The sequence below is a fragment of the Plutella xylostella genome, chromosome 17 (assembly GCF_932276165.1).
Source record: "Plutella xylostella chromosome 17, ilPluXylo3.1, whole genome shotgun sequence".
Classification (NCBI taxonomy): Eukaryota; Metazoa; Arthropoda; class Insecta; order Lepidoptera; family Plutellidae; genus Plutella; species Plutella xylostella.
The window spans coordinates 1,302,765-1,363,671 of NC_063997.1; the positions used below are offsets into that span (position 1 = coordinate 1,302,765).

A 60,907-nucleotide genomic window follows, 5' to 3' on the forward strand; every position below is an offset into this window, starting at 1 on the left:
TTAATAACTCACCTGGATCACTAAAAACAAAGCCTAGCAACCTATAATTTTCATTGTAGATTGTGATTAATGAATCACCACTTAAAGAAATAGTCCTCATCAGATCTTTTCATTTCCTTATACAGTTATTTTATATGATCTTTACTCAAGTAAGTAGGTAAATACATATAATGTACTAAAATACTATAATAGTAATACTATAAAATAAACTAAAACATACAAGTAGTTTAAATTTGATGGTTCATAAAAATAATATGATCGGCTGCTAAAGTTAAGAGGGAACCCCCCTTAAGGGTCGTGGTGACAGTTGTATAGTATTTGAAGAAAGTTCAGTGAGGATGTACGTTTGTTTGTCAGTTGTTTTGTAAGTAATAAATAACACTCATATGCATACTTTGAAAGTGTATAAGATCTGTAGGGTTTGTTAAAATGACTTCTAAAGTTATGAGTTACACGCTTAGTTGCTAGAAGTGAGTTAAAACTAAGGTCGACCACTAAACTTAAAGGTCACTTTTACGAAACACTAAGTGCCAGTTTTTCCATACTCGGTTATCTAACCGACAGGGATTGATTTATATATTAAACGTCATCTCCATATAAAATTCATGACAGATGTGTCAAAAATCAACCACTACCTACTCCCTGGTTATGCTCTAACCGACTATGGAGAAATTGGCACTAAGCATATTTAAATCAAGTTTTAAAAACATTTTGTACTAACTGCCAGATGTTTGACATGCGACTACGTTTAGCGTTTGATGAAATTACTAACTGCCTTGGTTTGACATTATACGGACAGAAAGGTTGAACTAATCTGAAAGTTCCTTCAAGTAACTTGGTAATAGCTCATGGAGCGGTGGTAGCTCAGTCGGGTAAGTGCTCGCTTCTCACGCCAGAGATGCGGGTTCGAATCCCGGCGTTGACATGTACCCATGGGTTCTTTTAACTTAATTACAATGTCGTCAGGAAACTTGCATATCTAAATTTAGAACATCTAGATAATATATGTGAACCCACCAACCCGCAGTGGACCAGTGTGGTGGGGAATGGTCCAAGCTTAGGAAGGCAGTTTAGACCTTGGGGATATGCACAAAGGTTCCACTCGAGAGAGCCAGGTGCAGGTATTTAAACCCCCACAGAGAATAGAATAGAATAGAATTGGTGATAAACTCCAAGAGGTGCCTAAGGAATAGCTGACTTAGCAAAATAACAGTCACAGCCTAGATTAATAATATACGGACGTAATACAATATCGTTAGTCACAGCACGAAAATACTAGTAAAAAAATTCAATATAATACGAGTAAATTCCTATATAGAGTTCAGTGGTGAAACAAGTGTTCGTATTTACATGTATATTGTATACAATACAACCTACAAAAAGTTGACCCTTTCAGTTGGCTTACATATTGAATACCGAATACTGTTTATTTGGAAATGTTCGCACACCGCGCTACACCGACAGAGGGAATATTCGTAAGCTAACTAAATGATTTAATATTGAAGATACGTTAAGTCTAATCCCATTATTCATAAAAAAGTTACTGGACGCTATTTTGTCGCTCTCTGTCAAAGAACAAATTGTTCTCTTTCAGAGAGTGACAGAACAGTTCAAGCGACCAGTAACTTTTTTATGAATAGGAGGGTAAGACTACAAGGGGAACATTTATAACTCTGTTAATGGTAAGTATTTGAATTTATATTTTGAAAAGATAGACAATGGTAAACATTTAGGTAGGTGCTTCAGGTAGATACACTTACGAGCAGTGAAAAGGTTAAATAGCGCATTTTTGGAGTTGCAAAACATACGTCTCAAAAATATTAAACGCATGGTATTGAGTAAAATTTTAGTAAGCCAGCGTTAGTTCTAAGCCGTAGCAAAACTTTGGTAATATTGTGGAAAGTTGGACTACACCTATCGAATGCTTCTTTTTCAGTTTTACTGCTCTCCATTTATATTTTTACTATCTACGTATGATTGCATGAGCAAACTACATCTCAGATATTATATATCATTATGAATTCCGGATACGATTTATAATTAATCTTTAATAAATAATCTTTAATAAAGTATTTTGTTTCATTAAGTTAGTTATGTTTTGGTAGGATATAAGTCACACGTTAATTGGAAGAAACTGCTATTAACATCAAGTGCATTTATGTAGACGTAAATTTATTGTGGAATAAAGAATTTAATAATAATGATACGTGTATTCTTTTATTATACCTATTCACATTGTTTTAGAGTTTTTTTTGTAATTATTGCATTTTTTATTTAACTTCGCACTGTTCGCCGTTCTATACGGCCATGTTTTCATTTTCAATAAATAGGGTTTTTTTAAGTACAGTCACGTCTGCTATATGTATAAATACTTCTACGTTTTAGCCCTTTTTCAAGGAAAGTTATTATTAATAATAATAATAATAAACATTTATTTTCAGACATATAGGTCCATAGCGTATTAGTATAAGTCTGCCAAACTACTTAAACTTAACTAAAAGTTAAAACTAGTTTTAAATGGCTGTATTTTACTGTATTTCAATCTTAATTTTGTGGTTAGACTGTAAGTCTCAATGATACATTAAAAAAGAGTTTTTGTTATTATAAAATTATTGTTATAAATCTGAATTACTCAGCAAGATTCAAGTTTATTTTTGCTCCTCAGCCGACCTCACTCGCAAGCAAATTATCTTTTTGCATTGTGCCGTTTCGACCCTAACTTAAATGAAATATGCTCCTTTCTGTTCCGGATAAAGGTCAGGGTAGATTGTGATTCGACTGTACATTTCAGTGTACAATATGGTAAGTACTTTTATCTATACAATATTATATACCTACATAATTATACACTCAGAGCCAATGAAATAGTTCCACTCACAAAATGCCGACACCAATCGACCCCAATTTTTTCAAACATTTAATTAAAAACCGGCCAAGTGCGAGTCGGGCTCGCGCACAAAGGGTTCCGTAGCAGCAAATATAATTTACAGTTAAATCAACCTATCTCAAAAACTATAAGAGATACTTTGATCAAACCAAAAATCGTTGAAAGAGTTAATTAGCATGCATCACCTCTATTTTTTTAGAATTTTATACCCCGTAGTTATAAAAATAGAGGGGGGGGGACATACTTTTTACGACTTTGAGAGCTGATATCTCAAAAACCGTTCACTTTAAGAAAAATGTTTTTTAGAAAACTTTATATCATTTTAAAAGACCTTTCCATTGATACCCCACACGGGTATGTACATCGAAAAAAAAAATTTCATCCCTCAGTTACATGTATGGGGGGCCCCACCCCCAATTCTTTTTTTTACTATTTAGTGTCATATTTTTGTAGCGGTTCATACAACACATATTCCCATCAAATTTCATCACTGTAGTACTTATAGTTTCCGAGTAAATCGGCTGTGACAGACGGACAGACGGACAGACGGACATGACGAAACTATAAGGGTTCCGTTTTTGCCATTTTGGCTACGGAACCCTAAAAATAATACCGTTTTTTGTTGATAATATTCTGATGCTCTGATAAATGTACTTCAATGTTGCAGAAGGCGTCATTAGGCTAGCATTTTCCGTCTATGAGGAATTTGGTGCTTTTCTCAGTGAACCTTTTCATTGCCCGGGAGTGTAATATATGTAAGAAATAAGTACTTTCACCGTACCTTAATATTCTTTCTGTAGAACACTTTATCATGTCAATATTTTTAACAAACCCTTTAGAAAATTTTATGAAGAACATATCAAAACGAAGCTATATTACAATAATGAATTTAAATGTATTTAGATGTATGTTTCCACAATGTGACAGAAAGTAATATTGGATAAAAGCCCAGAATGTAACCTCGCCTTAATCCTTAAACATATATAGGTATGGGCTTTGGGGAATAATAAAATTAATGATAATGAAACAGCCTTAAGGTCTTCGCACATTATAACAACTCACCGGCGACTCGACTCTATGCTAGACATTGATATTTAAGCCCTGTGTCATATGTTCAAGGATTAATTTCAAAAAATAATTATAAAGTAGTGTACAACGAGTGGCGAGGGGGGCTTGTCGCTCACGTCCGTAGGTACAAACCCTAGTTACCCTACACGTGTCCCCTGGGTGGTGCTAACGAGTGACAACGCCGAATGTCGGGCGGCGGTAAATCGACCCGACCTCCTCTCCTAGCAGAGGCGGCGATCTCCCGCCGTAAAAAAGGAGAATCACCAACACGCCTGCCAAGCGCGGTGATTATGGCAAATAAACCTCCTGATGGAAAAAACAAAGCCCCGGCCCCCAGTCCCCGGCAGCCCCGCTATCCCGGACTCCGGTAGCGGTCACGGTAACGGCGGGGCAGGGGGTGCGAAGAATCTCCGGCAGAGAGTCGGCTACCAGACCCTTGCACCTGGCAACATATAACGCACGGACACTGAGGGAAGACGTGAAGATAGAGGAGCTGGAAGAGGAAATCAGCAAGCTAAAATGGGACATTATAGGGTTATCCGAATTCCGACGAGAGGGAGAGGATACGGAAATTCTCCAGTCCGGAAACTTGCTGTACCACCGGGAGGGCGACCAACTGTCCCAAGGGGGTGTCGGGTTCATCGTCAACAAGTCCCTCGTCAACAACATCGTTGAAATCGGAAGTGTGTCGGCACGGGTTGCGTACCTCATCCTGAGAATATCTAAACGATACTCAATGAAGGTCATACAGGTTTACGCACCCACATCTAAGCACACCGATGATGAGGTCGAACTTGCGTATGAAGACGTATCGTCTGCCCTGCGTAAGCTCACTACTCATTTCACGGTGGTGATGGGAGACTTTAACGCGAAACTCGGAAAACAAGAAGGCGGCGAGACGAAAGTGGGGTCACATGGATTTGGAGTCCGGAACCATCGTGGGCAAATGCTGGCTGACTTCTTGGAGAAGGAGGGCCTCTATATGATGAACTCCTTCTACAAGAAGAAGCCACAAAGGAAGTGGACGTGGATTAGCCCCGATGGGAAGACTAAAAACGAGATCGACTTCATATTGACGGATAAGAAGCACATATTCAATGATGTCTCAGTGATCAGTAGGGTTAAGACCGGCAGCGATCACCGACTCGTAAGAGGCACTTTGAATATAAACTGCAAAATAGAACGCTCCCGTCTAATGAAGTCCACGCTCCGCCCTACTCCTGCTCAAATCCAGGATCCCGAAAGCTTTCAGTCTGAGCTTTGCGACCGCCTGATATGTTTAGAGAATTGCGTTACAGTTGACGATTTAAATAATAGGTTTGTGGAAACTGTCCGAGAGGTAGGATCGAAATATTTTTCGTCCCGAACCAACCGAGGACCTCAAAAACTCTCAGATGGGACTCTGAGTCTCATAAGAGAACGGAGAGAAATGAGGTTGCAGTCTTCAGTTGATATGGTCGAATACAGACGTCTAAACAGACAGATCGCCAAAGCAAGACGTTGCGATATGAGACGCTACAATTGCAAGCGCATTCAAGACGCAATAGAGCAAAACAAGGGCTCCAAAGTCTTTGCTAGAGATCGACCTGTTCGGCAGACTCTGTTGACCCAACTGAAGACCGACACTGGCAACACCGTTTCATCAGTGCCCGAAATTCTGGGAGAAATTGAGAGATTCTACGGACAGTTATACACCACAACACAAAACCCTATTACCAGCGGTGCTCACGACAGCCGAGCGCCACTCACCCGACACTATACCGAAGATATTCCGGACGTCAGTCTAGACGAGATTAGTATAGCTCTCAAACAGCTAAAAAACAACAAAGCTCCGGGAGATGATGGAATAACGACAGAACTTCTGAAAGCCGGCGGTAGACCGATTTTAATAGCACTTCGGAGGCTGTTTAATTCCGTCATACTCGAAGGCACAAGCCCGGAGGCATGGAGCAGAAGTGTAGTGACTTTGTTCTTCAAGAAAGGCAACAAAGCCCTATTGAAGAATTATAGACCCATTGCACTTCTGAGCCATGTGTACAAGCTGTTTTCGAGAGTTATTACGAATCGTCTCGAGCAAAGACTCGACGACTTCCAGCCACCCGAACAAGCCGGGTTCCGAAAAGGCTATAGTACCATAGATCATATACACACGCTTCGGCAGGTTATACAGAAGACCGAGGAGTATAATCTACCTTTATGTCTAGCGTTTGTGGACTATGAGAAAGCCTTTGATTCTATTGAGCTCTGGGCGATGCTTCAATCCCTTCAGCGGTGCCATATAGACTATCGCTATATCGAGGTGTTGAGATGTATGTACAATGCTGCCACAATGTCAGTTCGATTACACGAACATAGCACAAAACCGATCCAGTTGCAAAGGGGCGTGAGACAGGGAGATGTTATTTCTCCGAAACTGTTCACCTGTGCACTGGAAGATGTTTTTAAGCTTGTAGAGTGGAAAAGACTGGGCATTAACGTCAATGGCGAATATATCTCTCATCTACGATTTGCTGATGACATAGTTATTATGGCGGAAACGCTGGATGAGTTAGGCGAAATGCTCACAGACCTCAATGATGCCTCTAAACAAGTTGGGCTGAAAATGAACATGGACAAGACAAAGGTCATGTCGAACGAACATGTTTCATCATCGCCCGTAACTGTAGGAGGTGTCACCATCGAAGTTGTCGATCAGTATCCCTACCTAGGACAAGTGATCCGATTAGGTAAATCCAACTTCGATAAAGAGGTAGCTCGTAGAATCCAACTCGGATGGGCAGCCTTCGGGAAATTACGACACATCTTCACTGAAAACATACCTCAGTGTCTGAAAACAAACGTTTTCAATCAGTGCGTGTTGCCAGTGATGACTTACGGAGCCGAGACGTGGTGCTTCACCAAAGGGCTTATCCACAAGCTCAGAGTTGCTCAACGTGCTATGGAAAGGGCTATGTTAGGCGTGTCCCTGCGAGATAGGATTCGTAATGAAGAAATCCGCAGGAGAACTAAAGTTACCGACATAGCCAAAAGGATTAGCACGCTGAAGTGGCAATGGGCTGGCCACGTAGCCCGCAGAGCCGACGACCGCTGGAGTAGAAAGGTTCTGGAGTGGAGACCCCGTGTCGGCAAACGGCGTGTCGGTCGCCCCCCAACCCGTTGGTCTGATGATCTGCGGAAGGTAGCGGGAAGCCGCTGGATGCAGATGGCGGGTGACCGTTTGGGGTGGCGATCGTTAGGAGAGGCCTATGTCCAACAGTGGACTACAGAAGGCTGAGAGAGAGAGAGAGAGAGAGTACAACGAGTGGCCTACGCATCGTACACTAAATGTCTAGAAAAACTAAAGGAGTGTGAGTAGAGTTGGTGCCTCGTCGGCGTGGAGTTGTTATAATGTGCGAAGACCTTTACTCTCCCATCATTCGTCATGCTGCGGTCAGTCGAAAAGGTTCTATGGCACCTTTGCACGGAAATCACAAATTAACAATCTTGAAAATTAAAAATCTTGGTTTAATGGAAAATGCTATACTAAAATATTTATTTGAAAAATAATCACAAGTCTATTATTTTACGGGTTGGGAAAATCTTTTCATGGTGAATCGCTTTCATTGTCTCTCTCTCTCTCTCTCTCTCTCTCAGCCTTCCGTAGTCCACTGTTGGACATAGGCCTCTCCTAACGATCGCCACCCCAAACGGTCACCCGCCATCTGCATCCAGCGGCTTCCCGCTACCTTCCGCAGATCATCAGACCAACGGGTTGGGGGGCGACCGACACGCCGTTTGCCGACACGGGGTCTCCACTCCAGAACCTTTCTACTCCAGCGGTCGTCGGCTCTGCGGGCTACGTGGCCAGCCCATTGCCACTTCAGCGTGCTAATCCTTTTGGCTATGTCGGTAACTTTAGTTCTCCTGCGGATTTCTTCATTGCGAATCCTATCTCGCAGGGACACGCCTAACATAGCCCTTTCCATAGCACGCTGAGCAACTCTGAGCTTGTGGATAAGCCCTTTGGTGAAGCACCACGTCTCGGCTCCGTAAGTCATCACTGGCAACACGCACTGATTGAAAACTTTTGTTTTCAGACACTGAGGTATGTTTTCAGTGAAGATGTGTCGTAATTTCCCGAACGCTGCCCATCCGAGTTGGATTCTACGAGCTACCTCTTTATCGAAGTTGGATTTACCTAATCGGATCACTTGTCCTAGGTAGGGATACTGATCAACAACTTCGATGGTGACACCTCCTACAGTTACGGGCGATGATGAAACATGTTCGTTCGACATGACCTTTGTCTTGTCCATGTTCATTTTCAGCCCAACTTGTTTAGAGGCATCATTGAGGTCTGTGAGCATTTCGCCTAACTCCTCCAGCGTTTCCGCCATAATAACTATGTCATCAGCAAATCGTAGATGAGAGATATATTCGCCATTGACGTTAATGCCCAGTCTTTTCCACTCTACAAGCTTAAAAACATCTTCCAGTGCACAGGTGAACAGTTTCGGAGAAATAACATCTCCCTGTCTCACGCCCCTTTGCAACTGGATCGGTTTTGTGCTATGTTCGTGTAATCGAACTGACATTGTGGCAGCATTGTACATACATCTCAACACCTCGATATAGCGATAGTCTATATGGCACCGCTGAAGGGATTGAAGCATCGCCCAGAGCTCAATAGAATCAAAGGCTTTCTCATAGTCCACAAACGCTAGACATAAAGGTAGATTATACTCCTCGGTCTTCTGTATAACCTGCCGAAGCGTGTGTATGTGATCTATGGTACTATAGCCTTTTCGGAACCCGGCTTGTTCGGGTGGCTGGAAGTCGTCGAGTCTTTGCTCGAGACGATTCGTAATAACTCTCGAAAACAACTTGTACACATGGCTCAGAAGTGCAATGGGTCTATAATTCTTCAATAGGGCTTTGTTGCCTTTCTTGAAGAACAAAGTCACTACACTTCTGCTCCATGCCTCCGGGCTTGTGCCTTCGAGTATGACGGAATTAAACAGCCTCCGAAGTGCTTTCATTGAATAATATAATAATATAATATAATATTTATACTCGCGAGGAATAAAAAGTTCCAGTAACGATAGCATCAAATTACTACTAAACGGAAAAGGCTAGCTTAATGACGCCGTCTGCAATATCAAACTACAAACAGTGCAGAAAATTACCAACTAATAACGTAAATATTGCGTTCAAATTTGAAATGAAATGTTTTAAAAGGGGATATTAATTGTTGTTGGCATTTTGTAAGTGGAACTATTTAATTGCTCGTGAGTTTATTCGACCTTCATCCTGAATGAAAAAATAATTAGGTGACTTGTATAGACTTTGGGCTTCGAGTGCAAGCGGATTACATTTAAAATTGAGTTATATTTTTAAAAATAGCTTTGTGTTCTCCATCTGGCTTCCCAGAGGGTTTCTATATTTATGGCCTGGCCGGCTGGACGCATAATATTGCAAATAGAAGTAGCATTGACTGTTGCAATGTTACGTATGTTTGCAATAGCAATAGATAATGACTGTTTTTATTGAGCTATGATCTGTATAAGTTCCCTAACTTTAGACAACAGAATGGTGTATTGGTTATAGTGACTCTAATTGCTAAGCCGAAGGTCCAGGGTTCGATCCTCGGCCGGGGCAGATATTTGTTTAAAGACACATATTTGTACTCGATTATTTTTAATATGTGTTTACGGTATTTGTGTAGATATAATCTCAGCTATAAAGAAAATAATATCAGCTGTTATCACATTTCATTTCGCACTAGAAATCATGATGTATTATAGAAAAAGCAAATTGACATCTGTGTCTAGTGCTGATCGAGACAAATCATTTCTTAGAACAAGCAATTCCATTTTGGCGAAACAAACTATTCGGCGAAGATACTAAGAAGTCCATTAACTCGGGGGACCACGTTATTAATCTTGGAAACTCCAGCACAATCAATAAAGGACAATATCGTCGTCAATCGGCAATCTCAGTGATCACAAAGAGTGTCTACAAGGCAATATCTGCTTCTAAACACTCACGTAAGCTGTGCAGCCGACAACCACCTTAAACCTAACGACACAAAACCTAAACTCCTACATCCAACCAGTATCATTATCTGAGCGATCTCAGAAGTGATCGCACCTATCTTTGCTGAGGCTGAAGACCGTAACTCTTGGGGTTAGTGACTAGTTTTCCTTGAACTGAAGGAAGAAATTATTTGTGCGAATCGATAAGTGATACAGAGCTTGTTGGGAAATAAATCGACGGTGGCCGTGCTATCGACTCTTGAGATTATTATTAACTAAGAGTAGACAGTCTGCAGATGTGCACTAACTATTCACAAGCTATGGCGCCAGAATAGTGTCACCAATATCACCCTCAATAGGCCGTAACATATTATTATATGGATATTATAATATGGCGGAATTAGGCGAAAACCAATGATAAATCATTTGCGTAGTCATTCCTAGTGGCCAAAGGTGCTACCCTACCAAGCATTCTTCTGTATTGCATTGAAAGGAAAATCTTTGGTGTTAAAAGTATTTTCCTACTAACAGTAGGAAGAAAGGCGAAATCTTGTGAACATGGATCTTAAGCTTTACAGTAAATGCTTATACCTACTTATCGGGTACAATGTTTTTCGTGTGCAATAAAAATAATATAGCGCGACTACTCCGTCCGGAAAACGAGGACACGTTAACACAAATACGAATATTACTTGAAGCTTAATGACACTTACAACTCATATATAATTTAACAACCTAGTTTTTGGAAAAAAATAAAGAACATAGTAGTAGGTAGCGGCTAGTGAAAACGTTTTCTCGGCAGTGACAAAGTTTTAAAAATGTTCCCCGAGCAAGTTTCGCCAGAGGATTTTTGTTCCCCTCTTTCGTTCGTTGACGGTTGACGGCTCCGTGCGGTGACTAAATTCATTCTGCTGTGCTGAAAGCCTGTCATTACTAACTGCTGAATCCCAAGTGGACCTAAAACTCGTGCAGTTAAGAGCCAGTTTTATACGACAGCCCCAACAAAGGATCCAGGGAAAGTGCCTGGCGCGAACCACTCTGTTTTCACTTATATCTTTTGTTGTTCTGCTCCCGCTAGCGGTAGAAAATTGCTAATTAAGTGGTAGCTTTATTTAGATGTTAACTTTACGACCAACTTTTCTGTGCTATGATTTAATTAAGGAAAACTTCCCTGTAAGAGGTCGAAAATCAAGGTCTGGAATGAGTATCCGCATTGCGTATTTTGAAAGTTGAAATATAACAATACCACATTCTCAATCTACAAATGCTTACTCTTTGACAACAGAAGGCAGTATTGATAAATTGAGCAATCGGTCGTCGGACGAAGACGACTGCAGCGGACATCATCATTTCAGCCAGAGACCGCGACAATGAGCAATTCTGCCTCTGATTCTTAGATTAACAATAAACCAACAAGATGGAGTATCAGTGCAAACGTCTTGAGAAATAACACACCACTTAGAAGTTAGTGGTAGACCACTGAGCTTTTATTTTGAATTGAACCTAATTAGGCTAGAATATTTGTGACTATATTCATTGATACAATGGTTGTCATTAGATTGAACTTGATATGGTTAGACAGTAAACAAAATGTGGGCAGTTTTTGCTTTGTTTTGAATACTCTACAGTCTTTTTTGTTTCTCTGATAACGGGGTCAGCCATTTTCTGTCTTTCTGTTTGTGTTTAGCTCTGTAACTTTTGGATCGGTTTCTGAATAAAAGTATAGTCATAAAGCTATGGTTACATACAGCTAACAAGCACTGTCAATTAAAAAAACATAGCATCTGTTTCAACGTGTTTTTTTTTATGCTAGTTAAATTTGATCGTCATTGTTATTTAAATTAGAGCCTACCTATTATTGGATTACCTGAATACTCGTAAGTACACATAACTGTAATGAGTAGCACCAGTTTCACAAGTAGATTAAGTCAAAAATGCTAAAGAAATTAATATTTGTGTATTTTTTTTATTGCATACATAAAGAGGATGTGAAATACCTACTTACAGCCAGTAAGTTTCATCAAAGCACTTGAACAAAATAAAAAAATAAAAACACGCACTCACGCCTTGTACTAATGTACTCCCTTGCGGGGTAGGCAGAGGTGCATTGCTGCACCCACTTTTCGCCAGAGTGTATGTTAGTCCCAATGTAATAGGGGGCGGCGGGCCTATTGCCATTTTACGAGCACATCCAAGACCCGAGAACAAATATCTGTGTTTAAACAAATATCTGCCCCAGCCGGGAATCGAACCCGGGACCATCGGCTCAGTAGTCAGGGTCACTAACCACTATGCCATTCGGTTGAACAAAATAATGTTGGTAAATGCTGAATTTATTGGCTTTTAAGTGTAATGTATAGCCTGGATCACCTTGTTATAAATTTTAAATAGCCGCCATTTTAGTAGGTAACTTGTTCATGAATATTCAAACAGCACTAACTGATTGCCTACCCTACTATGTATACGCTGTAAATTTTATTATACGTGCTGTTTACTATATTTTAATATAACACTTTATTAATTATACATTAACGGTCTTATTCATAAAAAAACCTTAAAGTACGTTTACTGAGCTCAATAACTACGGAACACTTTAAGCCTATTTGACGTTTCTTAAAAATCTCTATTCATAATCGTTCCGTAAACCTTCAATAACTATAGTGATGCTAATAGATTTCACAGACCAAACATTTTGACATTTACCCTATTAAGTTGCCGGTCTGACGAAACCATAAACAAAAATAGCGAAAACTTTCATTCATTTATCAATCTCTATTATCTATGTTAGCCACGGTGCGGCACTTAAAAAAGTTTACGTTGGCTTAAAGGCGCAGTGGCCAAGCCAAAACCCACAAAAAAAATATTACATTTTTACGTTACCATGGCAACTTATTTTCAGCAAATATTAACTCACAACAAATGTCAAATCGTCAATAAAGCAGAACAGCTGTTGACCGGCCGCCATGTTTTTGTACAATAGGAGGGTTACGGAAGGTGTATAGTAGGGACCAGTCTACTTTAGCATATCAAGGTTTTACGAATCAGTTGGAGAGTTCTTTAGCGCTATTGATCGTTTATGAATAAAGTTTTTTTGACATTTGCTTATAGCAGGCCTATAGGTCTCCCGTAACTTTTTATGAATAAGACCGTAAAGCTTTGCAAACCGATACGTTGACTTTATTTATTATTCTCTAAAGAGGTGGGTTTTTATTTTTAAAAATATACTTATTTGTGTGTAATTTAATGATACTACTACAAAACTTGTTTCTGTCATAATAATACATCTCACTTTTGTCAGAAATAATTTGCAGTTAAAAAGTCAATGTAAGCTATGGCTATATGGGTAATTACAAAAATATAACAACCCGTTAGTGGTTTATAAGTATGTATTCATAATTACATACGTTTATCTTCTTACATAAAATTATATATTATGCATAAAAACTATTGATGTAACTACTTAGTAATCTGTGTTACACGCCTAAAGACATTATTTCACGCCTAAAGATCTTCACCAATGAAGCTTCTATGTCTACAAAGTTCTAAAAATTATAACTCATTTATACAGGGTGTTGCAAAAAGGGTAAACTAAGCTGAAACCAGCATGTGCAGCATGGTATATCTAAGCCCGAAACTGAAATCAGAATTTCAAAATTCGCGAAAAAAAAAACATTTTCCATAGAAACTTTGTTGGTCACGTGACTTTGTTCGTATGGAAAATGTTTTCTTTTTTATCATGCTGCAGATGTAGGTTTCGGCTTAGTAGGTATACCCATTTTGCAACACCCTGTATATATATTAAAAAAAAAACAATAACTCTGCTCAGCAGCCGAAGCAAACACAAATAAAGCCCAACCCCCCCCCTCCCCCGCTCCGGCGCGACGATGCATAAAATTCTTCCGAAGAAAAATTAAACGAACTCCGAGGACGCTCGGACGCGGGCCGACGGGAACACTGCGTGATGGAATTTTCCATTTAAAATTTAATAGACATGTTCCGATTGGGCCCTAGGTTTGAACCCAAGAAAGGAGACCCTCCACATTTATTATAATAATAAGGGAAATTATACCTCCCTAATGTCCTCAACAACATTTCAATTTCAACATCACATTTCTTTTTTGGTATAATTTTACGCATGTTAGAATAAGTATTGTTTGTTAGTTATTTGTTAGCCATTAAATAAATAAAAGTGGAATCAGAGGCGAAAACGAGACCAAGACAACGGCTCGGAATCGTAGCTAGGCTCTAAGTATGTATCCGACAGAAGGATTATGCAAGAACCATTATTAGAAATTACTTTTGAGTTTCGTATCATAAAGGAGGTTCAGTATTTTTGGCGAATGATTTAATGACGAAGAATATTATTATAATCCTAACGGCTTATTCCTACGACGAAACAAAGTGACGTATTTTTGAAAAACCTATGTGGTTTTAGATGCGTAAATTTTTTGCACGTTTAGCCTCCGACGGAAAAAGAGTGTGTATGTATATTATGGCTGTTTTAGCGTAGCTCACAAACGGCTTAACCGATTTTAATTACATTTTTTTAGGTTATAAACCAAATTGTTTTCATACCAGGGTCAAAGCTCACGGGACGTGTGAAGAACCAACGATTCAACTTGCCAGTGGATCCGGGATAACATTTTCTTCAAATAAAACGAAAGCGTAAGTCTTGGTAGATTAACAAAATTCTTCCACGAAGAAGATAGATAAGCAAGGAAAAAACTTCTTAAACTAAGTAAATGAAAGTTAAACTCGAGTTAGTTAGCTGTAGGAACGCACTGCACAGCTTAATACCCTCGCGAGCAATGAAAAAGTTCCACTCATAAAATGCCGACGCTAAATGACCCCAATTTATTAAAAAAATATTTTTTACACAATAATTGCGTTTTAGGTAGGTACCTAATTTGCTATTACATATTTGTTAAACATTGCAGTGTTATGTATATGTCGCAGGCAAATTGTAAGATCTCGCCGTTTACATACGGCGTCGTCAGTTTACAAACGCTCGCTGGTTTGTAATTTGCCGAAAGCATATTGATAACTCGTTCAATCGTTCTATTGGTATTATGTAAACGGCTTATTAATTGGCAATTAAATGTTTTGGTATATTATAAAATGACACGGCAATATACATTTTGCCTTCGGCATATTACAAAACAGCGAGCGTTTGTAAACTGCCGACGCCGTATGTAAACGGCGAGATTTTACAAAATGCCTGCGACATATATGTTACGGAATAAGTGACCTAAAGACATTACAATACCATTTCCACAAAATATTCTGGTGCACTGTTAAATGTACTTCAGTATTGTATATTTTCCGTACAGGATTAATTTCTGCTTTATAAGTAATACATACTAAATACTACATAATACTACATACATGAAAATAATGCTGCGCTAAATTACACCTTCTCTCGTAGAGTGAAACTCAAAATATTCAACACCAACGTGAAATCTGTACTGCTATACGGATGCGAAACCTGGAAGACTACGAAGACCCTAACACAGAAGCTTCAAGTTTTCATCAACCGCTGCCTCCGACAGATCCTGAAGATCTTCTGGCCCAACACTATATCGAATGTAGACCTCTGGAAGAGATGCCACGAAGATCCTGTTGGTTTGCAAATAAAACGGCGCAAATGGAGTTGGATCGGCCATACCCTGCGTAGAGACCAAAATCACATTCCAAGACAGGCTCTTGACTGGAATCCGCAGGGCAAGCGTAAGCGAGGCCGCCCTAAACAAACCTGGCGCCGTTCAATCGATGCGGAGATGCAGGACGCGGAGATGACGTGGTCCGAGGTGAAGCTCGCTGCCGTCGACAGACAGAGATGGAGAACCGTTGTGTCTGCCCTTTGCCCCACGGGGGGGTCATAGGACGCCAAGAAGAAGAAGAAGAAATTACACCTTGTGGCACCTAATGAAGGGTACTTTATGTAAAGTAGTTTATCAAATTTGTGCAAGTTAAAATAAGGACAGAAACCTCCTCATACGCTCTAGCAAAGCTTACTTGCACTGTAAGTACTTATGTTACTTACTAAGCTCTGTTATTCTGTATTTCTCGACATATTTCTCCCGTATTACGGGTGTTGCAAAAAGAGTCTAAGTCGAAACCTACATGTGCAGCCTGCATGATATATCTAAGCCTAAAACTAAAATCAGAATTTCAAAATGCGCGAAAAAAAAAACATTTTCCTATAAAGTCACGTGACCAACTAAGTTTCTATGGAAAATTAAAAGTATTTTTCATGAATTTTGAAATTCTGATTTCAGTTTCGGCCTTAGATATAACATGCTGCACATGCTGGTTTCAGCTTAGTATACCCTTTTTGCAGCACCCTGTATTACTGACTACCGTTATTCTGTATTTCTCGACATTTTTCTCCCGTATACACCGACGATGTAAGCATATCTCTCTCCGCTCGCTTCCTACGAGGCTGGATCCTCATCAAATATTGACAACACTTAATGCCGGCCCGTCCGCCTGCCGGACAAATAAATAATGAAAACACAACCAACACACCTGCCACTTTTACTCATATACATTTTGCGCAGAAAGCCGATTGTAAGCTTAGATTAACAATATACGGACAAGATGGAGCGTCAGTCCAAAACAATCGTCCCGAAAAATAACAGCCCACTTGTACGAGGGTGCGTTTTTAAGTTCGCGGAATGAGAAATTTTCCACCGATGATGAAGTCAAGGAGGCAGTTTCGGCGTATTTCGAAGACACAGATGAAACATTTTTTTTTATAACGGTATAAATAAATTAATAGATAGATCTTAAAAATGTATCCGTAAAAATATATTGAAAAGGAGAAATAATTTGTTTTTTTTTATTTGGACCCTTTACCCCCTATTCCGCGAATATAAAAACGCTCCCTCGTGCCTCTGAGCTTTTATTTTGAACTAGCTGTTCCCGCGCGCTTCGCTTCGCCTTAAAAAGTTTTCCCGTGGGAATTCCGGGATAAAAAGTAGCCTATATTCTTTCCCAGGGTCTAGACCGTATGTATACCAAATTTCATTCAAATCCGTTCAGTAGTTTTGGCGTGAAAGAGTAACAGACAGACAGACAGACAGACAGACACAGTTACTTTCGCATTTATAATATTAGTTAGGATATAGTTAAGATTACTTAGGTTAAAAGATTTGCGAATTTATTCATTGGTACAATGGTTGTCATTAGGTTGAACTTAAAACGGTTTGACAGTACTTTAGCAAAATGCGCACAGTTTTTTTCTTTGTTTTTATATGTGACACACCATCTAGTTCGTGTATTGTAAATCATACATTTTCCGCAGAAAGCCGATTGAGATCACTCTGCCAGGGCATTTTGACACTAATCACAACGCCGTAAGCTCTCCCGAATGACACAAAACATTTGTGCAGTGTCTCAGGGATTTACATGGAAGGTATATACATATATATGTATATAAGTATGTTTATATACATGGAAGAAAGGGATGCAAAATGTTGATTTATGGGTGAAATCGGGGCTCGTCTGTCGATGGAGGGTGCATTACTTCTCATATTTTATGTATGTCGCTAAAAGTATTATCAGCGTTAACGGAAGGTCTCAAAATAAGGATTGAATTTAGTGTGTTTAGGGGGGTGTGTGAAAGGGGCTTTCTCGAGTGATGTAAAAAAACTTGTACATGTAATACGATCAGCGCTTCCTGAAGGGCTAGCACGGGGCGCAAATAAGACATGATAAAAGTTATGAATCGCGCTCGCACTCACATCGCGCAGAAAGAGCGCGATGGAAAATTTGATCACGTATTAAATGCGCCCCGTGCTAGCCCTTCTGAGCAGAACATAAAATAAAGTTGAAGTTGGGCTGATTTGAACGGTTTCACAAAGGAAGCTAGTCTAGAATCTAGATGGGCAGGTTTTATCACAATGTTTTCCTTCAGCGTAAGATTACGTGGTGTACTAAATTGTATTTAAATTCCTTTTTCTAAATAAGTAAGAGCGTACTTAAAATCCTTATTTCTATAGAATTCATTGGTTCATATAATCAATCATAATATAGAAAAAATACCATATCAAAGTCGTCTCTAATCCTTGGTCGTGTCGTGAGTCGTGAGGTCGCGACTGAAGTCACTGGCAGCATGTAAAACTATCATTGTGATGCTTTCACGATGTTGTTCCATATTCAAAATCCTGTTAACTGAAGATACAACACGCTGAAAGAAAAGCAAAGGGTTTATTTTCACTCTTGGTATGACAACGTATAAACGTACTTTGTTTTTTACCCCCCGATGAAAAAGAGGAATGTAATTAAGTTTAACGTGGCCGTACCATGTGGCAGCGTAGCTCCTAAACAGTAGAACTGATTTTAGATATATTTTTAGGGTCGTAGGTAATGTTACCCCGAGTGTTCTTAGCTATGATTCATGAAAATTGTTTCAGCAGATAAAAAAAATCTGCTACTTTTAGTTTTGAATGGCGGGGGTTTTTAAAGTTGGTTAGCTTATATATTATTATTATGTACAAATTTACATAAAACAGATATAAACAGTATGAATTAAGTTTAAGTGAATGTGGTTTGTATGGCCGCGACTAGGCAAACGTAGTGTGGGACGCCCTCCGGCTAGATGGGGTGACGACTTGTGAAAGGTTATGGTAATGATTGGATGCGGAAAGCTAAAAATCGCATCCAGTGGCGTGCTTTTGGAGAGGCCTACGTCCAGCAGTGGACTGCTATAGGCTGATGATGATGATGATGAATTTCAGATTCTACTTCTCCGTTACATTTAAGTTAACAAATTTGAAAAGTACCTATTTATATTTAAATTCGTTAACGTTCCTTCCTCTAAATAGATTTGAGGCAATTTACGGCATTTGATTAAGCACAAATTGTTTTCTGGAGCTTCTATTACATTCCGACTTGAGTTTTGATTTAATTTCGGATTCATTTTCTGTAGTACTTATTTACTTTATATTTTTGATATAAATTATATTTATTCATCCGCGAAAACAAATATTCAAGAGAAATTTTCTTCGATTTAGGTGGAATTTCACCAAACCCTAAACGTATTTAGTCGCCTGACAAACGTCTGTCAGTACAAAATATATTAAAAAGGACCTTGATCATTTTGTATGGCAATTTACCCCGCTTTATTGAAAAGTCGCGAACATAAACCAAAATACTTTTAAATCATAGTGTCACCAACTAGATTTAATATTCTGTAGTTATTTTAATTCAAAACAATGACCTAAATTTTTTACACAAGTACCTATCTACCTAAAAATACAGCTCCAAGCAAAATCCGTCCCAATTCTGAACAGAAATAAAATGCTAAAACGACAATAAAAATAAAAACACGAATTGCGCCGCCGCCGCCCGCCGCTTGAATAATGCAAGCGGCGTGATTGTGCGTGCATTATTCACGCGAATACTCCAACAATCAGAATAGACCTGTGTCCAGGGGGTCACTCTATTGACTCATCATCATCAGCCTATGTCGGCCCACTGCAGGGTATAGGCCTCCTCCATGTTATGCCAAGTCCCACGGTCCTGTGCTACACTCATCCAGTTTGGTCCAGTCACTCTCCTAATGTCATCGGACCAACGGGTCTACCGACTGATCGCCGTCCCTTCCCTTGGCCACCACTCCGACACTGCCTTGGTCCATCTGTCGTCTTCCCGCCTATTTGACTAAAATCTAAGTTTCGGAGCGATGCCGTGCGAGCCACGACTCTCTCTCTTTGCATCTCTTGCATTGCGTAACGGCTGTTCGTTTTTCTTCAGTTTCCAGGTTCCAAGGGCTCACTCTCTAAATCAAAGAACGAACGAATAAGAATTATCACGCAATCGGCAAGCTTAGTACAACGAGATAGATTTGTGGTTAGCGCTGGAGTCTTGTTTATCAGCTTCGGAGCGCAGCGCGAACCACGGCTCTAGCTCGTTGTTCGTTCATCGATTTAGAGAGTAACCCCCCTCACGGGTTCAGAACTGGATTATTTTTATATAGGTACCTACGAAGGTACATTCTTTCCAAGTTCAAACGCGAGACGATGATTGCGTGAAAATAGAATCGGCGATTCTAATTTTGCAACTGGTGTCCGGAATAAAAGCTTTTAACGAAAAAGTTCCACCTTTCCATTTTAGTGGCAACTGGCAACCTAGGCTTGGAAAATATTAATATTTCTCTTAGTTATAATAATAAATAAGTCCCTCACATTTAAGTAAGTAGGTATGTAGTTTCGCAAAATGAAACGTGTACTTTACTTGACTTTGCAAAATATACATTTGAACAAAAATAACAGAAAAGCCCCGCATTGCTAGAATATACATGGGTGCATGATATTGTAGGGTTCCCTAGAACATACGGGAAGCCTTTAAAATACCAACAGAGTGGAATTCCATCAGTGATTGCTACGTGGAACCACGCGACTCACATTCCAATGACTACGTTCCCTTTATTGTAAAACAACTTTAATAATCGCCTATTAAATAGCAGTTACATGACCGGAAAATATTTCCTTTTATGTACCTACGTTCATTTTTTTACTGTAACATTTTGAGTCAAAGAAACCTGACTCCATGAAATGTAGTCCACACATAACATGCACAATAAAATTTAATGATCCAACTCTCTGAATGAATAAAAGGCTGGCTAAACGGATTAAACCGTAAGTAAACCAGAAGCAGCCAAATAATTAGGTATTTAATAAAATAAAACCCAATATTGTCATGAAAAAAAAACTGTTTCAAAAGTGGCGGTGAGGTGCTCACTACGGAACCCAAAGCCAGAGAACCACGGATTCTTTTAATACATTTCCTTACAGCACCATAAATCGCGGCATTTCGCTGAAATTTACCGCCGCTCAGTTCCACGACTGAAAGGAAAGAAAGCGGAGCGCGCGAGGGGTTAAAAATATTTAATACCAGTACTTAGTAACCCAGCAAATTGTGCCTACCGCCACTGCTTGTTTCAAATGAGTATTTTACCGCTAAGCACCGTCTCGTACCTTAATAGTGGTAATTAGCCTACGGCTCGTTTTGTATTGACACATTGTTTTCAAATATACTCACGAGTAATGACAAAGTTCCAGTGTATTAAGGGTCGGCAATAGGGAATCGAGGGTTGGCATTGTCATAGAATTATGTAGTAAATGATGCTCTACAGCCTTGAAAAAAATCACACAGGTAGCCGAAGAGTCTAGCTAGGCGCTGAATCATTCTAATTTAAGTAAATGCTTATGGACAACTGTAAATTAATTTCAGAATATGAGGAAAAACCAGTAAATCACACTCCCGTATTGTAACAACTGTGTCGTAATTATCAAGAATTTTCATATGATTCTTATCAAATTATAAAGATAAATGCTTGGACTAGGCGCTAAATACCTTGTTTTTAAATAAACACACATCTATTTTGTGTAAATTAATCCCAAACTTGAGCAATTTTTTTCCCTCAAATCTTCATACAAATATCTATGGCGGCTTTCTGTGTTATAAAATCATAAACACAAGCGACGTTTGACTCAGTCGGCCGCTGGCCTCCAAAGAAGGGTCACGTCGGTTTAGGCAGCACTGACAGCTCGCGATCTTTTCGTGTACAGATACAAAATCACTGCACATTGGTTGTCATTGCACTTTTTCAACTTTTATGACACCAACATAATTTGATTTGAAATTGAGGAAGCATAATTCTTACACTATATTCAATACATTAAATTAAATTAGATAGTGGGCAATGTTCTCGCGTGACATTACAGTCTCGTAAAGGTCTGATGAGGAGCAGGAATATAGCGAATGGTTCTAAGTGATGACAATACGTAGGAACATTAGGTTAGGATTCAAAAACACAGTCTCATGGTGCTCATGGATCTGATGAGGGCAGTAACAAAGGTGGTGACTGAATTTTATTTCAAAGATTTTAATAGCTAAAAGCATCGAGTTTGGGCTATTAAGTATGTTTTTCAGAGAGACAGAAAGATATTTTAGGTTTCCTCTGGATTAGTTGGGGTTTACTGGGTTTACTAAATTCATTCGTAACGTAAAATTGACAATGACGGAATTTCTTCTATAGACAGTAGTTACTAAAAAAACCAACGATAGTGGTGACTTCGGTTCGCTTCTGTTATTGCTTAAAAATAAAAAAAAACAAGAAAATATTCAAAGTTTTCATCCTCGCTTTTCACGCACACAAATCACAAACTCATGCCTTGTTCTAGGAGCAGGGTCTACCCTAGTGCATTTCCATGACCACTTTTCACTTGTGTCCCACCGGTTTCGGTGCTCAGCGGAATAGCACCATTAACCATTATTATTCTGAGATATCATCACTTCTTATTCTGAGTTATGGGTATGGCGTGTTTTTATGTCCCAGCCATCTATTGAAATCATTTTTTAATTAGGATTTTTCTATGGTGTGGTCCCCAAATTTAAGGGTAAAAGCTAAATAATTATATTTTAACCTTTTTTTATACATATTATTATTTAGTCATCCCCTTTCGGCTAAGTATACCCTCTATCTCAATTTACACTTTAATAGCTGTAGTTACCTTTCTACAAAAAGTAAGTAAATTTATACCACATTTGTTTAGAAAGCTAATCGGGTTCCGAGTATGGAGAAAAGTGGCACCCCTATTAATTTCTACTATCTCCTGGTGCTTACCAGTGTAATTAAAAATTATACTTACCCTCAAATCACTACTTGAAAATAATTGTCAATAAAGTTGGCGAGTAAAAGTTTATCGACCCACTGTGCAAACTTACATGTGTGCGTGTCACTGCGTGTGCTGTGTGAAGTGCATTGAAAACCCAAATTTGGCGGGGCACGTCACCTGTACAGGCCCTTAAGTGACATACTTAGAACTAAATTAAATCTACCGTCTGCAATATTGAACTGAACTACATTTTATAGCGCTTGATAGAATATTATCAACATAAAACTTAAATATTTTTAAAATTTTAAATAAAAGGTTTTTTAAAAAATTGTCCATTTGATGCCAATATTTTTACAGGAACTTTTACATTGCTCGTGATTATGATACACGTAAAACATGATGCCTTCATAGTAAAATAAATTCATTAACGTTTCTGAGAAAAAACATGTTACTAGGCACAAAAGCTAACGCTAACGATTCTCTGAAAATGCAGTGAGACGAGTGGCATCAGCATCAACTTTCCTGCAAAAATCAACAAAAATAATATTTTCATGTTTGCTCTCACGTTATTTCAGGAAAAATACACTTTTTGTATCAGCTATACCTAATGATACTTTAAAGGTCGTACCAAACGCATTCTCATATAAATGTATGGAGAAACGGCGTTGGCTATACCGATGAAGTGGACGCACTTGTGTGAATTTCTGCAAAAAGAACGGACGTATCTCATTCTACTGAATACTTGCTTACAATACCGAAAGGTGGACGGTTACTTAACCCGATATGCCTCCTGTACCAACACAAACATAAAATAAAATCATTTGAGCTTTTCATATAAATGTCTTAGCCGTATAACATGTATCTGTGTGTGTGTGTGTGTGCGTGTGTGTACTGTATAAGTGTGTGTGTATGTGTAAGACGAAGTCGTAAATACTCGTTTCAGTATTTCATTTAACTGCAAGATCTCTCGGGTGTAAACCGACTAGAAAATCTTATTACATTTACTGGAAAGTATAACTTTTATGTAGTTTTATAGTACTGCGCGATTTAAAGCTCAGTGGAACACATAAAACGTTAGTCAGAAAAGAAAATTCTTTACTATGTAGGTAGGATTTGCTTTAATACTTTACTGGAAATTTTGAAAAAACGTCACCAATATGTCAATTACAATGAAAACCCCAGAAACGGCCATGTAATAATTACAAACACTTAAACAAACACTCACACCTTGTACAGTAAGGTGCAGAAAAACATAACCCTCCTTAGAAGCATTGCTATTATGAGAAGGGGGTCAGGTTTCTCTGCCCTTTACCGTACTAATCTACTTCCTTGCGGGGTAGGCAGAGGTGCATTGCTGCACCCACTTTTCGCCAGAGTGTTATATTAGTCCCAAATGTAATAGGGGCGGGCCTATTACCATTTTACGGGCACATCCAAGACTCGAGAACAAACAGTTCCCCTGAATTGATAGTGCACATGCAGATCTTCACACCCGAATCATTGAATCATAAAAGCCTTAAACAAAACACCTGCATTTTGCACCTTATTTTAAAGAAGTGGGAGTCAATGTCATGTGTCACATAATCGAAAGCAACCGATCTGTCAAAGATTTCTAGATGCGCATTATCAATTTTGGACAACAATATTATTTAATCTTAATTATAGGTACTTACAAACTAACTTTTTTAAGAATATTGTAATGCTACTTCAACATTTTGTAGTTTATATATATATATATATATATACTTTCAAATTGATGTAATCAGATTCCAAATTGCTGCTGTATTATTAAGCGTCTCTTTAGCTCTTTTTATTTTTAATATAAATTGAATTGTATTTTCGGCACAGTAAGGTCTATAATATAATGTAAGTTTATTTTGATAAATGTCTGTATCTATGACTGTTTGTTGCCAAAATAAAGATAAATAAAATAAAAAAACATTAATTTATCATTATTCTACGAAACAATTTTCCTAAATTCTTAGGATAGGTAACCGAATATACCGCATAATTTCATGTAGTAGGTTAGTCGAGCGCATGATTCCGTCATTTCGTGGAATGATACATTTCATTCTGGCACGCTCATTAACAAGAATAGTTTTACAATAAATGCAATGCTGAAAGTTTTAATGAATCTCATTTATACAGCGTGAATGCACTTCATTATAATTTTTGACATCAATAGGTACTTCCTGTATTTTTTTATTTCCATAGGCTAAAACAACATCATCGATAAAGACAGTAGAGCAAAACTGTGATCTTAAAAGTCTTAAAACAAAGACCTTTAAAAGCCCCCATCAAGGCTAACTAATAAAATGTTAACGAGCACAGATAGGATATTGTTTTAATGTCGAATCACCTTGCGTTTATTCTGTTGCCGTGGCACAGAGTAAATACTAACTTATTTTATTTTCCCATGTAAACCTCATAAAAAAGACTGTTATAAGTTTAACGTGTCTGTGTATGTGTATGGTCATATGCGTGTCTGTATCTGTTTGTGGTAGCGTAGCTCCGAAACGGCTGAACCGATTTTTATTTGTTTTATAGGCTCATACGAGCAGGTATAATGTTACCCCGAGTGATCTTAGCCATGATTCATAAAATTAAGTACTGCTTCAGCTGATCGGGTCCGTTATCGATGTAGATAAATAGTAGGCCGGTGAAGGTAATAGGTATATCGATAAGATTGCCCGACTGTGATGTGAAATAGCTACTAAATAACTAGTTTATCGCCTCAATTATATCTCGCAGAGTACAAAAAATCCTTGTATAAATTAATCGACGTAATCAACATACGAACAATTCTGTCACAGCCCTTTTTGTCCACTTTCCCTTAATCCTTCTTGTGGCGACGCCCTTACTATCAAACGCACATTATTCCACTACCCTTAGCCAGCAAAACCACTACCTAGTGGCCGAAAGCTATGGAGTCGAGGATTTAGCGATTGTTACTGCTCAAATTTATGTATTTTTAGCTCGAAAAATTATAATTTTACCTATTACTTCACTAACTTATTAAAGTTCATATTTGTTTGTGGTGTGGCACCCCAAAGGAGCTTAGGCCTGGGTCTCCTATTTACGCCGTAGATCGCGTCCAGCGTCACGCCGTAGGCCGCGTCACGATGCTCACTATAGAAATGTACTGATGCGGTCTCCCTCACACGCCAACGTTGGCGCGTAGATGTAATGAGCATCGTGACGCGGCCTACGGCGTAACGCTGGACGCGAACTACGGCGCGTAATAGGAGACCCGGGCCTTAACCGAGTGACGTATTTAACTTTGTGCACCCCCGGATGTAATGTTTATAACGATGCGTACTGGTTCCATCATGGTACAATGAATGGAACTACCAACTATCAACGAAGGAACTACGCTTGTCGTGACTCGCTATTTCCACAAGTCCATGGCCGTAAGCTTTTTACTAAAACCCAAATCGGACCTTCCAAGGGCAGGCCAATAAAGTGGCTGAGATATTAGGATGCTTAGACGAGTTAAGAACAGAAATTTGGTCCTTTACTTTTGGTCCCACGAACAGAACCCTACTCTTGAAAGTAATGTATTGTGTCTGTCTTATATACGTTCCCAAAATTAAAACAATCATAACTTATGTTCAAAAACTTTTTATAAAAAGTAAAAATACAAAAGTGTAACCTTGTACGAAGAACCTAGTATGTACCTAATAATACAATACAATACACAATAAAATATAACTTTATTGAACAAAACACACAACATACATTATATAACAAAAGGAGTAAGCACAATAGGCGGCCTTATCGCTAAAAGCGATCTCAGGCAACCTAATATAATGTAGAATTTACTTTAGTTTCCGCAAGAAACTGCCTTTTTTCAAAGTTTTAATCATTATCTTGTTTTTGCGTTCTCAAAAAAGGCATTACCCAGCTACACATATTTGTAATTTGACTTTTTGGATAAACGCTTTTCAAGATAACTTATGATCCTAACTAATATTATAAATGCGAAAGTAACTGTGTCTGTCTGTCTGTCTGTCTGTCTGTCTGTCTGTCTGTCTGTCTGTCTGTTACTCTTTCACGCCAAAACTACTGAACGGATTTGAATGAAATTTGGTATACATACGGTCTAGACCCTGGGAAAGAACATAGGCTACTTTTTATCCCGGAATTCCCACGGGAAAACTTTTTAAGGCGAAGCGAAGCGCGCGGGAACAGCTAGTTATTTATATTTTTGCAATACATTTGCCTTTCAAGAGTAGGGGTACAGTACGGGCCATGTTCAATGCTCATACAATATGAGATGAGCTAGTTTGATAAATAAAGGAGTCCTTCACCCGAAGGCACTTGATGAGAATGAATAATAAAGTACGATATGAATTTTGCGCGCATTTTTTCTGTTCATTTAGCGAGTTGTTGTTGGGAGATGACTCTTTGAGATGTCTATAGAAGTATACATAGAACACTTTTTACGTTGCAATTGAGTCTTCATAAATTATTTTGTGGGTTAAGTAACACTAAGAGTAAATATTTACCATACTGGCCAACAATCTATGGAAAAGCATTTTTTTCGTGAACTTCAACATTATAGTGCAAAAGTTGTTCAGGACCACCTCCTGAATCGTGCCCTTTCTTACTGTGGGGTTACCATCACCGAACTTTAGCAATTAGAAATCCATAAGCAGCGTCTAACAAACCTGACGTAAGTTGTATGGATCTGACAGATGTTGGACAGGCGAGCGACGCTGCTTAAAGATATAGCCAAGCCAATGTATCCAACATTTTTAATAACCTACCATTTACAATTTAAAACTCAATAACTCCACTTTTTGCATTCAGCTTTAATAAATAAGATTGTAACTGCGTTGCTTCGCTCGGCGATTACACTCGCGCGATCGCACATCGCGACCACTTCGTTAACAGTCGTATAAATCACTTGAATTGTTGAATGTGCGTGAAAAGCCGGCCGCCGCTTGCAGGCTGCGGCGCAAGGGGCAGGATGCAGCGGGGTGGAGTTGGAGATACTACACTCACGAGCAATGGAAATGTTCCAGTGACATAGCGCCTTAATCCTAAACGGAAAAGCCCGTCTGCAGCCGCCTTTTCTTCGAAACATGTTGATGATTGGTTATGTTTTAATCATCATTCTCATCAACAATCATTGACTTCCTAACAATGGTCGCTCTAAAAGAGCACCATGACTTTGTCTACTTTGCATTTTTCATCTAACCATGACCCGCTACCTATCTAAACCCATCGGGGTCCATCGAGCATCCCACGCCATCATCATCACAACCCATCATGTCCCTCCCTACTGCGGGGGCTCGGGTCTACTTCCAATGAATAAAGGATTAGGCCTAGTCCACCACAAGCAATCCTATACTGGGAGAGTTATCGGGCTACCCGACTGTCAGATGTTTTCAAGCTACCCTAAAGCCTAGACTAGGCTTAGCAACTGCTATATACCATTTAAATCCACCCGCTCGTGTCTTAGTTCCACGATGACTGCTCCAAGTCTCGCCAGGGCCAATCCCATTTGTTAACTTTACGCTAAACTATTCTGACATTGTTTTCGCTTTGTAAAGCTTTTGTTGCATTTAGATGCGGCTTTGCATCCACTAGTGACGAATGACTTCGAGGAACAAATTACTTTTAGATCCCGAAGGAGGGTGAAGAAAGGCTGGCTTGATTGCGTAATGTATTGCGATGGAGAGTTTCAACAAATGCAAATTGTTTGTTGAGTAGCTACAAATTGGTTCAATACTACGTACTTAACACAAAATTGACCTATTTTATTAAATGTTATTAATGATTTTACTATAATTATAAATCTAAATACCTTTCTTTTGACGAAGTTATATCCGAAACTCCGGAACCAAGCCCCTGCTCTACATTCGAGAGGAATATCACAGCTATACGTAGTGCTGAAACTATTCGTGTAAATCTCACACATCAGCCCCATACGTTATCTTCGCTCATAATCCCGACACTCCTAGATCTAGTGTCGTGAATCATGGACCTAGTTCTGGAGACTTCCACCAGATTCCGTTTAGTTTTATACCTCGGCAGTAAAAGACTGGGTAAAGTATAGTAGTTCGCAAACTGTCAATGCTTCGTCAGCAAATACCTACTCGTGAGTTGCTTTCACCCCTTGGGTAACAATGTACCATTTTCTTAACCAATATCAAGTGCTCTCTATCTTGAGCATTCAAAGACATCAACAAATTCAGATGTGTAGATAGCAGAATTGGCCCGTTGAGTGTAATATTTACAAGTGTCAACGTAAATCACTGCAGGATCTCTTCTAGATCCATTCTGCTATTTAGACTACACTGTCAGGATAAGTGCGAAAAACAGTAATACGGCTCGCAACCTAGGTATCACGTGAGTACAAATTAATGTACAGAGAAAAGCTCGTTTGCGAGTCACCTCTGACTACCCCTTCGGGGATTACAGTCGTGATCATAATTATAATGTACCTATTTATTTCACACCGACTTTTCCTATGCCACTGCCCATTACCATTCTGCCGAAAAATTGAACTGGGAACCCCCGCCTCTTGTATATTTAGCAGACTTGATCCCAGCATGCCGTTTTAGTACTGTATTTTGAATTCAGAACAACCCACAGATTTGGGCCCAGAAGAAATGGCGACTTGAAATATCGCCGCGGGCACTTTTGCAAATGGCAATAATTTAAATGAGCTACACTTAACAATGGGAGAATACGCGAGGACAACAAAAAACAAGATATATGGGTATGTGCTATGCGAGCGGGGTTGGTGTACTTATGTATATGTGTAGGGTTCTATTCTAAGGGTGTTGGGCCGTTTCAATGAAGAAATTTCCTTGCTTTTTCATCCTCAACAGGGAGTTGAATCTACTTGAATTGTGTTTTTATTTTATTTGTGTCGTATTTCTGTGTATCTTTCTATTTTTAGCTTGTTTGCCCCTGAATCACCCCCTTTCGTTTGATTCATACTGTTCAGTTGTCATATAGCTTTTATAGATGTCACTATCCTTCAGCCTATATTATGTTAATGACCCTTTGTAATATACCAATAAATATTGCTTCTACTACCAGCGATCCAATCATAAGGCTACCAAGCCTTATCGTGGTCCTTCCTTCCTTCCTTTTCACATACTATAACAGACACCCTGTATACATCCGGCGCTATTATTAATAATCTCATGTTTCTACCTTCAATAAACTAAAGGACCGCACGCACAACTTAATATCACGAACACAATAGAAAACAACATTGTTTAAAAATATCACATAAATATTGTCTACACTCCCGTGCATATTATTATTCAACGAGAATAAAATATACTTCGAAAGGCACAAAAGAAAGAAAACAAAGGGGGATCAAAAATCCGGGACTATTGTCGCTACACGACTTTCTACGCGCATATTTGATAAATCGGCGTCGACCTTAGATTAACAATATACGAAGAAGATGGTGTGTCACATACGAAAACAAATTCAAAACTGTCCGCATTTTGTTTGGTGACAAACCGTTTTAAGTTCAACTTCATGACAAGCATTGACCAATTAATAAAGTCGCAAATTTTCTAAACGAACTAGGTACTTCAAAACAGGAGCTCAGTGGTATACGTTGGGTGTTATTTGTCGAGACGTTTCTTTTACAAGGACGTTCCATCTTGTTCTTATATTGTTAATCTGAGGCGTCGACGTGAAATATCGTGGACTGTATGGCATCCGTCGCTTTTCACATCCTTTGTGCCAATGTAATGCCTCCCGGTTGAATAAAACTATGAGTGCCAACGAAATATTTGCTTTTAAAAGTCGAGCACATAATAAATATTATTATGTTTGTGAAGTTGGCTCCTACAGTCCATCTAAGTATGTATTAAAAGTAATGGAAATAAAGGGTACTATTTCGCAGAGTTTTTGATAATTTTCAGTTATTTAGGGACTTAAGTATACTTAGTTACAAGATACAAGTTTCAATCTCTCTTTTTAAAGATGCCATTTACAGCCAATAATTAGTGATAATGTAAATTACAGTTATCCATAAGCATTTACTTGAATTCGAATCATTCATGAACTAGCTACGCTCTTCGGCTACCTTATATGATATTATTCTAGGTTGTAGAGCATCGTTTTCAATATAACTCTTTTACATTCCCGACCCTCGGTGGGCGAAGCCCATAAATCCCATAATTGCTTATGTTCGGTGGTGTTAACCCTACAGTTTTGTAAATTCACTGTCTCTACAGAAACGCAGTGTCGCCCTGAATAGGGCCAGCCAATCTGCCACTGCAGAAGTACTGACAAAAATCTCATATGTCTGCTTTTCATTTCCCGTGGCCCGGAAACCTACTAAGTCCTGACCAGCGTTAGCTGACCTGTGACCAGTGTAGTATTGCAAAGTCTGATGGACTGACGGGAGAGTGAGTGATAGGTGTCACGGGTCAGCGCTCGTTGGTTGTATTTCATAACCACTGCATTGAGGAAGGATTTAGATTGAGGTGTATATTTTATAGTTCACTTACTTAATATACCCACCTCTTGTAACTCATTAATAACTATTGCATTTATACTGGAAAATTGGGATTCAAATGGAGTCCACAAACACTTACGCTGATTCTCTATCTCTCTCGATCTATTGATATTCGATTCGTTACCATATGCATGAAAAAAAGTCAGGGCCACCGTATTTTCCGGCCAACCGGAACTATTTTATTTAATTAACACTCTCTACTTGCTTATGTATACTGCAAGTCACCCTTAGTGTGTTTTTAAATCAAAATACCTATTATGAAACAAATAAACTACAGCTAAAATAAATTGTTTCATTGGGAAAGTATTTTTATACTAGTCCTTAAATAAGTTAAAATAAAAAGACATAGGTAAGTACATACTTAATAAATAAGATTATTTACCAACTAAAGTAGATAAAAAATGCAGTTTACATAAATTATTTTTCGTACATAACATGGCCGTTCTTACCTCCACACGGGGCCAACTCGCTATGAATATTAGAGCCGTCGGTGATGGTGTTCAAATATTCACGGGCCGGGCCGCGGGCCGCGTTTTTAGGGACCCCTGAATGAGTAGCTGTTGAAAAGTTGAAAACCCCTGTCTTTTTACTGATAGTTATAAGCGCATGGGAAGTTGCCCTAACGTTGTACCATTTGTAGGGTATCTTTAACAATTAAAATATTTTATCTAATTTATTAACTTATTCCTTACTTATTCCTTGGAGGATGCTGTGAGTTTGTGGTCTGCCTGTAAGATTCTAAAAGCTTACAAATAATGTTTTCATAGAAAAAATAAAGTAAAGTAACCCTTAAATTTTATAATACTCTAACGGCTGATGACATATAAAAAATACTTTTTTACAATATAAATAGGAACATAAAGTTGCAACAACCGCCATCTAGCATACAATCTGCGAACTAGCAAAAGGTAAAATGTGATTAACCGTCCGTAAACTCGACTGTAACAACTCATTAACTATGTTGACCCTTGTTAATCGCTAAACTGACCGATCCTGACGTAATTACGAGAAATTCTACCGTATGTAGTAAGTTGACTATGAAGTTCTATAAAATATTTACCTGGCAAGTCCTCCTAGCCGAATTTCGACTACGGCGGCCAATCTCATTTGAAATCAGCCATCTACGCAGGAGTAGATTATAGTGCCCAAGTGTGTGCGCAGTACACAGGAGCACTCTCTGTTCCATCACCCTCATAGCCCAATGGGACGGATTGACCGACACGACTGGAGAGAGCTAGGCGCAGGACCGACTGCTTTACATGCCCATCCGACAGCATGGATCGTTTCACTGTTTCGGACATCAGGTGATCAGCCTTCTATGTCCTAACCAAACTTAGAACCACAATTTAGAAACACAAATTGATGGTCCCACCCGGGAATCGAACCCGGGACCTCTGGGCCATGAAGCGAAGCTTCTACCACTAGACCACAGAGGCAGTAAATAAAAGTAAAATATTTACCTACCTATGCGGTAACTATCAATTTAATTTAAAATGTAATTCCAGTATGTTTTAAATTTAAATTATTTATCGTTTTAATCGGGGAATCACAGGAAAAAAACAAACTTAAGATGGATGGAAACCACTCAATTTGAAATACTTGAAGCCTACCTTTACACTCTGCGCCTAAGATACCTGATCCCTTTTAGGTAGCATTTTCACCCACATAAGGGTCTGATTTTTTGCCCAGTTTGTACCGTTGTGCCTCTTGATTTGTTATTTCCATCTAAATCCGTATAGTAATTTTAGCGAAAAAAAGAGAGAGTAAACAAACTCCCACACACAGAAACATACATAAACAGTGAAACATACTTACACAGACGGTTCGCTTTTATGCTAATTCGTAATACTAAAGATAACTTAAAACTTAATTATAGAATCTTAACCAGCAAAGTAAACGTATGTTAACCAATTGAAAACATTCAAACAGCCGTTATCTCGGGAACACAGTTAGAAAGCCTTATTTGTTAGCTATAAATTATTAAAACATTTTGGGAAAGCGAGCCCGCTGGGTGCCAACAACTTTAGTCAGGGTCCCTACGGTACGTGACGCATCAAGTACGGATAGCAAATAAATTACATTATACATTAGCTACAATTATATCAAGTGTGAAGGAAAACATCGCGAGGAAACCTGCACATCTAGGTTCTACATGTGTAGGTACCCTAACGCATTGTACTCATTCAAAAATGGCGATACGGCTGGCGACCTATCACGTGAGAAAAAATGTACAGCAAAAAGTGAGGCTCGCTTGCCAGTCACCTCTGACTACTAATATTATGTAGGTATGTATGACTATGAATAGTATGAATGAATATTACCTACATACACTGAAACACTAACAAAAAAGTCCAAACTGGATATTTTTTAATATTGAGGTAGCTATTTTACTACGGTGCGACTCCTTACCCACAGTCAAACCATATTAACATTTGGTTTTGTGGGATGTATGTAATAGCATAAGTTGTTTTCTTTGAATAAAGATTTATCTTTATTCTATTCTATTCTATTCTATACTTTGTAAAATTGTTACTTTAAATTGCTTACTGGCTAGAAATTTTACAGTATTGAATTTAAAGTTTCTATGAAATTTATTTATTTAATGAATTGTGTGTCTTTTCTATGGCAATCCTTCCCTTCATGGAGGAGCGATACAAACACGGTTGTAAGATTTAAAAGGAGAAAAAAAGTAAAGTATTGTTTAAATGTTTATCATCATCACGATCCTACTGCTGGGGCACTGGCGTTTCAGGCATAGTCCACCACGCTGGCCTAGTGCGGGTTCATGATGAATATTACGATATTATAAAGGGCGTGAAGGTGAAAAAATTAAATAGCAAGGGTATGTGTAAATGTAAAAGTTGTTTTGGATTGATCAGTAAATCATGTCTGTAAATTAACTTTTACGTTTACGTTTGTTTATGGAGGACGTCTCGTCTAGTTGGATAATGATGTTGATTCTGAAGGCAGAAATTCTAATTTTAACGCTGTCAAACTAAAAAAATTGCTAGCATAAAATGACATTTACGGAAACAATCATAGAGTCGAATTTTAAACAAAGAAATTAAGGTTTTGACGTCTCTAAATTTAAAATTTCCGCCTTCAGAATCGATATCAATATATAAGTAAGATAATAGTATAAGTGCTTATAATCTTAATTATTAAGTATTTGTTTATTTTGCTGTCGCTACACGGGCACACTCATATCATTTATTCGCGTTATTATAAGACAACACTAATGAAATCGTGAAGTTTCGTCAAGTTTCCTAACTCTGTCACTTTATAGCTTTTAACAGCTATATTTTACAGCCATTTCCTATTGAGCGACGCATTGTTTTTAACCGAGTGTTGACACATATTTCACTAGCTAATCCCGCGAACTTCGCTTCGCCTTAAAAAAAATTCCCGTGGGAATTCTGGGATAAAAAGTAGCCTATGTTCTTTCTCAGGGTGTAGACCATATGAATACCAAATTTCATTCAAATCCGTTCAGTAGTTTTGGCGTGAAAGAGTAACAGACAGACAGACAGACAGACATAGTTACTTTCGCATTTATAATATGAGTTAGGATTGGTTACCTACTTTATTCGAGTATGTGCTGCTTTTAACCTCCGACGAAAAAGATGGATTATGAAAGTTTAACGTATCTGTGGATCTGAGTGTGTATCTGTTTGTGATAGCATAGCTTTCAAACAGCTGCCCTGATTTTCTCTTTGTTCTGTAATGTAACCCCTAGTGTTCATAGCCATATTTTATCAAAATGGGCTTAGCCATTCATAAGTTATGCGACTTTCAGAGTTGAATGTGGGGGGGTTTAAACGTTGGTTAGGTTATGTAGTAAATCTTTGCATGTAAAGTCAACAAAAAAGTACCTCACAGCGCAAATACTTAGTGTAATCCTAAAATTCACAAATCAAAGAAACTTGAGCTAAGGAATATTTAAAAAGTTATGTACCTTTGTACATACACACAAGCTCTATCGATCTCTGACTGTACTATCGGGGACGTGTTAACCAGCCGCTTCCTCGACAGTACACGCAAAGGAATACTGCACCCATGTGATTCCAAACACCATTTTGGCAAGCACCCCAGCCAATCCAATAGTCTGCAAGTAATAGATAGACTTTGGGAACTTTGCTAATTAAATCTCGCAGCTCCAGCTATACTGGTGGGTCCACAGATGGAATGCAAATGGACCCACTTAAAAGTTTGATATGTTCCCTTTAAAATCCATCAAGGTTGATGGTATTACTTCGCCAGCTATCTTTAGGGTTATTGCGATTAAATTCGTTTTGCATGTAAATTGGGGCGGAGTATTTTTCGTGCAAATAGGTCTGTGTGATAACTTTGGAAGTTGGAGTAAGTAGTAATTCTGGGATAAGTATGTTTTATGCTGTATTTGGTATGTTTTTCAGCAATGTTTGCAGCTAACGAGTCGTACACGGAAGCGTAATCACAACATACATGTTTATAAATACACAGACAGGTCCGATTTTTCTCACTATTCATTTGTTGATCCCTGTTGCTCATTTGTTTCAACTTCGTCACAACAATCAGTTTATCGAAGTCCTCACTTTATTGGTCACAGTGGGCACTACCGAGGCAGAGCTTGTGTTGTCGACTACATTCACCAATAATGTACAGGGTGCTATGGTTTTTTTATCTTGTGGTGTCACCAGTAGTTTTGGTAAATACTTTTTTTTTAGTTTTACATACTTATATTCCATTTGTAAAAAATATTATCTATAAGTAATTTTAGTAGTGAATATTTATTTTACTTCCAATCTACCTAAGGTTATACCACCTCCAAGACAGGCTGACAAACTCTTCCTTCATTGGAAGATGAGCCGTGCCCCAGCAGTGGCGACGTGATGGGTCGTGATTAAGACAGACTATCTTGATAGTGGTATACAAAATAATTAAAATATCTGTCCTTACTTACATTAAGAAATTAGGTACATATGATGTGCTCTGGCGGAAAATCAAACTAGACCTCAACTCTCATTAAACAAGTCTTCCTCTTACCAACAAGCCCCAAGGGTTTTTGATTGGAATCACTATCACCATACCATATTATCATAGTAAGGTCAGATATTTTGGGTTGGTAAGCTATCTTGGAAGTGGTATATGCTTAGGAACATCGGATAAAAAAAATATTAACTCGGAAAATTACTTATTATTCGATATTTTTACAAATCTAAATTGTCCTTCACCATCCCTTTCCCAGGGTTCCTGGTCAGATGACGAGGTGCAAGCACAGCGGGCACCTCCCCGGGGCAGGTTCCACGTGTCCAAGCGACACATGGTGCAGGGGAGCATGAGGGCACCTGGGCAGAAGAGGCCGTTGAGCCGTGAGGGCAGGAAGAAGGTACTTTAACTCATGTTCACCTATATAAGGCATGGCTACACGGGTTCGTTATCGACGTCGATAAACTCGTTTAATGCGCGCTCTAATCACTGCACCGTATTTATAGTAAATCGCGATATAATGACGTTTTCCTACGTCAATAACGAACCCGTGTAATAAAAATTACTTTTTGGGTTATTGTACCAAAGAAGCTAAGCTCTTATAGTTTGTAAAATATAGCATAAGCCCTGTGACAGCTATCAAATCCATATTTTTTATTATATTTTAAGGAAAATCCAACTTTATTATCTACCATGCAGGCGTCTGTCAATTAAACATGCTATATTTTACAAAGTACATATTGGTGTTTTAACACCCGTTTATGAATCTCTTTGTCAGTTCTATGCATATCGGCATGATCGTTGTTTGTTTGTCTTCACCCTTAACTCTGTGGGCTGAAGTTCGAACCCAGTGGGGTCCATATCTCCTCTGAGTCCAATTATAAACTCCGACAGAAAACGAGGGGTTTTGTAGTTTTGTTGCTAGAGAAACAAGGGTGTCCCACATTACTTTGGCCTTTGATTATTTGGCGTATAGGAGGGCTTAGATTATTTTATACATAAGTAGCCGGCCATCTTCTTCAGCTTATACTTACATAAAAGTAATATATTATCTAAAATATACCTATCTATACTGGTAGACTAGCCTATAATTTATTTCATGTCAGCCCTCAGGGCACCTCACACCACTTGAAGAAGACGACATGGATAACGAAGAAGTAGTGTCAGTGGCCATCAACCCTCCTCCTGTCAGGAGAATAGACAAGATCGCTCGTAAACCTGCACGACTCGACAAGCAGAAACCGACCAATCAGGACACAGCTGTAGCAAGCTCTTCTGCAGCCGCTGAATTACTCAAAAACGTCCTTATTCAGCTAGGCAAAGAGTTCATGTTGAAACAAACGGATGAAAACTTTGTCTTTGGCCAGTATGTAAGCGGGACTATGAGAAACATGACTACTAATATGAGGATCAAGATGCAGCATGATATCTTAGACCTTATTGTAAAGTATCAGAAGGCTAGATTTGGTTTGGGTAATGAAACGGTGGCGACGGCAGTGACAGTCAAAGTTGATAAAAAAGCGAACGATACCGATGAATTGGATTTCTCTAGTTTATCTAAGTTTGTCGGATAGTGTATTTACTATATTATTTACTATTTGTTATGTATTTACTACACAACTGCCTTCGGTCAAGTTTTATTTATAAGCATATTACCTACCTATAAAAAGTAAATGAAATTATTCTATAAAATAATTATGCTCTTAAATTTTGTGAATACCACAAACGGACCAAATAAAAGTAAAGAAAATCATATTTTTATTCGAGAAATTCAAAAGCAATTAGTACTTTGTGCCACTCAGAATATCCGGACTCTAATTAGAAGGCAGGGGGAAACTTTTTTTTCATTGAAATCTTAGTTAGGTTGCAAACACATTTGGAGCAAATTTATTTTGTTCTATAATATCCTTTGCAAAATAATATATCAGTGTAAGAACGTTTATTATAAATACACATTCTATTTCCTTGGAATATTATCTGATTCAATATTTTATACATTTACTAGAAACTTTATACAATTCCTGCATTCCAACAATTCCCTGTAACAGATACACATTATCTTTTACTTAACTTTTGTATTCGTCGCGTAGCTGATTAAAATTTGTCAATTGACTCATCAGTAGTACAAAATTTAACTCGCTCGGTGTTCCCCTACTTTACCTTTCAAAAACGCTCGTTAATCTTGATTTATTAAAATTAATCCGAGTCGTAATTGGCGGGAAGTTGGACGGCGCAGCAATGGCCGCGCGATCCGAACTCATAAATAAAATAAAACTTTCTTTGTTGTGTTTTCGATAATTAGTTTAGTTACCGAGTTTGATTTAGGTACTCTTATAATATAGAGTAGGTACATCTGTCAATGCCGGTCTTTGGTCTTCTTGACGTCTTTAGGGGAGAAATATAGTTTTCAAATTGACGATTCCTTGTTTTTTTTTTCGTCCAAAGAGGGGTTTTAGAAATAACCATAAAGTTATAGTTTAACGGTCTTATTCATAAAAAAACCTTAAAGTACCTACGTTTACTGAGCTCAATAACTACGGAACACATTAAGCCTATTTGACGTTTCTTAAAAATCTCTATTCATAATCGTTCCGTAAACCTTCAATAACTATAGTGATGCTAATAGATTTCACAGACCAAACATTTTGACATTTACCCTATTAAGTTGCCGTTCTGACGAAACCATAAACAAAAATAGCGAAAACTTTCATTCATTTATCAATCTCTATTATCTATGTTAGCCACGGCTCGGCACTTAAAAAAGTTTACGTTGGCTTAAAGGCGCAGTGGCCAAGCCAAAACCCACAAAAAAATAATTAAATTTTTACGTTACCATGGCAACTTATTTTCAGCAAATATTAACTCACAACCTCCTCACAACAAATGTCAAATCGTCAATAAAGCAGAACAGCTGTTGACCGGCCGCCATGTTTTTGTACAATAGGAGGCTTACGGAAGGTGTATAGTAGGGTCCAGCCTACTTTAGCATATCAAGGTTTTACGAATCAGTTGGAGAGTTCTTTAGCGCTATTGATCGTTTATGAATAAAGTTTTTTTGACATTTGCTTATAGCAGGCCTATAGGTCTCCCGTAACTTTTTATGAATAAGACCGTAAGTTTAATTTTATGGAAATAACACGTTACTTTATTTACTTCAATGGGAATAACTGACAGGGCCTCTAGTACGAGTATTGCAATTTATGTAAACGAAAAAAGTTTTGGTTTTCTTCTGTCACCTGCATACATTATCTGTCAAAAGTTGCATGATAGGTTCCGCTAGGCTAGAGGCACCACTTTGTATGCGAGAAAACGTTAACTTTTATAGTTTTTGATAAACTATCATACCTGTACTAGACGGGCTTACCTATTCCAAAGTTTTACTTATAGTCATTACATAATAAAAAATTCAACGGTTCAAAAATTATATAATACATAATTATAACTTATAAGAAACCTGTTCAATGTTTACAACATGAAATGTCTGCCGAAATCTCGCAATATAATATCCGTAAACAAGGCGAAATTACGAAGTACTGACGTGAAGACAAGTTGAAGGGTATTCCAGAAAGTTTTAATGGGTGTCAGGTTTCATAACGGGCGGATATTGCACCAGAACACTTGACTATCTAATTGTACCTTTACCTATAGATACAACCAACAGTTAGCATAAAATAATAGACAGATAATATTTATAAATATCCTGTGCTTGTATACTATTCAGAGTCTTTTAAAAGTGTTATAGTAAGCCTAAGTGGGGTGACTTAGTGGTCATACCATCTGAGCCATATTTATTTATTGTTGGTGACTCCCAACAATGAAAGATCATCGGCACAGCAGAGCTGTTGGTAATTTTCTAAATTAATAAAACGCAAAATTTAACAACTTACTGGTCCTAAATTCAAAGTCAAAGTGAAATGCTTTTATTCATCGCATAATTACGATGCGCCCACAGACTTGTAGGCTACGATACGGAACAATGTCGGCTGTAGTCTGGAGACATGCAATAAGCTGCTCTATGAGCTCTTTATAAGTCCATTTAATCGTTTTTCAATCCCGCGATATTGGTCGTATGTCTCGCGGCTTGTTTGTTCTGTTCTCAATATAGCGTGCTGGGCGCGAGCCGCCGCATCCGCCGCTGGCTGTATACAGGGTGGTATTACACTTATAAAAATCATGCTGTATATGTATAGCATAACTGTACCGGTGGGATGTTTTAGATATTGTATCCGTTAGGTGAAGGTTCTAAATAAACTTACAACAAATACACCATTCTTATCCACAACGAAAGTTGCTAAAAACTACAACAAACGCATTCAAATCAACCCATATTTATTTAGAAATTACTACCTACTTACTTTAAATTACAGACATTTTACCTAACTTGCTGACTTTACATAAGTACTTAGAATATATACCTACCTTATACTTTAGCCTCTTATTCCAACAAAAGACCATACAAGACAAAGCACCATCTACACCAACCTTAGTAAGTACCGAAAAGTTCGCAAAAAGAGCTGTCCATTTCCGCAGCACAATGGCGTTAAATCATCGAGTGAAGACAATAGCGGCGATGAACGACGCCGTCGGCTAATAGACGGGCCCGCTGATGCAGCCCACTCACCGCGAATGGGCAGCATTCGCAAAATCAGTGTTTTTCAACCTGTGGGTCGCGACCCCCTGGGGGGTCGCGAAGCTTCTGTAGGGGGGTCACCAGAGGTTGAAAAAACTGGGTACTTTAGTGAAAAAAAGCTATAAAGACAATTAATTTTATCAATATTTCTATTAGATAGATCAGCGATCATAAGCATTTTAATCCATCCTTGCGAGCATGGATTTTTATAGCAAACTATTACTAAATCTGGCCAAAATCTGTAGTTTTCCCGAGAATTATTTTGTTGATACCTATACAGAAGAAGAATACAATTAGCTCGAGTCTACTCTTACTTCATCTTGCCTCTCAACGTAAATTATTAAGTTATAGAAGGTTTTTTGATAGATTTTTTGGTTCAGGTCATTTTTGCTTCCAATGAGTGCAGAAAATAATAAGTAATAATATTAAATGTATTAAAATATAATGGTTTTCAAAATTACGTATAAATTAACAACTCTTCTCAGATTTTTCAAAGTGAATCCAGAGGCTGATAATAATAACAGAATTGAATTATTCAGAGTGTTGCAAAAAGGGTATTTTTTCCGCAAGTTTTGAAATAAAATTCTGATTTCATTTTCGGGCTTAGATATACCATGATGCAAAATTGCACATGTAGGTTTCGGCTTAGTAAGTATACCCTTTTTGCAACACCCTGTATTTAACATAACTAATAAGATACTTTGACTATATTTATCACTTTTTATATGGTAGCCAAAACAAAACCCAAATTTTTTTGGCCTCTTTATACATACCTACATGTTAATAAAAACCGAAGGGTCAAGGGGGTCGCGAAATATTTTTTAATACCAGGGGGGTCGCGTCATGAAAAAGGTTGAAAAACACTGCGCAAAATGCTACAGTGGTGCAGGGTATGCTGAATAAAGAGGGTACATAAATAGGAAAAAAATATCACGCCATGTAACGTCGACGATTTTACAGCGGCTTATTTTTTTAATAATAAGTAAGCCTAATCCACTTATTTGTGGATGAGGGATACTAGAATGTAGGTAATTAATTAGTGTGATTTTCCTTTAATTGGTGGGGTCTACACCTACACGCCCTATTCAAGAAAAATAAATATTCCTATATGCACTTGTTTTTTAACTAAAATCTATGCATAATACAACAATCAGTGAATGAACGGATGCTGAAATCCTGAAAGTATTTGAGTGATTGTGCGTGTTATTATCTCCCTCAAAACTCGCTTTTACTATAAAACAGGGCCAATATTGCGATTCAGAGCTGACCGTAATCAGCTAATCTTACACTAATCTAAATGTTCAGCAAAAAGGCACTCAGCATTTGTCCAGTTTGTCAGCACAAAGCGAACCCTCTAACAACGTAAAACTCTGTGCCACTGCCTCATTCGCGCCGTCACAATATGTCGAGCAGGCTTCACCGTCTCTTAGCAGCGGCAGCTGAATGCCCCCACCAGCCTTAACCCCCCATATTGATGGCTCCATTGTAACTGGTCGATTTAACTATTCTGCACTCCGTCACCACTCCGGGAGCGATTTCGCTGACGTGTGATGTGTATTTCCCTCCACCGACCAAACACTGGACCTTCCCCGCTCCCCTCAATCGCTTACGAATAACGGCTTCATTGACGCAGTAAAGAGGAGATCCGTAGCTCAACGGTTGTTGGTTGATTTGTTTGATTAAATGTGCAGTTTTGGGAGGACTTATGGGGCTGTTAATAAAGGTGGGTTTTGCTTGTGTTGAATGCAATAGTTGGGAGGTGGAAACTGGGCTGTCCATGGTGATGCATTGATGGTGCCTGCAGGATGCGATGCCAAATATAAGATGCTTTATGTTATAGTGTTTGTCTTTGGAGAATGTAATATATGACCTGATACGACATAATTCCTCTAAATCTTGGTTACAAATAGTATTGAAAGGTAGTAAGTATATTTAAACAGAATAATTACAAAGATTACATTGTGCACCAAGATAAGTTATTTAATACTTACCATTTTCAGGACAGCTACATAATAATATGTGTGGCTCAATTTTCTTTGCCGACTCCCTGCCACCTATAGCTTCAATTACGTAAATACATTATTTTTATAGTCTCAGGATGTACCTACGCCGAAGCTGTTGATCGTAAAGGATAATTTTCCTGTTTTTTTATTGCAGTTTGCTTTTAGGCACAATTTTATTGGCAATTACGCAGCCAAAAAGGTTTAAGGATGTTAGAAAAACGCCCGTTAAAGAAATAAAGAAAGTGCTACTGCTGTAAACGGGTTTACTTTAATGGATTGGGAGAGTAAAAGATAATAATGATTGTAGCATAGAGGGTGTTACAAATAGACTCAGGATTACAATTTAAATTAAAATAAGCTCCAACTAATACTCGATTTCAGGACATTAGGCCTTAATGTAAGCCGCACCCATTTCTCATCTCAGGTATAAAAAAATCCAACAAGAACAAGTACTACTTAAAAAACACATTTATTTCAGCACAACTATTAAACCCACAACGCAAACTATAAAAATTTAGTCTTAAGATTATGTAATAAAAATTATTTCATTGAATACTTATTTGATTATTTTTGAGTATTTTTTTATTGACTTAATTTTTTTTTTATTTACGTCTTTAAATCCGCAACCCTCAGCACTTTAAGCTGCAGTGTCTCCGGCACATCAGTGAACGTCACGTCGCTTCTTCTACCCAACTCCTGGAAGGTAAGCTCAGCTACCTGCATGTAGCCCGCCTTCGCCGCCGCTCGTTGTGAGGGTACGGACGTGAACCAGGCGAAGGAGAGGGGTATTTTGCGGTGGATCAGCATTGGGGCTCTGTGGAGAGGGAAAAGGAGTTTATGTCTAGACTTCTTGTTACCAGGTCGCACATAAAAGCTAGACTATAGTTGGTCACCGTGGTTAAAAGATTAGCCAATCAGGCCTAGGGGTCGCAAGACGTGAGTGGGCCAGAAAGAAAGTGCCCTACGCTGGTTTTCAGATTATAATTAGTATTTATCTGAAAATACATGGATATGTAACTACACTCCACTCAAGGATCCACTCGAGAGAGCCACCCACAGGAACTGCCAAGTAGAATAGCAGTAGGTAGTCTCTGACTGATTATTTGCAACGTAGGCACTAACAAAGAGGCGACTTTAAAGGCAATTCACAGAATTAGTCACCTGGCTCTCAGTATCTGTGTGGCGAGCCCCAGCCCCCGGTACTCGGGGTGCACGGACAGCCCGGCGCCGCCGAGGGACGATGGGACCTCGAGTGAGGTGAACAAGTCGTACTCCCGTTCCAGGACAGTAGACATGGTGAGTAGGGTTCGGAGCTCTTTTGTTGAGGCCTGGAATGGAGTTGGGGTTTTTAATTGTGGTTACAAAGTATAGGTTTTAGGTAAGCGCTCACCTATCGGTAAGTATCGTAAAGAATGACCTCCTGAGTCCCCCGTTTCAGATTCAAATGTATTTATTGAAGTCACAATGTGGGATTAGGTGGTAATGAGTTATTACATTATTTACAAATATGACAAATTGTAAGGGCGCAGCAACCTGAGGGGCTTAAAATTACTTAAGTACTTCACAACATTAATAGATCTTTCCCTTTCTGCTTACTGTAATTTTTTTAATACCCTGTATACCAGAAAAGGCTTTTAGCATTAAGTCCACCCTTTGTACTTTTATTTGTAATATTTGTACAATAAAGAATTAAATAAATAAATATACTATACCTCTGGCAGCTCCTCTCCCCCCTTCTCCTTATAATACAGCAGGTTGCACCCCACTACCTCCAGGACGCCTGGCTCCTCGTGGTCCACCACGCACAGCAGTGGGTAGTTTCTGGGGTCGAGGAAGAAGTACTGGCCCATTTGCTTCAGCTCGTCGAGGGCTGCCTCTGAATTTCCAATGCCTGCAGTTTAGATTTAATGTTTAGCTTATTTTATTGTTATAGCGGGTACATACATATTAAAAGCGTTATAAAAAATATGTACTTATTGCTTATGATTCATCGTCATGAATTCTAACGTTTACCTTCTAGATATTAGGAGAAGTTTTGCTATTGTGATTTAAAAGAAAACGTTTCCTGTTGAAACCGATTAACCTAGTTAAGATTTCTAACAGTGATAAGTACCTAGTGTTATTTCCGTCTGTTAAAATGAACTCTTGACTAAATTTATAAATATAACGGAATCACTTGTATTCTTTTGAGCAAACCCGTACTTTTCACCTCCTGCAGGTTGACAAGCAGAAAATGCTTTAAGTCCCCCTGATTTTACAATATCACTTCTGTAAATTGTGCAATATAGCAATAAATCAGTAATCATTTCTCGACTCGTCTTGTCTTTAGACAGTAACAGCATACCTGCAGTCCGATACAAGCTCTCTTCATGAATAAACCATTTTGACATAAAATCCATGATCGGCTCCAGATCCTGTGCCCTCGCGTCTTGTATCCTCAATTTCACACTCTTCCCATCTTTCCTGGTCACCTCCAACCTTTGGTACACATGCAACGGTTCAATCCTTGTAACCTTCTTAAACAAAAACACTAAATATCTGTAGAACATCCAAATACCGTCAAAAACACCCATTTTAACCACTGACACTGAATCAGCTAACTACATTGTATTTTAAACTCACAAAAGATGAAGTTTCAAAGCAAAATTCACATTCGAAGGAAGGGCTAACGGAAATGAAATATGGAAATAGCTTATTTGTTTACCAAAACACGTAATTTAACTAAACAGCTGTGATAAATCTAATTCGCGAGACACCTGCGAAAGGGGAACACAGTCGACTGAATGTAGTATTTTTATCCGTAGCCAGTCGTACTTGCATTGAAGAGGACTCGTATTGTGTACGTGATAGGGTAGTTTTTGCGAGGGCTAGTGGTAAAGGTCTGTGGTGTTGAAATAGGGTCAGGGTCGTATTGGCCGCGCTTGCGCTCCGAACAGCTGATCGCGGAGCCCAGGCATTGACCTCAATAACATAAGTTAAGTTAGAAGCCCCCGGGCAAAAAAATTACCACTTTGGGCTCAAAATTTTGACACAGACCGACATACAGTCATGCACACATGGGGAGTAAGCGCCCTTATTTGGCGGTATTGTATAATAATATTAATGTTTAGAAAAACTTGTTAAGTACTTAATATTTTTTTCTAGTCCAGCGTTTCTACGGACTTCTGCATCACCATGTAGTAGTTCTATGTGCATCACATACCAACTTAGTTTTTTTTTATATTAATCTTTTTTATATATGCAGCTAAGTAATTTGTACAAAATTATGTAGGTGGGTATAATATGTTGTTAAAACCGTAAAACATCAGTTGTTTCCCATTCTCCTTTTATCACGGCTATCCTCATACCATGAGTCATCTCTGCTACGATGCATTCAACATAAAGCTGTCCCCCGCATTCAGATAAGGTTTTCCCGGTGACACTTTATTTCAGTTTTGTTAAAGATTAGTATCGCTCACCTGATAGTGACGCTTGATCAATGTCAGGGGACAGAGGTGTTGAATGATCGCGTTTGTTGGTCTTGACAGTTGGCAATGACTGGTGTTGCCATGTTTGTATGAATAGCCTGTGTTTGGAGGTCAGAGAACTAGTTTCCGTAAAGTTAGGCAAACATTTATAATAATTACCTACTTATTCTGAACTAGCGTTTACCACATTTCGCTAAAAAAAGATTTTCGCGTGGGTATTCCGGGATAGTAAGAATCCTATGTGTTAATACAGGGTGCCTGCTTACTACGTGCTAAATTTCATAATAATAGATCCAGTCGTTTTCCAATGAATGAGTAGGTACCAAACATCCATTCATCCATATAGGTATGCTTAGTAGGATAAACTTGTAAGGTATATAGAATGTCATTTTGTTGGACGTAAAATTTTACAATTATTTGTCCATTGTCATAATATTAAGTAATATACATATATAATAATAATAATAATAATAATATATCTTTATTTCAGGTGTAAAAAGCTAGATAGATATAGATATAGATAGATAGATAGATAGAATACACTTTATTTGTACACCAAAACAGAATAATAAAATTAACAAAATGTAACTTAATTAGGGTACAAAAGGCGGTCTTATCACTAAAAGCGATCTCTGCCAGACAACCTTTGGATGGAGGGAAACAGAGATTAAGATTGGGTCAGTGTACATGTTAAAAAGGAATTTATCTTTAATTTTATCTGAGTGCTGGTAACACCAATGACCTAAGCAGCCAGTCGGCCGCCTACTTCTCGGTGGCTCGCGTAATGAATCGTATTATCGTGTTTTCAAAATGAATATTTACATATTTTGTTTGTTTACAGTTTGCAATATTATGTTAGTGTGTGGTTTCGGGCGCGGGGACTGGGAAAAATATGGACCGTTTCAGCTGGCCCTGCATTCTAATTTGATTAAATGTGAGTTTCTTTCTTTTGTTTATTTACTTACTGCCTGATAAGTATGTATTTTTGAATCCTTGACGTGGTTGGTAATTGAATTAGTACATGAATTGAACTACGTAATTTTTACCCGTACAGTATAAGAGCTAAGTATAACATAATACTGTATTAGTTACCTGAATTCGTTTTGTTTTGTCTAATTTATAAGTAGGTCAGTCATAACTAGGTACATAGTAATATTACAAAAAAATTAAACTTACGCGTGTTTAAATTAAAAACACAACAATAACTTATGGCGGTTAATTTAGTACTTATCAAAATACTGTCGAAATTTAATTACAATTTAATTAATTATATAAATCATTAGCATAGGTATTCAAAATATCTTATTATACGTACAAATACGTATAGACGAAAAAAATACACATAAGACATCCTTAGCCTATAACTGTATGTTTATCTTTAATGCTATTTTTTGGTACGATTTTTATCTCCAATAGAGTACGGCTGCTATCTCAGATGTACAGTCAGATTCACGTACTTATACCTGTTCAAACTCACAAACGACCTATTCTTTGAAGGTTTGTTCAATATCTGTGTAGTTTGACGAAACACAAAAGCGCATCAATCTTATGAAGCCGACTGTACCACCAATCTAAACCTGTTCTATTTTTGCTCAACACCCAATTCAGTACTTTCTCTTCATCGCTCCTTCAGGTGACCACGACAAGACCCTCGGGCTGGACGTCAGCGGCGTGGACGTCTACTTCTACGACTTCTCCAGAAACGACCACGAGATCTTCCCCATCAGCACCGCGGCCCGGGGCATCCTGGCCATCCCCACCCTGGACAAGGTCAAGAAGTTCATCATCTTCGTCCCGGGCTACAAGTCGCAAATCATGAAGAAGACCGAGGAACGCGTCCGGGACACCTTCCGACACCTCCCCAACACTTACCTGATCATCCTTGACCATTCCGCTTACACTAATGACAAGCCAACTTATATCAAGTCCTTTGAGAGGTCGGTTAAGTACGTGTACTACATTGGACGAGTTCTAGCCATTCTGCTTACGGAGCTTCGAGCTGGTGGTATTGTCTCAAAGCAGATCCACTGCATAGGGCACAGTCTCGGAGGCCAGATGCTCGGTGTCACTGGAGATACCTTCATGAAGAATACAGGAGAGAAGATCGGAAGGATCACCGCTTTGGATCCAGCTGGTCCTTGCTTCTCCAACAGTCTTATTGAAGAACAAGTGAGGTCTGGAGTAGCAGAGTACGTGGAAGTGTACCACTGCAACGCGGGAGGTCTCGGTACCACTTCTGTTTTGGGAGACGTGGACTTTTTTGTGAACAAAAAAGGTCAGTCGCAGCCTCATTGCGGAACTCCTTTGATACCTGGGATCTTTGACAGCTCCAAAGCAGCTAAATGCAACCACAGGACTTGTATTAACGTGTATACAGCTACTGTGGTTCGTCCTGAGTGGTTTGTGGCACATAAATGTGATACGTATAAGGGGTATAAGAATGGAAGCTGTTCAAGGAATGACGTGACCATGGCTGGCTACTGGAACCCTGGGACAGCGAAGGGGGTGTACTACTTCTCCACTGATGGCTTCGATATTGATGACTTGCCGAGCACTGATGGGGATGTTGATTACTGATGATGACAGGGGGGCTGGGCTAGGGTGTTGCAAATGTGGTATAGTAAACGGGAAGGGGGTGACTCATCATGTTCTGAACCACATTTATTTGGAGTAAAAAGTAACGTGTCCAACAAAATGTGTATGGAGGAGCTACTAAATTTTTTAACGATTATTTTTATAATTGATTTACAAACGTTGTTTAGAATGACCACCTGAGTTACCTTTTCTTTCGGATTACTATACTTACACTTTTAACTCCTATTTATATTACCTACTTATAAATATCCAAATATTATAGAAATTCAGCGTAATTGTTCTGGAGGTGTCCCTCATAAATAAACAAGTATTGATTACGTATTATGAGAATTTATGTAAGTATACATTCCATTTAGATTTCAGAATTACTTTCACTAGTTACATAGCACATGAAATAAAACATAGTATTATCTGATTGTCCTAAATATGTAGGTATATTTTGTAACCAATTCTGGGATAGTAGCACGGGGCGCATTTAAGACGTGACAAAGGTTTTGCATCGCTCTCACTCACATCGCGCAGCCTCAAGAGCGAGCGCGACGGACAACTTTTGTCACGTCTTAATAGCATCCCATGCTAAGGCCTCTGTTGTGGGTAATTATCAGTTAGTTAGTGTGCAGTTAGAATGAAATTATGTATCCTCTTATAACTACATAATATTCTATTCCTAGTCGAATAATACATTAGAAACATGATAGAATCTAAATAATTTATTTTTGTGTGTTAATAAGAAATAAAATAATCATAAATTTATGCGTTTTTGGAATACTTAATAATACATAAATATTCTTCAGTGCTGATAATTGACCCTTTACTGTAAGCAGCTACATCGGTGTACTCTCAATACATTATTATATGAATATTAACCAATACGTACTCAATAATATACGAATACGATAAAAATGCTAATAAGTAGGTAAACTTAAAGAGCATAACTTCCCAACCAATGTAAGATTTACCTCTTAGTAGTTTAAATTATGGTGTTACGATGCATACACTTGACTTGAGTCTAGCCGCAAGCAACCAATAACCACCCATCATCAACTGCAGATGCAAACAAAGTGGGACCACTAATGGCTGGATTGTAGCAAACTTCACTACAGGGTGTATATCCTGTATATCCTGAAGTTTTGAAGCGCTGCTGGCGAGCTACGACTCTATCTCGTTGTATTAAACTTTCTGATTGCACGATCGCTTTCGTTCGTTTGTTGCGGCTATTGAAGCTGGCAACATTGGTGCATGAGGAAGAGCGCGGGAGCGGCGACGCAACATATATACATAAATACCTACCTACGTCATCTTCGGTGACACGGACTCTCTTATCATTCGGACGCACGATCATTTCATATAATATATGTAACCATTGTAAATCATACATTAGAACATCCCATACCACCAAAAATACAGGGCCTAGGGTAGGGTCCCCTAGGCTCAATCATCGTTAGTTTTTCGTCGGTATAGAGTAACCCTCCAACTCCCGTTGTCTCAGTGAGTTTGAGCAAGTGGCTGCACTCTGCTCGTGACGTCACTCCTCACGCTCCCATGTTACTTTAGAATGCGCTTGTGTTTTGTATTGTAAGTTGTGTAAGTAATATAATATTGCAATATTTGCAGTACCTAGAAGTCTTGTGTGTGGAAATATGTAGTAGGTACTCAGTCTTATGGTACTTACTGGAATAAGGAATGAAAATGGAAGCTAAAAATAAAATAAAAAATACACATAATAGTAAATAAGTAGATTTCTTATTATATGGTAACAACCCGAAGCGAATGCACACTAATATGCTATTATAATAAAGCATTTACTGATAAGAATAACTCCTTACTTACCTAATATGTTCACAATGCATTGTTTTATGCAAACTACCTAATACCTATCCTAACTTAATCCTTACTAATATTATAAATGCGAAAGTAACTGAGTCTGTCTGTCTGTCTGTTACTCTTTCACGCCAAAACTACTGAACGGATTTGGATGAAATTTGGTATACATATATGGTCTAGACCCCGAGAAAGAACATAGGCTACTTTTTATCCCGGAATTCCCACGGAAAAACTTTTTAAGGCGAAACGAAGCGCGCGGGAATAGAATATTGTATAAAATTGCATCTACTATTGAAACAGAAAAAAAATGCACAATAAATTCACACTTACAAAACACACATAAAGTACCGATAGCAGCGCGCTGCAGCGTCCCGGGGGCCCGGGTTCGACTCCCGGCGCAACTTTACCAATATCATTTCAAGCCGGAACTACGCCCTTATTCTGGGAAACGATATAAGGTTTTTTTTTTTTTTTTTTTTTTTTTTTAAGATTTTATTATCACTCCACAGACTTTATGTCCGTGCCTTTTTGAGAGATCAATATATTGTGAGAGTTTGGTTGTTTTTTGTCTTCATCTTTTAACTACTCACTACTCAATGTGGAAGCTTATAATATATATATTTTATCTTTTATATATATATATACCTATATATTATTAATATTTTTTTTTTTTTTTTGCACTCCTGGGGGAAAATCTACACAGACACCTGGGAAGGGGACCCAGGTAGTGTCGGCCTTTAACCGACTAAAAACCCCCAGTTGTGCATTTCTTGTTTTTTTTTTTTTTTTTTTTTTCTTTGTTTCACACAGTCACACTTACAATTATAATGGCAACAAACATTTGAAGGGTAGGGCCAGTGTCAGCTGTCTTCAGAGAACTTAACAGACGCCTGTCAGTGGCCACACACTCCTTTTGTCATCGCTGTTGTTTTGCCTGGTGTTAATGTGTGACAGTGTTCTTAAAACTATCTTAATTTTATTGGTTAGTTCTTATACAGATAATATTAATTCATGATATACTATACAATACCTACATATCAAAACTATACAATACATGCTATATACTATACATAACAAAACTATAAAATACATGCAATACGGTTTGGCCGTCAATATAAAATTAAAATCAAAATTCTCCTATTCCGCTCCATTTTGCGTTGCCAAAAGCCTTGATTGCTGGGCAACGACCTCTTTGTCCCGATTTTTTATTGCCATCTTTAGGTTGTACTCGAGGATCCGTTTCTTCGGTGCTGTTATTGCCGTTTTAGCGAGGTTGCCGATAGCGTCCTCGGTGTCATCCGCATAGTAGGTGCAGGCGGAGGTGTGCCTCGACAGCGCCACTACTGCGTGAGGTATGCTATCGTGCAACTTTATTTTATCTTTTGTTTTTATGATAATGACGGATTCGTACGTCAATCCCTGTGCTTCGTGTATGGTTAAGACGCGTGATCCCGTTCCTTCTCCAAACCCTTGGCTGGTCAGGGTCTCTTTTTCTTCCTGTGTATGCGTCAGGAATAGAGTGTTGGTTTGGGATTTTGGAATTGCTGCGTCTGTAAACCTTTTCAGCTGCAGGGATTGGATACGCGTTGTGGCTGCGTATATGCCTGAGTATACTTCTCTTAGGGCGTATGCAACATCCATGGGGTTTCTGTATGAGCACAACAGCTCCTGGGTGATGTTTGCTACCAGTGTTGGGCGACTGTACCTTAGTTCGAATAGGTTCTCTCTGTCTATGTACGGTAGCTGGTTGATGTCTCCGATTAGAGCAATATCACTGGCACGGGACAGGCGGGCGGCAATTACGATTGCCCCGAAATGGTTCATCAGGGCCTCGTCAATTATCAGGCGTTGGCATCCGACATGTTCTCTAAAGCCGTTTACTAGGACTGATGCCATCGTACGTACCCTAGTTCTAACCATGTCCCCGATCCTATGCGCTAGCCTGTTTCGTATATCGACGGCCGCCTCAGTTGTCGTGGTGATAATGGTGTCTTTGCTCACATCGAAGTTATTTACCACCCAGGTTGTCTTCCCACATCCAGGTACCCCGTTCACCCAAGCGATGGTGGGCATCGTCCAGCTATTCCAGGTAGCGTTAATGGTTTCCGCTTTTGCTAGGATTTTGTCCTCTAGCATAATCCTGGTACACTGAGCTACGACCACCATTTGGTTGTTGTGTGGGAGAGTGAGTTTCGGGATGTTGCGTTCCCAGGGCACGAATCCGCATTCCTCGCTATAAGCCGCCATATACGCTCCAGTCATTTTGCCTCTGAGGACTTGGCAACTACTGTTGTCGTATATGCAGGCTTCGGCCTCCTCGAGTAAAACTTTTAGCCGGCTTTCGTTCTCTTGCCTGTAGGTCTGCATGATCGTTTTGCAGGACAAGAGATTTACCTGCTTTGTGGCGGTTGTAATTGCCATAAATTCGATGGCGGCATTCTCTAGATGGTCGTTTGAGGTGGTAGCTGTTTTCAGCTTCGGTGGGACCACCTGGCCCATATCCGCTCGAGTAATTTTCCTCTGGGCAAGCCTTTTTCCAGTTTTAGGTTCTCTGGAGATTTGGCGCCTCTCGGGTGTCCTCTGTGGTTTTCCTATAAGGCTTGAGGCAGCTGCTTTAAAAGCCTGGAGGAACCCTTGGACACGCCCTTGCGATGTTAAATTGTGCATCCTCCTTTCCATGTTCCGTTGTTCTGAAGCGGCGACAGCCCCAGCGGTCATCCAACGATATAAGGTTTTGTAAGTTCCAAAAGGCGATTGTTTATGAGAGCTTGAATTATAAATGAAACCTCACATCATACATTATAAGGGATAAGCAAATGTTTTGTATGGTACTGAAGTCATGGTAACTACTGGTAAAATTATTAACTCATTACAAATACATATTCCTAATTAGCAAGTAAGCATTCATCAACTTTTGTAAAATTATATGCTTCTAAAAGGCACTTTTAAATTAGATACTTAATCAACGACGGGTCCTGGTCCTCATAGCACTAGGAATCCTATATAGTTTGAGGACCAAGGTTTTTTTACAAATTGTATGTGTCTTTGTTGGTTTTTCAAATGAACGTTTTTTATTTATTTATTGATATAATAAAGTCGTTATCCAACAGTTAGATACCTATTGTATTTATGATAAATGATTAAAATTTTCCAGATCGTAGTAAAATCACACTAACGTCTAGAATAGCGGCCACTGCCACGGGGTGCGTTCGAAATTCCACGGAACATTTTCCTATTTTGTCGGAAAATTTTTCCTCGTCAGCCAGGTACAGGTGCCTATACATTTGAATATTCTGAATGTTTTCATTGCAACGAGATTCTAAATTTGAAATTGTTAAAATTCACGCTCAAAAAATCATATTTTCAAGCACCTATGTTGTGTTTTATTATAATCATCGTATAGGTAGTTATGTATGTTTATACAGAAAATTCCATAGATGAAAAATACGTGGAATATGGAATGCAATAAAGCTGGCGACAGAACGTCGATATTAAATTTTAAATTGCGAATGCGGAAGTAGGTATGTTAATATATTTCTTTTGTAGTAAGTATTTATATTTATTACTTAATTCACTTATACGTTAAACAATAAAAAAAAAGTTTTTCAAGTTCCACTTTTTGAGACGCCTTTAATACTCAGTTCATAACTGAAACTTTCATTGCCAAAAAATAAACTTCATTCATTCTGTCACCATTTCGCCTAAACCTCTTCCCTACGAAGGCCAAGCCAACCGGCTCAGTCAGAGAATAAATCTACAATACTTCAGTATTTGCAGCAAACTTTCAGCTTAGAAATTAAGCCGTCACAAATAAATAACGAGTTGCGACAACAATAGCAGTAAACGTCGCCAGTAATGCGGACACATGAAACATGGCGTCCTGACTAGTCCTCAGCCTTAATTACGAAGAATGGTGAATGAACAGGTACCTATCATAACTTAAATGAAGCCTGTGCCTCGAGTGCGAGTTTTTTCACCTATCGAGCAGTGAAATCGAAACGCAAATTTGTAAGGCGCGGCAGACACGCCACCTAGCGGTAAGTAGCTGTACTAGCTCCGCGCCATACAATTCTGCGTTTTCGATTTCACTTCTCGATAGGTGAAAAAACTCGCACTCGAGGCTCTGTTGTGCTTAACAAGGTAATTTAGATAAGAATTTATTTTTCACTGGAGAAAGTGTAACATAAGTATTTCTTGTAAGTGTGAATTACTATATACCTATTATAGGATACTGAATGCGATGCGTCCGTGGCGTTGGCGTACGATGACGAAAGGTAGACGCTTACCTTATGTCTCACCTTACCTTACAAGATAAACGCAATAATATGGGTCAAAATCAGAGAGGTGAGCATTATGCTTCCGACAAAGTTTTTCCTCATTTTATTACATGATATTACTAAAATACTTATTTCAAAATAAAGGTTCTGTGCACATAATTACAGCGCACTCAGCATATTTATTTCGCTATGGTAAGTTTTATTTGATTTTAAACAAAAAAGGTCTAAATCGTCATTCCGGGAACGCGTCCTTATACCATGTTTCATAGTTCAGACAAGTTTTATTTTATTTAATTACCACTTAAAAATGTCATATTTTAATATTGGCTTTTAGTGTAATTAAATTAAGAATACACGTATAAATTACATTATTACAAGTAAAACTTCTTCATATTTTGGCTATTCAAATGCTGTCCGTCGTTTATCAAATCATTCCGTGAACGTGGTGGATATCGGTCGATGTAAATAAAACAACACACGCCAGGTGGCGTTAGCGAGCAGCAGTGTAAAGTTCACAATTCAAAGCAAAAGGCGTGTGTTGTGTTTTCGAAAAAAAATATTAGATTTTGTTGGTAAGTACCTTTTAATTTCATATGTGTGAAGCGTACTTTAATTCCCTGTCACTACGGGAACGCTCTTTAGTAAGTAGTTTTTAGAAAATTTGCGTACTTTTAGCAAAATTCTTATAAATGTTGTTGCTCACTTGTTCATAATCTCTAAAACCAATATTTAACATGTTGGCGTCAAGCGAGACATGAAAATATTTAACGAATAATCATTTCGGGAACGGTCATTTCGGTAACGTTCTGGTATATGACAGATGTTCACGAAATGACGCCTACGCTCCTGAAATGCATTTTTTTTGGGCAAAATGATGCTTTAATGCTTATAAAACCATAAACATGCAAAATCTTGGTTTTAGGTATCCATTTAGTACGAGTAAGATGGAGAACAATGAAAATAAAGAGAAAAAAGGAAGTCAAAAAAGGCGTCCGAAAAAGTAGTAGCTCAGTCGGGTAAGCGCCCGCTTCTCACGCAAGAGATGCGGGTTCAAATCTCGGCGCTGACATGTACCAATGAGTTATTTTAACTTAAGTACAATGTATACCATCGCTCTTACGGTGAAGGAAAACATCGTGAGGAAACCTGCATATCTAGATTTAGCACATCTAGATATGTGAACCCACCAACCCGCAGTGGACCAGCGTGGTGGGAAATGGTCCAAGCTTAGGAAGGCAGTTTAGACCTTGGGGATATGCGCAAAGGTTCCACTCAAGAGAGCCAGGTGCAGGTACTTGCAACCCCACAGAGAATAGAATAGAACCTTAGTGTTTGTGGACTATCAGAAGGCCTTTGATTCGATCGAGACGTGGGCGGTGCTAAACGCCTTACAACGGTGTCACATTGACTACGGGTATATCGAAGTGTTGTAGTGATTGTATAGAAACGCCACCATGTCAGTTTGAGTACAGGACCAGACTACGGAAGCAATTCCATTGCAGAGAGGTGTGAGACAAGGAGATGTTATAAGTATCTCCGAAGCTCTTCACTAATGCGATGGAAGATGTCTTCAAGCTCCTAGACTGAAAAGAACTCGGCAATCAACGGCGAATACATCTCTCACCTTCGGTTTGCCGACGATATCGTGGTTATGGCAGAATCGTTGGAAGACCTCAGCAAAATGCTAACCTCAATCGCATTTCCCAACAGGTAGGCCTCAAGATGAATATGGACAAGTTGAAAGTCATGGCCAATTCTCAGGTAGCGCCCACCTATCTATAGGGAACTCGATTCTTGAAGTGGTAGAAAATTACGTCTACCTTGGACAAACAGTCCAACTAGGAAGATCCAACTTCGAGAAAGAGGTCACTCGGCGAATCCAACTTGGCTGGGCAGCGTTTGGGAAGTTACGAAGCGTCTTCACGTCCGAAATTCCCCAGTGCCTCAAGTCGAAAGTCTTCGAACAGTGCGTGTTGACAGTGATGACCTACGGTGCCGAGACGTGGTCTCTAACTTTAGGCCTCTTGAATAGGCTCGGAGTCACCCATCGAGCTATGGAAAGGGCTATGCTCGGCGTGTCTCTACGTGATCGAATCAGAAATGAAGAGATCCGTAGAAGAACCAAAGTAACAGACATAGCTTATCGAGTCAGTAAGCTGAAATGGCAATGGGCCGGACACATTGCTCAAAGGACTGATGGTCGGTGGAGCAGAAGAGTCCTCGAGTGGAGACCACGTACTGGCAAGCGCACTGTTGGGCGGCCCCACGCGATATGAACGGTCGATATAGTCAAGTCCGCGGGGAAGCACTGGGGACAAGGTGGAAATCATTGGGGGAGGCCTATGTTCAGCTGTGCACGTCCTATAAAATTATTGGTTGATAATAAAACAAAGCCGCCCTGACTATGATAAACTATATGGTACATGTAAAATATTACCTGTCCAAGAAAAAGTTAAGTTGTTCATTTTGTTAGAGGAATACAATAGCAGTGAGTTTAAAACCCCCATTTCACATTGCATCAGTACAAGAAAAGTTGTCAACAAAAAGTTGTATGTACCCAAAATATGTAATTATTACGGTTCACGGACCCGAAAGTACTTGGTACCAAAGATTCTTAATGATCTTCCAGACGATGTAAGAAACAATACCTTTACTAAACCTGTATTTAAGAAAAAAGTTATAGTATCCCTATTAGATTCTTTTGTAGCAAAGAAAAACTGAGAAAGTGTATCAAATTATGTTAAAGCTATACCTAAACATGTACATGTGTGCCTCTGTTTGCCTAGTTATCTTTCAAATTATATAAGAAGTAGTATATCTATAAACCTAGCTATATAGTAAAAGAACAGTTGCTGCAATCAACAATCCAACAACCCGATAGAAGTTTATATAAATTAGGAAATATAATACATACATACCTACATGCCAATGAACTACAGCGTAGTTTGTTGTTGCATTTGTGGATTGCAGAAACCGGTTTAGAACCTAGTTTATTAAGTAGTTTATTAGTTAAGTTATATTATGAGTGAGAGCTTATAACTGCCAATAAACTGCTTTGCAGTTTGGCGGTGTATTGTCATTAAAATATTTTGTGTTTTCTTATGAATAAATAAACTTATCTATCTATCTATCTATCTATCTATGGCTGAGATGATGAAGATGATGATTATATTATTTTCATACACCAAATGTACCAAAAACCTAGCTTTGCGTTCATTTAGGGAAGGTCAACGTCATTTAGGGAACTTCGTTGTCATTTTGGGAACACTCCCATCATTTTCGGGAACATCACAAAAACGGCAAATAAGTCACTATTATGTAATGCTATAATTAAATCTTGCATATACAGCATTAAATTACCTTGAAACCTTTGTATTAATATTATTAATATATAACGTAGTGCAAAAATGTATACAATAAATTGAAATTATGGAACGAAATTTGCACAAATTGGAAATTTGTGGAGAGTAATTTGAAAAATAAGTGGTTTCGTTATGAAAAAAATCAAAATAATAATATTTTATGATTTAGGAAAAGGTTAATTACTATTTCTTGAAGGGGATTCTTAAACGTGTTCGTTATATTATTATTTAAAAAATAATTAAAAGTGTTCCCGAAATGACTCTTGACCCTGTCATTATTCTTATTAACAGGTATAATTTCTAAAATATATAATTTTGTGCGTGCCTCATCACAGGCTATGTTCATGACAAATGCCACAACAGACTCCACTTGTTAGTTTTCTTCAAAATAAAACTTAATTTCTCAGATATTTGAAAACCTAAAATGCTCACCTCTCTGATTTTGACCCATATATACTTACCTACTTAAAACTTCGACCACGACACGACAGACGACCGAATGGCGTAGTGGTTAGTGACCTGACTACTGAGCCGATGGTCCCGGGTTCGATTCCCGGCTGGGGCAGATATTTGTTTAAACACAGATATTTGTTCTCGGGTCTTGGATGTGCCCGTAAAATGGCAATAGGCCTGCCCCCTATTACATTGGGACTAACATAACACTCTGGCGAAAAGTGGGTGCAGCAATGCACCTCTGCCTACCCCGCAAGGGAGTACATTAGTACAGGGCGTGAGTGCGTGTTTTTTTTTTTTTCTTTAACAGTGCTCAGTTTATAATTTACAAAAGGGGCGACCACTTTAGCATATTTTTGTTCGTAGGTACAATGTTAAACCCATTTCTTTACCGCAACAGTGTACAGTCAACGCCAGCAACAGTTTTGTTTTAGTTGTTTTATTCAAAGCCTCCCAGTATACTTAGTAGGTATGTGAGAGATTTTTATTCCATGTATGTTTCGTCAAATATAATTATTGTATCATATTTATCGTACCCAGGGAAATACTTACAAAACTCGATAATTAACTGCTGGACGTGTACTATCACTATCTTCATCCCAAACAGCATTTAGACAAATGACAGCCAATAGTGACGCTTCATTTTGAATATCAACCAATAGAGATATAGGCCTACACCGGGCCACACTAAGCTTTTGTCGAAAATCATAGATATTTTCGTCAAAACCTGCTGTCAAATGCTATTAGAAATAAAATATAACTAGTCATGAGCTCTTTTTGCCGACCTTACTGCGAAGTTAACAGGCGTCTGGCGTGGTGTCATTTAAAAATTTACACCTGCTTTAGAACCCTCCTTAGTACTTGACAGCTGTAGTCTGTCTACTGTTCTTTGCATTACCTCTAGAACTAGTATAAAATTTATTTTAGTAAGGGCCTGTTTCACAATGTCTGGTTAGTGACTACCTGTCGGATAAAATACATGCTGTCACTGTCAAAAAAGTAATAACAGACAGTGACAGCATGTATTTTATCTCACAGGTAGCCACTAACCAGACATTGTGAAACAGGGCCTAAGTACTACTTACTGCCGGTTTCTATAACTCTATCTATCCATAACTGGTAGTTAGTTTCATACGATTTTGACATAATGAAAAGTTACAATCTGTCAAATTCGTATGAATGTAATGTAACTACCAGTTATAGATAGATAGAGTTATAGAAACTGGCAGTTATAAAATACCTTGCCTTTTTCCCGCAAGCCTGGGATGATGATCTGGTACCCTATCGCGAAGCCAAAACGAAAAAACATTTACGAAGTACTGTAACAGGTACCTAATGTAGTGTCAAATCCAATACATTTTAAATCCGAAAATCGTTGTCAAAACAAGTTCGCAATAGCTACATACACTGATCATTCCTGGAACTTTGAAGATTCTATTCTATTCTATTCTATTCTCATAGGGGGTGAAGTTCCTGTACGTGGCTCTCTCGAGTGGAACCTTTGTACATATCCCCTTGATTTCAGCTCAGCCAGCCTAGCTCCCGAGTAAACTGGAGTAGCAGGCCTGGGTGTTGTAATAGCTGAGGTAGGCGCTCTGTTGGTCCAAGAATAGATAATCTTGTTTCTGTAGTAGGTGGACAAGCTAACAGAATATGTTCAACCGTCTCATCTACTTCCTTACATGTCCTACATAAGGGACTAGTTGAGTTACCTATGGTATATAAGTGTTTATTGACGCAACAATGAAGATTAACTTTGAAGATTTATTTAATAGGAAATATTTTAGTATTTTTCCATTCCACACTTACTTTGGTTCCGAACATAATGTGTTAGTAGATAATTATTTAGGGGGTTTTCCGTGAATGTTTCCTGGAGAATTCCGTTCAGAATTTCATTAAGCTATTGCTTGAATACCCGGCATACTTTGAGCAGTCTGCTTTTGTTGGTAATTATTGAGGAGTAAATACAATCGAGAGATTTTCTATGAAATTGGGAGTAAGTATTTACGGTGTTATTGTCAGTTTCTTTTGATAAGTTTACCATTAAGTTTTGTTTAGTATTTATCTGTTTAATATAACTAAAATGTTGGAATTAATATAATAACTTACCTACGTATTTTTTTATTTTATTTTATTTTAAAATATACAATAGCCAACAGGCGGACACTAAACAAATATTACGAAAAAAAATACAACTAAGATTCAGTGTAAACCCAATTACAGGCTATCACAA

The 60,907-nt window shown here is 38.5% G+C and overlaps 3 protein-coding genes across 3 annotated transcripts; 2 read left to right on the plus strand and 1 right to left on the minus strand.

Annotated features, from left to right (window-relative positions):
- The first annotated feature begins 35,625 nt into the window (after positions 1–35,625).
- On the plus strand, positions 35,626–38,482 carry LOC105389655. Its single transcript, XM_011560808.3, has 3 exons — positions 35,626–35,782; positions 36,323–36,463; positions 37,170–38,482. Exons 1-3 carry the CDS (start codon positions 35,732–35,734, stop codon positions 37,635–37,637), a joined length of 660 nt encoding a protein of 219 aa, XP_011559110.3. The 5' UTR covers positions 35,626–35,731; the 3' UTR covers positions 37,638–38,482.
- Positions 38,483–42,717: 4,235 nt separating this feature from the next.
- Positions 42,718–45,693, minus strand: LOC105389664. Its single transcript, XM_048626836.1, has 4 exons — positions 45,041–45,693; positions 44,409–44,587; positions 43,858–44,024; positions 42,718–43,510 (listed from the first exon to the last, which is right to left on the minus strand). Exons 1-4 carry the CDS (start codon positions 45,267–45,269, stop codon positions 43,303–43,305), a joined length of 783 nt encoding a protein of 260 aa, XP_048482793.1. The 5' UTR covers positions 45,270–45,693; the 3' UTR covers positions 42,718–43,302.
- Positions 45,694–46,890: 1,197 nt separating this feature from the next.
- Positions 46,891–49,509, plus strand: LOC105389657 (phospholipase A1 member A). The gene is made up of 2 exons (XM_011560809.3): positions 46,891–47,097; positions 47,797–49,509. The coding sequence occupies exons 1-2, from the start codon at positions 46,974–46,976 to the stop codon at positions 48,738–48,740; spliced, it is 1,068 nt and encodes a 355-aa protein (XP_011559111.3). The 5' UTR covers positions 46,891–46,973; the 3' UTR covers positions 48,741–49,509.
- Positions 49,510–60,907: the final 11,398 nt, after the last annotated feature.

Coding starts and splice junctions, on each gene's coding strand:
- LOC105389655 (XM_011560808.3), top strand. CDS start 35,732: ATGTACAGGGTGCTATGGTTTTTTTATCTTGTGGTGTCACCAGTAGTT. Junction 35,783..36,322: donor TGGTGTCACCAGTAGTTTTG/GTAAATACTTTT, acceptor TCCCTTTCCCAG/GGTTCCTGGTCAGATGACGA. Junction 36,464..37,169: donor GCCGTGAGGGCAGGAAGAAG/GTACTTTAACTC, acceptor ATTTCATGTCAG/CCCTCAGGGCACCTCACACC.
- LOC105389664 (XM_048626836.1), bottom strand. CDS start 45,269: ATGGGTGTTTTTGACGGTATTTGGATGTTCTACAGATATTTAGTGTTT. Junction 44,588..45,040: donor GAGCTTGTATCGGACTGCAG/GTATGCTGTTAC, acceptor TCTAAACTGCAG/GCATTGGAAATTCAGAGGCA. Junction 43,511..43,857: donor ACACAGATACTGAGAGCCAG/GTGACTAATTCT, acceptor CCCTCTCCACAG/AGCCCCAATGCTGATCCACC.
- LOC105389657 (XM_011560809.3), top strand. CDS start 46,974: ATGAATATTTACATATTTTGTTTGTTTACAGTTTGCAATATTATGTTA. Junction 47,098..47,796: donor GCATTCTAATTTGATTAAAT/GTGAGTTTCTTT, acceptor TCGCTCCTTCAG/GTGACCACGACAAGACCCTC.